Below are 72089 nucleotides of genomic sequence, written 5' to 3' on the forward strand. Positions count from 1 at the left end.
CTGTGCAGTGTCTCGTGCAGATACCACGCTCACGTGTAGTTCTCTTTTCGGTCAGGGAGCTGGGCTTTTTCTATCATGTGGCTCTCCCATCACATAGTCTTTGCTCCCAGATGGGCAGAGAGAAATTAAGAGCAGGGGAAGATCAGGCAGGACTTTCTTTCTTTCCTTAAGAGGCAGAGAAACAGAGAGAACAGAAACACAGCTGATCATCTCTAACTATAAAGGGAAGGAATAAGGGAGACAGAGAAGCAGGGAGGGTGGGAGGGAAGGAGAGAGAGAAAGAGAGAGAGAGAGAGAGTTTCCATCCACTGGTTCACTCCCCAAATGCCTACAATGGCTGGTGGTGGGCGGGGCCAAAGCCAAGAGCCAGGAACTCAATGCAGATCTCCCAGGTGGGTGGCAGGAACCCAGTGAGTTGAGCCACAACTACTTCTCTTAGGAAGGCACTAGAAAAAGCTAAACTTTTAGAGCCAGGCATTGAACCCAGGGACTCTTGATAGAGAAGGCAGATGTCATAACTGGCATTTTAACCACTAGACCAAACACTCACCCTGACCAAATGCTTTAAGGCCCCAGTGGAAGGCATGCACATCTCTTTCACTTGTGTTTCACTGGCTACCCTTCAGCGACCTTGATCAGTGTATGCACAAAGTAGGCTTGGATATGCACCTTGACTGTGAGTGCATGAAGTAGACAGGAGCCAGAGACTGGCTGATGCTACCAGCTGTAGGCATATCTTTCTTTTTGGTGTTCTTACAGGCCCACAGTTAAGCCAGTAGATATTAACCTGATGTGATGGTCCAACAGCTACGAACAAGCCACTTCCTGTTGTACAGCAACAGAAAAGCTGTTCACCAGAGCCTTCAGAGGCAGCGTGCTCTTGTTTTTGCACATCTAGGGGCTGGCGTGTTGGCATCCTCGCTAGGCATGCTTCCTCAGTGCGAACATGTAAGGATCTCCATCTTTACATAAACGATGCCGGGGAGATCATAGTTCCCTTTTTCACTTCACTAGAAACTAAAATAGTACTTTCACAAGAGATGCCGTGACAGGCAGACTGCACACATTTGAAAACTACAACTACGAGTGAGAAAATGAAACAAACAAACAAAGCCAAGAGAATGAGTCTTGAGCATCCTCACCCGCATAGGAGCAGCTCTCCCAGGCATACAGACTCAGAGTGGAAGAGATAAAGCAAACAAATGAAGCCAATGTGCTTTCTCCTGTACTTCTGCAGGGCTCTGCCTGTGCCTCCAGCCTTCCCTCTGCCTGGGCTGCCCTCTCTTACCACTTCCTGCTGCGTTCCTGCCTCCATGGTCTTCTAGGAGGGGTCTTCCAAGAGTTCATGGAAAATGTGTCTTATGAAAAAAATTCTGCGTGAGTTTCAAAAATGTTTTGTGCCCATCCAAACCCAGCACCTGCAGACTACAAAAGAAATGGGCTGTGTGGGAAGGAAGGGGGGTGGGGCACCAGCGAAGCTTTTTAATGTTTGCCAATAGAGGCCTCCCTCAAAAAGCTTTTGATGAAAAGTCTGAATTTCTGTTATGTGTGAAAACTGAGGGGGACTCACTTGCCTCTTTATGTGAGATTCCCCCACCCCTCCACCATGATCAAGCCATCCCCTGACACTTGGAGGGTCCACAGCTCTAACATGTAGGAGTTGAGAATAGAGAGGTGCAGTGTTTTGTGGTTTCTGCTCTGTGCTTTGGGACTCCCTGAAATATATACCCACAAGTTTATAGATAAGTAGAGGTGTTATTTGTCATCATCATCTTTCTACGTCTTGACACCTGAGAGTTAGAAGTCCAACCAAAACCTGGTAAAGTCTCTTGTGTGCCAGGAACTGGGATGTTCATTCACACGTTACTTAATTGTCACTTAACCCTTATACCACAGCCAAATGATAGGTGTATTAATTTCCTAGGGCTGCCATAATAGGTTAGTACAAATTACGGCTTCAAACATCAGGGATTTATTCTTTCATAAGTCGGGACATCAGAAGTCTGAACTCAAGGCACTGGGGCAGGCGTGGATGCTCCTGAGGGCTGAGAAGGCTCTGTTCCACACCTCTCTGGCAGTTCCTGGTGCTGCCAGCAGTCTTTGGTGGTCTTTGCCTTGCAGATGCATCACCCATCCCTCCCTCCATCCTCCTCTGTAGCTTCTGTGTCCATATCTCTGTCCAAATGGCCTCTTCTCATAGGGACACCAGTCACAGGATCAAGGCTCCTCCTAATGCTCTCTCAACTCATCCTAACTTAATTACAAAGACCCTAGTTCCAAACAGATCATGGTTATAGGTACCTGTGTCAGGACTTTAACATATCCTTTTGGGGGATGCTAATTCAACACAGAATAGTAGCTATTATTCTAGTCTTCATATTATAGATTGTAAACTGGGACTCAGAGAATAACTTACTCAAAGATACAGATAATAGATGGTATGATTCCATTTTCATCCACCTAGACCTAATATCACCACTTACTGTGCCTCAACTCGTCATAGGCCTTCCTCTGGGTGCTTCATTTCATTTCTCATCCTCTCTCAATTGCATAATTATCTATTCTACAAACAGAGCACAGGGAAAGTAGCTCACCCAGAGTCACACAGTTCAGAAGTGGCAGATCTGAGATTCATCCCAAAGTCCTGACCACTAATAATCCCCAGGTCAGGTTAGCACAGTGTCTTTGGGAAGGCTCACCCCTCCTCACCCTGCATTCCCTGAGCATGACACATTCCTGGAGTTGTCCATCTTGTGCAGACTGTAGCTGTGACAATTCATCACTGAGGACACAGCACTGCAACCTGATGCCTCCCCATGGGTGATGCTCTAATGGCAAAGACCGAGAGCTCCCCTGCCTTACGGCAGCCAAGCAAGAGTTGCACAAAAAATCAGTGCACAAGTAAATCCCATGGAAGGGAAACATATGCTACAACTCATTACTTCGTTTGAGCATCACATTTCTGTTTTACTAGATCCCTTACCAGGAAGGAGCCTCTACTTCCAAGGTGGGCAGAAACCAAGTCTTAGAAAAAGCTGCAGAGTGGTCACTCAAATGACCTCATTCTTCCTCAAAATAATAATAAAAGAAAATCAGTGCATTACTTCCTGGAACTGATGTGCACCCTTTGGTAGCATCAAAGATATGTAACTCACACTCACCAGTGCCTTCCAAACACAGCAGCCCTGAGCACAGGACCCTTCAAGCAATGCTCCATCCCCTGGATGAGCACCTGCAGGTTGGAGCTGTCTTTGCCCCAGTCCTTTCCCAAACAGCTGTGGAGACAGGAAGCTCAAATGCCTACTCCACCCCTAGCACATGCTCCCCAGGGGAACTAGGTCAGTTTCTTTCTTCTCTAATCCTCAGTTTCCTTGTCTGCAAAAGGGAAACACTAGACATTACCTCAGAAGGCGTTAACAAAGTATATAAACATCCCACTCTGGCCCTTCATTCTTAACAGGGAATATGAGCTAAGGGTACAAATGGAGCCACTTTTGAAATATGGTCTTATTTATCCTATGTGCCTACCTTTCTATTGAAGAGACCTGATGGGACAGACAGGTGTTTGACTTGGTCTGGGTTTGAATCCCAGCTCCGCTTCTAATTCCATCTTCCTGCTAATGTGTCCCTTGGGAAGTAGTGGTGATGTCTCAAGTGGTTGAGTCCCTGCCACTCATGAGAGACCTGGATTGAGTTCCTTGTTCCCAGACATTTGGGGAGTGACGCAACACATGAGGACTGTCTGCCTCTCCCATTAAATGAATGAGACCCAGCTTAGATAATGAATGGGATGAGAGGTCAAGTGACAGAATTAAAAGACACCAGACCAATAGGAGACACTGACTCATTCATGAGATCAATATTCCCCATCTGAATAAGCACACATGCACAAACACACACACACAGAGATGGTGGGTGGGAGGGTTTTGGGACAACCTGTATGTAACAATTTATTGCATACCTGTGTTGCTTGTGAAGCTCATTTAGAGTAGGCATGGTGCATGTGTGAGCCTTGGGGAAAATGGCATCCAAGCCCTAAACTGAGAACTGCTCTGCCTCCAGACATGCCCAGAAGACACCCGGTACCCGGGTCCCTCTCTCTCAAGGCAGGGGAAGCATTAGGAGGTAGAAGCAAGAGAAAATAGGCTCACATATCTCGAGAAGCATATGAATACAAATATAAGAAACATTAAGAAAAAGAAATTCAGAAAGTTTTTGTGATTCACCTATCCTTATCAATGGCTGTGATTTTAGTGTTCTTATTAGAACCACATTGTTAAGAGTGTTTCCCACCAGCTTAGGAGAGTCTGAGAATACATTAAGTTCAGTTTTATGTCTGTGAGGCAAGAAAGATACTAAAGGATGAAGTTCTTGTCACCTCTGGGTCCCTTAGCATAGAAGAGCATGGAATAGACACAAACTCCTACCACTTGGTTAGCGCCATCTCAAAGAGTGCCATCTACAGGCAACTGCCTCAAACTGCACCTCCACTGCATCTACTGCATGGCTAAGCAACGCAAACTCGTGTTGAAATAAACTTTAGTATTGAAGTCATGTGTTCTCTCAATACAAACCCTGGGATGGATAAAATGTCTCAAATCGACATAATTACAAAATTGCATTTGAATAGAAATCTGTTTCTTGAGAAAAAAAAGCCTGAGCACACAGATTTTTTATTGCATTTTTGTTCATTGACTCTATAAATCAGTTTTAACAATCAAGCTTTAAAGGAAGAGGAAGTTCAGTAATTCATCTTGTCAGTTATAACTAATTTAAAAATCTCCAAGGTCATCTAAATATAACTATTAAAATCCAACTTAAGATGTATACAAAAACTCTTTACAAAACCCAGTAGCAGCAAAAGTATCAAACATTTGTAAACAAAACCACTAGTTACAACCCTATGCCAAATAACAAAGAATCTGTCTTTTAAAACATTATACATATATACACATATACAAGAAAGTGAATATTGACCATGATTTTTCATAATATACAACGTGTGACATCTAAAACAATGTTACCAAAAACAGACACAAATCAGTGGTATCATAAGGTCTGTCGAAGTCTTTTTTCACAGTACCCAGGGCTGTTACGTTGCTGCAGAGGGTAAGTTTTCCAAAAGTCTTCTCCTAGCTGTGATCCTGGCACACCGGGGGCACTGGGAGGCCTGGAAGCACTGCTTGTGGAAACACGCCCTGCACACTGCAAGCAAGGAAGACAGACATCAGCCAAGGCAGGCTCCCGCTGGCCTGCACAGGTACCGCTGCTCAGCTCCAACCTGTGGAGGGAGCGGGTCTCAGTGCAGACCCCGGAGTCTTCCACAGGGAAGTTGGGGGCAGGTGTTTGAGGAAGTGGTTTGGTTGCCATTTGGGACACCGTTCCATATTGGGGGCCCTGGGTTTGAGTCCCAGTTCTGCTTTTGATTGATCTTTCTGCTACTGAGCACCCTGGGAGGCAGCAGGTGATGGCTGAAGTCATTGTGTCCCTGCTACCTACATAAGAGACCAACATGGAGTTTCGGGCTCCTGGCCCAGCCCAGCTGTTGTAGACATTTGAGGAGTGACCTAGGGGATGGAAGATTCTCTCTCTCTCTCTCTCTCTCTCTCTAAGAAATCAGCCAGGTTGAAACTCCCGGGGATCATAACTGACCTCGCAGGCAAGAACATGAGGCTAAGAGAGCCTGAAGCAGCAGATGCCATGGTGCCCCCAGCCCTGCAGCACATGGTCCCCCAGCTGCTGAGAGAGTTGTGGCTGACAGCTCTTAGGAAGGGGCACTGCTTTCTCTGCAAATGGCCCTAAGTGAAGGGAGATTCCCCAGCCAGGTCAGGCTTCCTCCTGGCACCAGCTTGCACCCAGTGACAGGTCACCACGGAGTTTAAAGGCCTCTCCAGCCCTCTGTCCCCACTTTGGTGCAGTGTTGACTGGGCTCCCCAGGGAGGTGAGCTGAGAGTTTCCCTGCAACCTGATCATTAGGTGGTGAGCCTAGACCCCGGCCCAGTGAACATTCTTCATGGAAATCCCTGGCCCGGAGTCTCCCTGCTAGGGAACCCGCTCTGAAGTGCTCCCTAAAGGGTTCGAGGAGACCATGCTGGAATGGCCCAAGAGGAGAGCACACATCAGGGGTGAAGGCAGAATCCATTACTAGGATCTCTCCCATGAAATAGTTAAGAGAGCAAGGGGTCCCCTTGGCCACGGATACCATAGGACAGGGGTTGTTTTCTGTAAAGAACCAGACAGGAAATGACTCGGCCTTGCGGGCCACATGGCCTCTGTAAAACCATGCAACTCTGCCATGGTGATGTAGAGTCAGCCAGAGGCTGCACACACAGTGCTGGGTGTGGCCGTGACCTAGTGACAAAGCAGGACAAGGATGGGTCCCTCTGCTCTCTTGAATACTGTCCCAGGACACATCGGCTCTTAACCCTGCCCCATGCTGTGTGCTGAAAGATACCTGAACATCTTCTGCACGTCGTGGTCTGAAATGGGAAGATGACGGTCGTGCTCCGGCAAAACTCACAGATGAAGCCCTTGCCCTGGCACAGCTGTAAAAGAGGGCACACAAACGTGACACAGGTGCAGTCCGCGAGGTGACTGCTTCTCTTTGGGGAGAAGCCGAGCTGCCCCCTCTGCAGAACTTCATCATCTCGGGATTGGAATGGCTGCGCTTCCAGCCTTCTTCTAGAAGGAAAAGGATGTTGGAGTACAGCAGTGTGTGGATCTGAGCGACAAAACCATGCAGTTCATCCACTTCACACACAGGCAGATCATGATTTTAAATACGTGGCTCTTTATTTTCATACTCTGTGTGTGTGTGTTTAATTGAAGAGGGAGAGGGTACAGAGAAAGAGAGGGGAAAGAGGGCTCCCCAGTCTGGTGGTTCCCTCCCGAAGTGCTTACCATGGTTGGGGCTAAGCCAGTCTGAATCGAGGAGCTGTGAATTGAACCCAGGTCTCCCATGCGAGTGGCCGGAACCCAATTACTTGAGCCACCTAGGAAGCTGGAGTTGAGGGCTGGAGCCGTGAGCTGAACCCCGGCACTCTGATGTGGAAAGCAAGCGTCTTAACTAAGGCTGTGTAATTGCTAAGCAGAACACCCACTCCTAAACATTCATTCTCAAATGATCTGATTTGATCTCATTTGATCTGATTGCTGCACTGACATGCTTCAGTCCACAGACAAGAGCTTTTTGTTCCACTGAACCCTATGTCCGCGGGGCTATATTGGGCACTTCAGGGCAGAGTGGGCCCCAAGTGGGGCTAGACCCCCAGACTGAGGAGGCAGTAGGCTCCAGCTTGCATCCCAGCTCTGTCCCCTACTGGAAACATGAACTTGGCTCATGACTGCACAGCTTGAACCTCAGTTTTCTTATCTGTAGTGTCACCAGCGCTTTAGCATCTATGAGGGCTACAGGTCAAGGCCAGCACAGGCCTTGGCACATGAGGGGATAGCTTGGGACACAGGTGCTCCAGGCAAGCCCTCACCTCGCAGCTGGCCACATGCGTGAGGGCAGCTCTCAGAAGGTCCTTGAGTGAGGGTGCTAGCAGCCCCTTCTTGATCCTGACCAGGTCCTCCAGGGAGAACAGGTGGAGCTCATCAGTCAGGTGTCTGGGAACCTGCTCAAACTCCTTTAATGCACTGCCAGGGAGGAAACAAAAGAGGAATTCACAAACCACCCACACACAGGCCGGGGCAGAATGAGGCCAGCTGTTTTCCCTGGCACTCACACAACATTTTTTTTTAACTCAATTAAAAAAAATTTAGCCTGAGAACAACACTGAGCCTGGCTCATCAATCTATTTTGTGCAAGTCTGTGAAGAAATGAGGAAGTTAAAATTCCATACAAGCTGATTTCAAAAACTGGGTGAGCAGGAAAATGCATCTCCTGTAGGCTGTGCATGCACACATCGAGCAAAACCAAAACTTAGTATTTGCTTCTCAGGTCTTAAAAAATGTGGACCATGGCTGGTGCCATGGCTTAACAGGCTAATCCTCAGCCTTGCGGCGCCGGCACACCAGGTTCTAGTCCCGGTTGGGACGCCGGATTCTATCCCGGTTGCCCCTCTTCCAGGCCAGCTCTCTGCTATGGCCCGGGAAGGCAGTAGAGGATGGCCCAAGTCCTTGGGCCCTGCACCCGCATGGGAGACCAGGAGAAGCACCTGGCTCCTGGCTTCGGATCAGCGAGATGTGCCGGCCGTAGCGGCCATTGGAGGGTGAACCAACGGCAAAAAGGAAGACCTTTCTCCTTTCTCTCTGTCTCTCTCTCTCACTATCCACTCTGCCTGACAAAAAAAAAAAAAAAAGTGGACCATGTAGTGGTTGACAGCCAAGAACTGCAACTCAGAATTCCTATATTCTTCCCAGCTAAATCCCCAGCCAATCAGCACCAGTGACTGCTGTCTAAGCGGGTAGAATTCCTGCTCAGGGGCAGGTGTGACTCCCACATCCACTGAGTCCAGCACTGAGCTTCAGACTCTTGAATCCAACTGCCAGGGGTCAGTGTCACTTGGCTGTCCCAAGGGCATCTGAAACTTCCTGTTCTCCACACCTCCTGAGTTCCTGTAATTGGTTACCCGCAGTTCCGCTTACCACATTCCCAAGCCACACTGCCCTTGGCACACTAGCAGTGCCACTGCCTGGTGGCACGTTGCCTCCACTGCCGCTTCTTCCCTCTAACTTGCCCTCCAGGCTTAGACTTGTTCTCCAGAAGCCTTGCTTGCTCTCCAGCCGACCCGGCCTGTAACTGAGCTCAGGGCCATTGTAGCTGCATCTTCCATGCGTCTGACCCTCAGCTGGGCCGTGGTCTGTTTGAGTCCCCCTCTCCCTGGACTTACATAGGTCTCCTGATTATCTGAAGCACTGAATGGGTATTCAGGGAATTTCTATAGAAGTGTGGGTATTGTTACACGTTATGAGAAAACAGGGGCCCTGAAAGGTATTAACCTGTCACACCAATGCCATGAGTGGAGGTTCAAGGCCAAGTGACTATGGAATGCAAACTCCTTCCCAAAAAGTTTAATAATGAAATATTATAAGAAAGTATTCCAAACCTCCAATCATAAAGTATTGGCAAAGAAAGAGAAATGTTGCTTATTCTGATTTTATCAGTACCTAGCATGTTCTTATATTGAAATGTTACAAAGTAGCCCATAAGCATATGACAATTATTGTGAATACAATTTTATAAAGATCACAAACTGAGAAAGCTTTTAAAACAAAACCCTTTTTGGAAAAAAACTTATATGACCCCATGTACTAAACAAATAATTTTAACCTTTTTGAGTAACATATTCATATTCTTTTTCTACTTAAAAATCTGTCAATGAACCCATGCCTAAAACTTCATTGGCTGTATGGTATTCTACACTATGATATTAAGTACTGTCTTATTATTGAACACCTAATAGACTTTTTAGCATCTTTTCTACCAATCAACTAACTCTCTGTCCACTGCTATGGGCATACTCTTAGAATAAACTTCTAGAAATAGAATTTCTGAAGGCCATGGTCTTACCTACTTGGATACACCTCTCCATAAGGGGATTTTAAAAGACTACTGGTATACCCATGTTCATAGTAGCATCCTAGTGTGGAATGAACCCAACTATCCATCAACAAATGAATGGATGAACAAAATATGCTATATACATACAATGGAATATGAAAAGGTAGGAAATTTTGACATGTGTTGGATGAACCTTAAAGACATTGTATGTGTAAAACAAGGCACTTGCAAAAAGACAAATACTGCATGATTCCACCTATAAGAGGCACTTAGAGTAATCAAATTCATAGAGATGAACAGGAGCTTGGTGGGTGCCAGGGGTAAGGGGAGGAGGGAATGGGGGGAGTGGATGTTAAATGGCCCTAGAGTTTTAGTTTGGCAAGATGAAATGAGTTCTGGGGCTGAGTGTTAGCTGCACAACATGAACCTACCTGATACCCTGAGGTGTACACTTAAAATGGTCAGGATGGTAAATTTCCTGTTATGTGCATTCCTCACAACTTATTACTCATAATGATCATAAGAAGCCACTGGCTAGCATCGTTCACCTTTGTACTGGCCCACTTATCTTAACGAGTTAAATTCTGCCCTTGTGATCTAAAGGTTAGTAATTTTAAAGAGATGCTTTGCATCCCCAGGGTCACTAATGGGGCAGCTGGGCTAGGAGGCACTCAGGGGACCGGCAGGCATGTGGGGGATGGGCAGACTGCCCCAGCCGAGAATTGTACCTGTGCGCGAATCTGCAAGTCTTCAACAGCTTCTTGATATGAAAAAGCTGCTCCCGGATTTCCTAGGGTGAAGAAGCAAACAGGAGAAAAAGTTAAATGTGATCAACAACATCAGGGATGTGTCTGTCGAATTTAAATGATTCTGCCACTCTTGAAGTGTCACGCCTGAATGGAACAAACCTCTGAGGCTAACAGCCTATGCAGCAGGGGTTCATACCAGAGGCCCCTGGGCCACAGAAGGCCCTGAGTGGATCCAGATGTGGGGGAGCCTGGAGTTTATGCAACTTTGGGGGCTTTCGCTAAGAAATACCCAGAGCTATGCATAGAGCAGGCCAGGTACCCCACAGCTTCAGCTTCGCTGGTTTCCTGGTCCCTCTACCTCTTGGAGGGTTTGTCTGTAGATGCCCCTAAACTAGAGGCTGTGCGTTTCTGCCACCTGACACGCCCAGACCCTTGGCCTTGCCTCTTCCAGAGGGAGACGCTCACCTTCACCCTCTCCAGTTCCTTGGCCTTGGCATAGAGACTTTGACTGATGCTCAGCAAATTGAAAATCGGCTGGGGCCATATGCTGTCGAGCAGCCGTTTGGAGAAGTTGCTGACGTAGTACTTCTTGAAGTCCCACATCATCAGGATCCGGGCGGGGATACAGGACTCGGCATGGGAGTGGCAACAGTCGCAGAAATACTTCCCCAGGTACTCACAGTACCGGAGCCGCTTCACGAACTCTGCCAAGTACACAGGTGCTGCTTAGTACTTAATACCAAGCACACAGTATGGCGCTTATCTGATGCTGAAAACCAACCCTGGTCTGCACCCCCACCCTCGAATCTTACATAAGGTTCAATGACTCTTCATGATAAAGCCATGGTCGACCTCATGACAGCTGGGAAAGCTCTGGCAGGGACTTAAATCATGGCCATTTATGAGCTTTGCCTTGGTGGGACAAATATTGGAAAATATATAATTCTACCAAGTACTCCTGGATTTGGAAGACAGGCATCACCAACTGCAGTGTCGCAAAAATAGCACTTGACTTAGAGCCAGAAAATCTAGCTGGGAGGCTGGCGCCGTGGCTTAACAGGCTAATCCTCAGCCTTGCGGCGCCGGCACACCAGGTTCTAGTCCCGGTCGGGGCGCCGGATTCTGTCCCGGTTGCCCCTCTTCCAGGACAGCTCTCTGCTATGGCCCGGGAAGGCAGTGGAGGATGGCCCAAGTGCTTGGGCCTTGCACCCCATGGGAGACCAGGAGAAGCACCTGGCTCCTGGCTTCGGATCAGCAAGATGTGCCGGCCGCAGTGGCCATTGGAGTATGAACCAACAGCAAAAAGGAAGACCTTTCTCTCTGTCTCTCTCTCTCACTATCCACTCTGCCTGTCAAAAAAAAAAAAAAAAGAAAAGAAAAAAAAAAAAAAGAGCATATATCATGAGGTCCAGACCAGAGTTGAACTGATGCTGGAACCATGCCCTAGAATCTGTGAGCTTAATAAACTCCTTTCTTTAAAAAAAAAAAAAAAATCTGGCTGGGAGTTCAGACTCCACATCCCGTGAGCAGGAAGACTAGGGGCAGGTGGTAATCTCTTCAGGCTAACTACCCCGAGACCATACAACTCACATCAGAACTGGAGTAGGGGGATATCACACAGAAGAACTTTGTGAGTTACAAGACAATCCACATACAACATTGGGAAGTAGCGTTCACAAGAGTTGCTTGATAAATTAGTAAGAGAAACAAAAATGTACAAAGGGTGGGAACAGGCAATGCATGCAAGGAAGAAATACAGATAACCAAGGGTGAGGTGAAAAACTCAATCTCAGTAACAAAGAATCACATATTAAAACAGTGAGCTCCTCTGTACTGCCCTGACTGTCTCACATTTAGAAGATCCAGAGCTGTAGAGGGATAGAAAGAGGTGCTCCCTTTCTGAGGAGGACGCCTTCTGTGATGGCTTCAGTTCTTACATGGGCAGCAGTAATCCTACTTCTGCGACTGTCAGAAACGCTAACGGGCACATGCAGAGAGACACAGAAAGGTGTTCATTACAGGCAACTAAAAATGGGGGCAGTTACCAAACGTCCATCAAAAGACAACCATTTAAAATAAGTACAGTGTGCTGCACATGCAATGCTGGGCAGCCCAGAAGGTACACAGGAGAGCATAGACATGTGTCATCCAGTTGTAGGTATGTATAAAGGGACCTCAGCTTTGCTTTAAAAAAAAAAATACATACAGCCCAGATCTCCACCAGAAAGCCAACAGTAAATATCACAAGAAGGTGGGAAAAAAAGGGATTTTTGCTATTTACATTTTTTAATTTGCTGAAATGGACATGCACAATATTTGGAACTCTCCCCAGTAAAGTAGACGGACAAACAAAAAGCACAGAGCCTAATGCAGCAAACACCTGTCCACTCACCACCCTGCTCAAGAAAGGAAACCAATCAGCTGAAGGCTTTTCTGTGCCTGCCCCTCAATGCTAGGGTCTAACATGCACCAACTTTGATATTTCTCCTTCATCACTTGACTTTTGTGTCTCTTTATGATTCAAATTTCATACAGCATAATACAAACATTAATTGACATATATTGTGAGGATTAATGAAATAAAGTATGGTAGAGATGCTACCACAATACCTAGCATACAATAGATTCTAATTACAGTTTCCAGATAATGGCTTTAAAAATAAACAAGGCTCGAGTGACTGGGTAGCAAATCTTTATTGCACATTTGTTCTGTGTGACACACTGCCTAATATTTTATGTATTATTTTGCACTTGAGCACCTGCAAGGTGGGGGCTACTACTCTCCCTGTCTCACTGATGAAAACACATGAAAGTGAAGTCAAATGCCATGCCAGGACACACAATAGTAAGTAGGCAAGCAGGACCCCAGCCTAACCCTGGACTATTGATGTGCTGGCATTTAGCCAACATATTACACACCTCCTCTGCTGCAGCCAGCAGGAGGGAGAGAGCAGCTGAAGCCTTTGCATTTGTCCAAATTATCCCTGCATCCCAGGTCACAGAGTTGATTTGTTAAATCAAACAAATCGATACAGTTGACTCTCACTCTTTGTGGTCGTTCTATTCTGCAAAAGCTTCGTGAACCCTGAATTAGCCAACACCGAACCATTGTTCCTGGAGGAAGCACAGGGTTAGTTGGGGTCCTGCGATTCTCTAGGAGCAGCGCTTTTGTCACGTGGCCGACGTATGACCTGGCTCTATGTGTGCTTCTGTTTAAAGACAGCTTCTTTAACCCAGCTTGTTGATTCTTAACTTCGACTCTGTACCACGCCACTGTAACTCACTCCTGAATGATGCTTACGTCATGCACACATTCTCTCTGTAAGGCATGCCACTTCTTCTGTGCTCAGGAACACAAGGGGGCACTTCAGCACTATGCTAGGGGGCCATCTTAAACCATGCAGTCACCCGCAAAATGCACAAAAATGCCCAAAAAACACACACAAAATCAATCACATACACCAGCCCCTGCAAACATTCCTCATCAAACTTGGCAAGACAGAAGAGAAAGGAAGACAGATGGGGCCATGAACTTCCAAATTGTTTTTTCTCAGCATCTAAAACTCCATCATGTCAATATCAACTTCTTCATCAAACTTAATTGAATACACACTAAGTGGGAAACAATCCGTACAAAATAAATCATATCCTTCGCCTTTGGTTTTCTAAATCCTTGCATGAAAATAGAACAAAACAAAGGATCCTAAACTAGCGGTCCTCCGGCCGGGGGTTATTTTGTCCCTCGTGGGACATCTGGAGATGCCTGGAGACATCTGTAGTTGTCACTGCTGGGAGGCTGCTCCTGGCATCTAGTGTGCTGCAAAACATCCTGCGACACAGGACATGCCCCACCGCAAAGTCAGCAGCACCCAAGTTGCAAAATCCAGCTCTAAACCCTAAGTGCTCTCAATCTTATGAGAAGTCAATGACATGGGAAAACACAGGAGGGAAGTGTTCTGGAACAGGGCTGTGCCATATAGCTTTTGAAAGGATCGAGGGGCTGGCACTGTGGTGCAGTGGGTAAAGACGCCACCTGCAGTGCCGGCATCCCATGTGGACAGCGGTTTGAGACCCGGCTGCTCCATTTCCAATCCAGCTCCCTGCTATGGCCTGGGAAAGCAGTAGAAGATGGCCCAAGTCATTGGGCCCCTGAACCCGCGCAGGAGACCCAGAAGAAGCTCCTGCCCCCTGGTTTCAGATCAGCACAGCTCTGGCCATTGCGGCCATATGGAGAGTGAACCATTGGATGGAAGACCTCTCTTTCTTTCTGCCTCTCCTCTCTCTGTGTAACTCTGACTTTCAAATAAATAAATCAATCTTTTAAAAAAAAAAGGATAGAAATGTTCTATATCTATGCTGTCCAAAATACTTGAAATATAGCTAGCATAAGTAAAGAACTAAATATTTTATTTTAATTAATATACAATTAATTTGAAACAGTCATATAGGCTACTGGCTACTGTACTGGGTAGCAGAGTTCTAGACTAAAGCTAACTACTATACAGAGGCTGGCAATGTGGTGTAGCAGGTAAAGCCACTGCCTGCAGCACCGGCATCCCATATGGGCGCCAGTTTGTTTCCCGGCTGCTTCACTTCCAATCCAGTTCCCTGCTAATGCGACTGGGAAAGCAGTGGAAGGTGGCCCAAGTCCTTGGGCCCCTGCACCCACATTGGAGATTCGGAAGCTCCTGCCTTCTGGCTTTGGCCTGGCCCAGTCCTGACTATTGCAGCCATTTGGGGAGTGAACCAGCAAGTGGAAGATTGATCTCTCTCTCTCTCTCTCTCTCTCTCTCCCTCCCTCCCTCTGCCTCTCCTTCAATGTAACTCCTTCAAATAAATAAATAAATCTTTAAAATAAAAGCTAATTATACAGAAAGAATAACCAAATGCAATATATAAAACTTGATTGGAACCTGGATGAAAAATTAACCATAAGTGATATCTTTAATCCAAAAAGTGAAAGTAGACTGGCAGTAGACAATATTAGGGAACTGCTAATTTTTGTGATGTGATAACTGTTTATCATCCTTAGTTTTAGGACATGAAGAAATATCAGTGAAAAACCTGGTGAAATATGAATAAACTCTGTGGTAGTTCAGTTACTAGGATTTTATCAGTGCTAATTTATCAGCTGTAACCATTATTCTATGCTTATATAAGATGTTGGCATGAGGGGAAGCTGGGTGAAGGGGATACAGGAACTCGCTGTGTTATTTTTGTAACTAAGTATAAAGTTATCTCTAAAATATATTTTGAAAGTTATGATAAGAGTTAGAAGTTTACAGCAAAAACTCCAAATTGTTTCCATGGTGACTAATGACACCTACCCTCTGTGTTCTGCCTGCCACTGCAACAGATTTTGTCCTTGCATTTCCACTTCCAAGTCACACAAGGCTTCTGTTCAATTGCCACAGGCCCTTGGCACATGAAGAATATGCTCCCCCCCTTGGAGACAGCCGTTTCCTTACAAAACCTCTCACTCACAGCCCAGATTAAGTTCTCCGGCTGTAAATCCCATAGCACTTTCGCCTTTCTCTTTTGTTGCATGCATCACCCTTGTCATGTACTTAGGAGGCTGACGTTTGTCTCTCCTACAAGATGATAAGCAAGCTCCATGAGAGGAGGACCATGGCTGTAAGATTCACAGCTGGACCGACAGTGCAGACACTCATCTCTGTGTCTTGACAAACTCAGGGCAGCCCTTACACTGGATGGAATCACAGCCATGTGTCTCTAGTTTCTGACTCACGCATTCGAGATTTACTGAGGCATCAAGATGCAGCCATTGACCAACAGACAGGGTCCTTGTTAGACCAGAAAGAGGACTCAATTAAAAATAAAACTAGTTACAGCTGTGGTGCTGTCAGGCCGGATCAGGCAACGTAGCAGAGGAAGCACAGATGTATTTCTGCTCTCGATTTTTATTTCTAGAAGCTGAGCACATCAAAGTCTCTTTCTTTCAGAGAATGGCTACCGCAGGCCAAGGAAACACTTCCCACCTAAGCTCCTCTCTGCAGCCTTCTGCAGGTCAGACACAGACAGCTCACAGCACAGCCAGTGACTCCCAGCCTCAAGTGGAAACCTTGTGTTTCCGACTGGGGGAGTCTTAATTTTCAAGGTCTCGTTGGCTCAAGCAGGGTCCCATGAGGCCACCTGCTGTCTCTCTCGGAGACATGTGGCCAGCTCCTCGCTTAGCCATCCATCCACTCCACAAATACCTTTTGAGAACCAATTTCATGTCAAGGACTCGTACAATAGAAGCTGAGGATAAAATGTCAACAAAACATCCTGTCTGCCTCACAGAAGTGATAATCTGGTGATGGAGGCAGACAATGGTAGCATGCGTTCATAGAATATAGAAGAATGTTCCAAGAAGAAGGTGCAAGGAATAAAACACATGAAGCATGGGTAATATAAAGTGTGGATATCATGCTGGCCAGCCAAGTAGCACGGTGGGCATTTTCAGGAAAAGACCACATGACTTTGGAGTGAAGATGGGAAGGAGGCAAAGGACCCAGCCCTGGCTATGTCTGCAGGGAGCACATTGGGAGAGGGAAAATCACAAATGCAAGGAGCAAGCCGGCACCTCCTAGAACCTGCAGGGAGGCTGTGCGGCTGGGGCTGAATGCCCAACAGGGATGGAACTGGCAGGCTGTTTTTCTTGCTTCCTGATTGGTCATACAGCCTTGTGGACCATGATGGTCTCTTCATGAAAGAGAGGGCAACTTCCAGAAGGTGCTAAGAACATCTCATCAAAGGCATCTCACAAAAACCACACACTGCCCACCTCCGTTATTCTGCACACATCATGGCACGGTAAGCAGGCAATCCATTGTTCATACTTACTCGGCTCCACTGGCGTGCCACAGCCGGCACAGAAGAAATTCTGGGCTGCTACCACCAGGTCCCTCCTGAGCACAGAAAATGGTAACAATGCTTACATCTCAGAGAAGCCAATGGAACATTTATCCCATACTGGAAAAGAAATCACCATAGTGATGCTTTTCTTGGCTCAGAGCCTCTAGTTGAATCATTTTTCATTTGGGAAAAAAAAATGATGTTGACTCCATACAGTTTTCCAGTTGAAATCTCTGGGTCTTTGTAGAACTTTCTAGAATTATTTAAAAGCTTGATATCCCCAAGTGAAAGCAGTATCACAAACAGCTCCTCCATCTTACTGCCCATGCACGGAGTCCCATCTCCAGAAAAAACTGGGGACTTATAACAGAAGACAACTCAGGGAGACTAATAGATGATGTGCTTGGGAGGTCCACAAACTGATCCAAAGAAACTGAGGTGAGTAAGAGGCATTGTGAAACCAGGCAGCCAACAGTTCCAGTGGGAGATGCTCCATTGAAATGTTTTCTATTGAGTTGCAGTGCCGTGAATTTACATGTGATTTGTAAATATGGAAAAAGTTGTAAAATTCGAATACGGTTCAGGGTCAGCAAAAGTGGCCTAGGTAAAAATATGCTAAATCTCAGCTCATGTACCTTAGAGAGGCCCTAGAGATACGCCATGCTAATGGAAGTGACACCCCCCACACCCCCACCCCAGTAAAGAGAGGGAACTCTTGTTCTCAAGCAACCCCAGAGACCTTCTGCAAATGAAAAAGACCAAAAGATATCAGGGTGGTCCTCCATGGGAAACAGCGAGCCAGCCCTCACCAGTCCCCTCCCTGCAGCTTGCAGGCCAAATTAAATACAAACCAAGAGGAAAGGAAGGGTTGTCTTGGGTTAAAACATTTTGTTGGAGCCAGCGCTGTGGTGTAGAGGGCCAAGCTGCTGCCCACTGCACAGCAGGCATCCCATATGGACGCTGGTCATGTCCTGGCTACTCCTCTTCCGATCCAGCTCTAGGCTCTGGCCTGAGAAGGCAGTAAAAGATGACCCAAGGTCATCTTGGGCACTTGTACCTGCATGGGAGACCTGGAAGAAGCTCCTGGCTCTTGGCTTCGGATCATCCACGAAGCTCCTAGCATTGCACCTATCTGTGGAGTGAACCAACGGATGGAAGACCTTTCTCTGTCTCTCATTGTCTATAACTCTACCTTTCAAATAAACAAACAAACAAAAAAATCCTTTTTGTCTATAATCCTCATCATATACACTCAGAACAAATATAACTGAAATGCTACTTTAAATACATATAAGGATAATTCAAAATGTTTGTGGAAGGCCGGCGCCGCGGCTCACTAGGCTAATCCTCCGCCTAGCGGCGCCGGCACACCGGGTTCTACTCCCGGTCGGGGCACCGGATTCTGTCCCAGTTGCCCCTCTTCCAGGCCAGCTCTCTGCTGTGGCCAGGGAGTGCAGTGGAGGATGGCCCAAGTGCTTGGGTCCTGCACCCCATGGGAGACCAGGAGAAGCCCCTGGCTCCTGCCATCGGATCAGCGTGGTGCGCCGGCCATTGGAGGGTGAACCAACGGCAAAAGGAAGACCTTTCTCTCTGTCTCTCTCACTGTCCACTCTGCCTGTCAAAAAAAAAAAAATGTTTGTGGAAAATACGTTTTGTGATAAGATGATGCAAGGAATTTCAAAATTTTCTTGTATGAAAATAAATCTACCTTAAAAAAACCAAGTATTTATTTATTTGAAAGACAGAGTGACAGAGAGAAAGGGGAAGATCTTCCAGCCACTGATTCACTCCCCAAATGCCCACATCATCTGTGTCTGGGCCAGGTCAAAGCCGGGAGCCAAGAGCTCCATCCAGGTCTCCCATGTCGCTGGCAGGCTCTCAAGGTCTTGTGTACCCATGGCCTCCAGGGATGTGCCTTGGCTGAAAGCTGGATCAGAGCAGCTGGAACTTGAAGCAGACCCCTCAGTGCAGGTCGCAGGTGCTTAATCACTGCACCAACACGCACCCTGAAGTTCCTTTGAATTCAATCTGCCGTGGTCTTTTTGAAGACACTCACAGACCAACAGCTAGATCCTTCTTGTGTGTGTGCCACCTTAGTAATTTGTCTTTCAGAGCTTTCAGGATTTTCAGTTGCACGTAACATCCATACTTAGGGATGCAGAAATACATTCCCAACTTGGTAAAACTACACAGTCCCTAAAAGCCCACGAATAAACAAGGTGGCAAGAAAGCTGGGCCAGAAAATGTGCCCCGTGTTCCTTTTCCTAAAATGAATTTTCATGTGTCGCTCAGCGGATTATTTCCTTCTCCTACCTCCTTAAAGATCAGGTAGGACCCATCACAACCTGTTTGAGAAGAATTGGAGGCCCACACAGGGCCCACACTTACTTGAGTGGTGGATGAACATTAAAGATGATTTGAAATCTAGGTGGGGCCCAGTCTTCAATCCCTCGGATCCTAGACTTAAGTTTAATTTCCTCGACTATATCCACACTGGCTTCAAAGTCTTGCCGAACACGATCTTCATTTACCACCTGCACAACACATCAGAGGATACAGGAACAAGTTAAATGAGCATGTTCCAAGAAGTTAGATGAAAAGAACATTCAAATGTGTTTCCCACATGAACACGTACTGTGAAAATTACAACTGCTTTCAATTGAACCAGAAGCCACAGCAAGAGCCCACCTCATCCCTAAAGCCATCTGCCCAAGAGCAGCTTCCAGCATCACCCAGCGGGATTGCTCGTCTTAGTATTTTTGGTTCATTTGTTTCCAGACTCCACACTTTCTGTGAGTAGCTCCTTTTGAGCTGGATTTCAGGTTGGCTAGCCTTTATCTGAAAGGCTTGGGAGCAGAAGTGTTTTGGAATTTTTTTCAGCTTTTGGAATATCTGCATAGGTTTTACTGGCTGATCTTCCCTAACCTGGAAATCTGCACTCTGCAATGTTCCAAAAGTCACAACGTTGGGAACCCATCGGAACTTTCATGAACAGCAGAAGCTTCAGCCTTGGTCAACAAATTGACATGTGCCAGGGCCAACCCTGTTGTGCCTCTTCCCCAGAAGCAGCTCTGTTAGGAACATTGTCTTGCTTATATATACACAAGTGGCTCCCTTCTGATCCATACCACTTTCCTATTTTCAATTAAAACCCAAATTCACCAAATTAGCATTCCACAGCCTCTACAAATTGGAAACTACCATTCAAGCCTTATTTCCATGAAGATCAACACCTACCCACCCCTAGACACACAAACACACACACACACAATCTAGCGCCAGAGTCATTCTGCCCCCTACATCTACCTGCTACAGTGCTGCCCACCCCAAGAGTTGGCTCAAGTCTAGAGATTGCCAATCAGCCTTTCCATGTTCCCCTGGTAAAATCAAACACTCCCTTCCTTTGCTCTTCCAGACTGCTTTTTTCCTTTCTCATTGTCACAGAAAGACTGCGTGCTCTCAGAGAGCAGAATGGCCTACAAGGGAACCCACGTGTATTTTAAGTCAGGCAGTCCACATGGACCCGTCCTGCTGAGGGCTTGGGTCCATCACTTTAAAATAAAAATACCGGGACCAGCGCTATGGCATAGTGGGTAAAGCCATCACCTGCAGTGCCGGCATCCCATATGGGCACTGTTTCGAGTCCTAGCTGCTCCACTTCCAATCCAGCTCTCTGCTATGGCCTGGGAAAGCAGTGGGAGATGGCCCAACTCCTTGGGCCCCTGTACCCACGTGGAAACCTAGGAGAAGCTCCTGGCTCCTGGCTTTGGATCGGCGCAGCTCCAGCCATTGTGGCCATCTGAGGAGTGAACCATCGGATGGAAGACTTCTCTCTCTCTCTCTCTGCCTCTCCTTCTCTCTCTCTGTAACTGACTTTCAAATAAATAAATCCTAAAAAATAAAATACCAGTGGCATCCACTTAACAGCATACATCTGAGGATGACAGTGAGGATTGCTTAGCACAGCCCTGGAAACATAACCAGCACTCTCTGCCTGCCAGTTTTGTCATTTGGGTTGAGTCTCCTCCAACTCACAGCGACCATAGAGCAAACATGAGTTTGAGCTAAATGGGCCAGGCAAAATGGGGCTTTAGCAATTTTCTTTTCTTTTCTTTTCTTTCTTTCTTTTTTTTTTTTTTTTTTTTTTTTGACAGGCAGAATGGACAGTGAGAGAGAGAGACGGAAAGGTCTTCCTTTGCTGTTAGTTCACCCTCCAATGGCTGCCGTGGCCGGCACGCTGTGGCCGGCGCACCGCGCTGATCTGATGGCAGAAGCCAGGTGCTTATCCTGGTCTCCCATGGGGTGCAGGGCCCAAGGACTTGGGCCATCCTCCACTGCACTCCCTGGCCACAGCAGAGAGCTGGTCTGGAAGAGGGGCAACCGGGACAGAATCTGGTGCCTCGATCGGGACTAGAACCTGGTGTGCCGGCGCCGCTAGGCGGAGGATTAGCCTATTGAGCCGCGGCGTCGGTTTGCTTTAGCAATTTTAGACTCAAGCTCTTTTGAGACTTACTATGGAGCCGGCTGCATCCAGGGAACCTGCAAGCTGATAATTAGCCACCGACAGCATCCAGCACTTCCGGAACACCTGGTACAACTCTTTGGCTAACCGTTCGGCAGAATTGAAGTCTGGCTCATAAGTGAAGCTGAAATGTAACAGATGCAAAAACTGGGCATGGAGACTCATGAGGAGTATGTTTGGGGTCTTCCTGGGGTGTTCTACTGTTCTTCCCACCCCCCAAATCAGAGGCGGCTGCTGCTGTGTCCGACCAGGCCTCCCTCGCTCACCAGATGTCCTACTCCAAGTCCTCCATGCTCAGTTAATAGACCCTTTTATTTATTGCGGGTACTAACAGTTGGAGGTATGGTGAAAAGAGCACTAGAGTTGGAGCCAGGAGACCCGAGTTCAAGGCCTACTTCTGGCTCTAACAGCATTGTGACCTGAGACACATCTTCTACATGCCTTGGTTTCTATGTCCATAAATTGGAGTTCAAAAGGAGAGAGAGGAGTGCAGGTGGGAGGGAGAGTAGGATGGGAAGAATCACTCTGTTCCTAAGTTTGTATATATGAAGTACTGGAAGTTTGTATAATTTAAATAAAATTTTAAATAGACAAAAAAAGTACATTCATACATCTAAACAGTTGTTCAGCCCTATCTATGAGTGTGTATGCAAAAGCCATTTATATGATATATATGCCATGGTAGAAACTTTGGGGGTGATCATTCCATTTCCAGGTGATAATCTCTATCAATGGAACTGGCTGAACTTGGCCAAGAATGTCAGAGGTGCAGTGTTCACAGGGCCACAGAGGAGACCGCCCAGGTGTCCATGAGCAGGTGTACTTGGAAGACAGATACCTCCTAGAGGAGCTGTAGGAACATCTACAGGTTTCTATGATGTCATTAAGCTCTCCAAGTTCTGTGGGAAGATAAAAGAAAGAGAAATGATGCCTTCCAGGCTGTTTCATTGAAACACAGTCAAGTCTGGAAAAAGAACACAAAAACAGCTCCCTGCTCCTCAGAAAGAACAAATGATTCAGTATCTTCATGATTCAGTTTCTTTTGTGTTTGTATTATGAGACTACAGATAATGAACAAAGATGGGATTTCACCTGAAATTTCACCAAAATTTAATTCAGAGGCCAAACGGGTATCAGACCATAATTGAATATCTGGTTTTTCATTCAGTTCTACAAGTGAGATGAGAGATTCTCCAGCAAGACATTTGAAATGAGAACAACATGCTATTATTTTTAATCAGGGACCTCTTCTGTTCTTGGGAGAAGAGTCCTCCAATGCCACAATCACAAGCTATGGTGTGTGATGCATGGAAGTATGTGCACGAGGCAGAGAGCAAGTCAGTCACATCCAGCGAGTTTCCAAATCTTACCTAAAATAACAAAGTCATCAAAGTCACATTTGCAGGCCTCTTTCACCACATCAGAGAAAGCAGGTGTTTCAGGCACTGGGCTGACCTGCAACACAGCACAGCCTGGAAAAAGAGGGGAAAGGAGTTTTCTCCAACAAGAAGGAAAGAGACACGGCACAACCTACAGTGAAATCAGGGAATGGAAAGGACTGAGGAGTCACCCCACAAGAATCCTAGAGTCCAGCTTCAGGAATTAAAAACTGCAAGTAGATATTGTGTTGTTTTTACATCCTCTATGATTAAGTAAAACAGGTTGATAAATATATAATTTATAATAATCATCTATCTACCTACTTTTAGGTATATTTAAAATGTTCCCTAATACCAAATTTTTTTAATGGAATGGGATAACAAACAACATTAGCTCACAGTAAAGCGAAGAGTATGAGGAAACAAAGATATTGCACAGGGTTGAATAACATTCCCCATAAATCCCTGCCAGCCCAGAGCCTGGGAGTGTGGCCTTCTAGGGAAATAAATTCTTTGCAGGTAAAAATATAGAAAAACAATCTTTAGTTCTGAGTTTCATTACTTTGGTTGTGAGGGAGTGATGGAGACGATAGTGCAGACATGCTAAGCTGGAGGGGACTGTGCCCACTGGTGTGCTGCAGGTATGATTCCACCAGTGATGGAGAAAATGGAGTTCTTTCAGCCACTTTAGGTTATAGGTCCTGGGGTCCAACCCATGGTTGAGCTCGACAGGTCCTGGCCATATATAGATCAAACACTAAGAAGAGGGGTGCAGGCCTGCCAACAGCCTGGGGTGACATCAACTGGCAGGGAAGAACTAAAGATGTCTAGTGACTAAAACTGTCCAGGAAGCAAATATATAGGAAAACAGTGGGACTGGAGGCGGGACTCACATTTAGAAAATGGTAAGCATGTGGCACACCCTGATTTCAGCGGTCAGCTTAAGAAATATCCTGCCCTTGGGGAAGAGCTCCCTGGTCCAGAATGAGAGGAGCTGCTCCTACTAGGTGACCACTGGACCCTTGTCTCTGCTCTGCCTGTCACCCCTCGTTGCCTCCTTGGCCTCTGCTCCTGCACAGAAGCTCCAGGAGGGAGGGACACTTCCTGGGCTCTGCTCCTGCCCAGCACCCAGCACAACACAGGCTCATTGTCAAATGAATGAAAGAGAACCACACGGAAGAGACTCTGTGTGAAGAGCTGGGAAAATGCTGTGGGACAGAAAACAAGGGAAGAAAGAAGACTTCCACTGCTGGAAAAAAAAAAAAAGAGAGAGAGAGATAAAAGCAAGATAAAGTGTAAAAAAATCCAAAACAAAACAGAGGATTTCACAACTGGATGGAACATAACCATCTTGAGGAAAAACAGCTGCAATGTTGACAATTATATAGTTTGCTCAAAAAGGTTTGGGGAGTGGGTATTTAACATAGCAGTTAAGATATCAGTATTCCACATTGCAGGGCCTGGGTTCAATTTCTGGCGCTAACTCCTGACTCCAGTTTCCTGCAATTGTGTACCCGGGGGAACAACAGGCAACAGCCACGTAACTGGATTTCTGTCACCCACACTGGGGAGCAAGCACTTAAAAATTGAGTTGTAGGCTCCTGTCCTCAGCTCTAGCCTTGCCGCAGCTATTGCAGGCATCTGGGGAATGAACCAGTGGATGGAAAATCTGTTTGTTTCTTTCTGTCTGCCTGTCTGTCCCTCTCTGCCTTTCAAATAAATAAATAAATAATAATTAAACTAAGAAGTTTTAGACAAAGTACACACACACGCACACACACACAGTTTTGACACAGAAGGAGATGGATGTGGAAGATATAAAATAAAGCTTTCTCATATTTGTCCAACTTGCCTTCATAGCCACTGTCTGAAGAAGTGGAGGAGCTGGGTTCTTCCTTTGTGTCAGGAGCTATTGCTTCAGGGTCAGCCTTTCTGTGCTCAAGCAAAGCGCTGGCTTCCTCAACTCTCCAGCTCTCTGCCTGTTGTTGACTCATGATGTTATACTTTATCTTCTCCATTGCTGATATAATCATATCTGCCGCATAAAAGTGGGCATTTTCCTGCAAGAAAAAAAAAATCAATGGATATACTCACAAGCATAATCAATATTTTTTTTCATGGAGAGTATATTAGATTTGAAACATCAATAAGCTCCAAAAACAGTCTGAGTTCAATAGTGTTCATGCATATAAATATAGATGTTCATTTAACTTTCCACAAGGGTACAAGGTTCTTCCCAAAAATAACCCATGGAAGAGGAAACCAAAAGATAAGTTTATTTTGGAATTAAAATTTTATGTGAAACCCATGCATAGTTTTTTTTCATAATGCAGATTTCCCATGAGTCCTTTGGTGACCCCTCGTGGGCCACTACATGGCTTACAGCCCACATCATCCAGAGATGTAGATTTAGCCCACTCTCACCAGCAGCCTGGGTAGAATCTCTGGCGACACAAAACCCCAGCTGGATGGTGGCTCAATGGCCGACTCATTCATCGGTCAGAGAACATTGTCCAGCTGAGCGCAGATCCTGTCTTGGAACCCTTCTCAATGCAGTGTGCCTGGCAGCCTCTACAAATCAAATGCTGAAACAAAACCTATTTTTCATGCCACATCAAGGTGAGGTTTTCCGAATTAACCCAGAACAGCATTATCTAGGGAATTAAAGACTCTGTAGTTAAGAAAAAAAAAAAAAGAGACGATGATAGCATTTACCTTTTCTACATCAACAGGCAGCATGAATGCCTCTGGTGAGAAGGAGTTCAAAGAAATGGTTCTTCTACGGACTTGAGCAGCACCTGCTAATGTAGCAAGTTATTAAAAATGGAGAAATGGAAGTCCAAAGTCTATCTAAGAAAACAAAACAATTCTAGGGAGCAGCTTTCAACTACTGTTCAAAAAAAGACAACCTGACACAACTCTGGACAAAACGAGGATGACAGAAAAAAGAAAGTCCCTTGTGATGTGAGGTCCTGCAGACACTGCCTTGATGATTATTTCTCAGAGAGGCTGTGGAGTCACTGGGAGAACCACTGGAATGGAATAAGAAGAGAAGAGGATCATGGGTAGGAAGAGGATCATGGGAAACAGCTACAGGATATGGGGAACAGTGAGAAGGACCAGTGCAAAAGCAGAGCCATAAGTATCATGGGATCAGTTCTCCAAATCATTGTGAGTGACCCCAAACTTCCTGTCCACAGAAACAAACCCATCTGAAAATGTCTGTACTGCTTCTTTGAAACAATCTTCCTCCAGTGTAAAACAAGAAATTGCAGAAGCTATAGTCTGCTGACTTCCTATTTTCTTGCACTCATAAGCCACTCCACTAGTGGCAACGACCACCATCAAAACAAGCATTGTTGGCCGGCGCCATGGCTTAACAGGCTAATCCTCCACCTTGCGGCGCCGGCACACGGGGTTCTAGTCCCGGTTGGGGTGCCGGATTCTATCTCGGTTGCCCCTCTTCCAGGCCAGCTCTCTGCTATGGCCCAGGAAGGCAGTGGAGGATGGCCCAAGTCCTTGGGCCCTGCACCCGCATGGGAGACCAGGAGAAGCACCTGGCTCCTGGCTTCGGATCAGCGAGATGCGCCGGCCGCAGCGGCCATTGGAGGGTGAACCAACGGCTAAAAAAGGGAAGACCTTTCTGTCTCTCTCTCTCACTATCCACTCTGCCTGTCAAAAAAAAAAAAAAAAAAAAAAAAAACAAGCATTGTTTCTGTTGTGCAGTTTCTCTTTGTGCAGAATTTAAAGCAAAAGTTTCCACGGCCACCACAAGAGCTGAATTGTCCGGGTCTGCTCATTAGAACACAATGCGGCAAACGCCGTGGTGCCCATGCAGCTCTCAGAAGGCTCAGCAGAGAGGCAAGCAGGCTCACTCGAATCCTGTGCTTTGTGTTCACGAAAGCAGCTGGTGCACAGCACACTTTGGTCCTCATAGCTTCAGAAACCAGCTGGGGCTGGCCAACTAAGTAGTAAATATTGTAGAGCCTGAAGTTCGTATAGCATCCATTGCAATTACTCCATCTGCCACGGTAGCGCAGCACCAACTAGAGACAAAACAAAACTGTGTTCATAAAAAGAGGCAGCAGGAAGGAGTTGGCTCACAGATCCTAGTCTGTGGATCCTGAGCTTATCAGAAAATGACAGTCAAGTCGCAATGGATTCCAGGTCCAGCTCTCCATTGACAGGCTATTCTGCATCTAAACCTTCTTCTCTCTCAGATCAGGGGAACTGCCTAGTAGGGCATCAAGGAGGGCCAGGAACGTGAAAGTGCCTTAGGAACGGGTAGATCCTCTGCAAATAGAAGAAGCTGCAGAACTGCTTCCCAGAGCCTCAGGAAACACATAGGTCGTCTTTCTCCTCCTACCACATTTTCTAGGAAAGGAAAACCTGCTGCTGCCATTTGAAATGCAGCGAAATCACAGAGGAATCCACACGTGATCAGCCAACGCCTGCTCTCCCCATCCCTGCCCCACAGCAAAGAAAGGAAGAGCCAGGTCACTCAGGACTTCCCTTCCTTACTCCCACGGAATCAATCCCCTCACCAAATGTAAGATATTCTTAGGACACTGCTGGCTGGGAGAGGCCCTGAGGAGGATTTCTGGGAGTGCCTGTATTTGCACAAAAGGGGCTGTAATCCACGCTCTCGTTTTGGGAGAAAGGCAAAGGCACGGGTTATTTTAAGTTGCACAGCTACCTTCTGCAGAGGGATCAACAAGTAACTTGTGGCCAGGCAGACTAGGCTCAAAGATCCTTTTCAGTCAGTGAGTTTGTAACTTGTCACTGTTTGTGGGGGTGGGGGAATGGGAGATGGGGGGTGCACAATCCAATAACAGATCAACCTCACAGCAACCACTAACTTGCCCGTCATTCTTTATCCTGAGAACTACCCAGGAAGGTCAATGAAGATAGATAAAAAGGCCTGTAAGGAGTGTGGTTTTACTCAAATCTGGTTCTTATCTCAAAATTAACGCATTGAAGGACCAGTATGTAGCAGGTTAAAGCAATATGGGCACTGGTTCCAGTCCCTGTTGCCCCTCTTCCAATCCAGCTCTCTGTTGTGGCCTGGAAAAGCAGTGGAGGATGGCCCAAGTGCTTGGGCCCCTGCACCAGCATGGGAGACCTGGAAGAAGCTCTTGTTTCCTGGCTTCAGCCTGACCCAGCCCTGGCTGTTGAGGCCATTTGGAGGAGTGAACCAGCAGATGGAAGAAGTCTCTCTCTCTCTCTTTCTCTGTGTGTCTGTGTGTGTGTGCGCGCGCGTGCGTGTGTGTGAGAGAGAGTGTCTTTTCTCTCTCTGTAACTCTGACCTTCAAATAAATAAATAAATCTTTTTTAAAAATTAGCACATCAAAAAACTGGCCCAGGCCTGCTATTCTTGAGCTATTAGTAACATATTAAATGTTGTTACCATCTTTGATTTTTTCAAACAGTTCCCATGCTTGAAATAAACCCCAAATCTGCGGCATAAGGAAAGATGGATTCCTGTTAACAAGAAAAATAGGGGCCGGAGCTGTGGCGTAGTAAGTGAGGCCACCACCTGTGGTGCCAGCATCCCATGAGGGCACTGGTTCGAGTCCCAGCTGCTCCACTTCCGATCCAGCTCTCTGCTATGGCCTGGGAAATCAGTAGAAGATGGCCCAAGTCTTTGGGCCCCTGCAACTGCGTGGGAGACCCAGAAGAAGCTCCCGGCTCTTGACTTCAGATCGGCGCAGCTCTGGCCGTTGCGGCCATCTGGGGAGTGAACCAGCAGCTGGAAGACCTCTCTCTCTCTGCCTCTACCTCTGTAACTCTGCCTTTCAAATAAATAAATAAATAAATAAATATTTTGTTAGATAAATAAATATATAAATATGTAGAAATATAAATGGGCAGCTTCTAAAATTGTCTTCAAAGAAAAACCTGGACTGAACTAGAGTTCAGACATAAACAATTGAAAGCATGGATATAATAAATACTTAAGCACACCACAAACAGCAGCTAATTAATGGACTCTTGAGTGGCACTTTGCATGCATTATCTTATTTTAGGAATTTTCGTATTTCCAGAATACAGACATTATCCTAAAGCAATGACAGTCCTTGTTTTCGTAAAAGAGATTGTATATAGTCATTGGGGGAAAATCGCAGGTGTTGTTTTTAAATCTTGTTTTCTCATCACCCTCTGCATAGGCATACACAGCAGATGAGGCGAGCTCATTGCCCGTGCAGGTACAGGTGCGAATTGGAACCCCTTCCAGCCATGGGGACACACCTTCCATCACCCTTCCTGGAGAGGACTCCGCATGGTCCCCCTTGCAGAGCGCTGAACAGACTGTTAAGTCCCTGAAGGCACACACCAGACCAAAGCGGGCACAAGGCGTCGATCAGCAGCCATACTAATAACATTTCCCTACAGTCTAAGGAGAGAGCAAATTCTTGGCTTCCCCTGCTGTGCCCAGCCCGGTGTCTGGGCTGATGATACTATTAAGGCAGCTAGTACAGACTTCTGGTGAAAGAAGAGATCTGTGAGTTTTTTTTTTTTTCTTAGAGAAGACAATAAGGCAGGCTTTAGATGGAGGGGAAGCCGGGTGTGTGGACAGACAGAAATGAGGAAAGTCTTCAAACCAACACTACCTTCAGCAGCAGAAACTGTCAGGTGCAAAGGCTCCAATAACGCATGGTCAACCTCAGGATACGGGGACGTGGTCGGGAAAGATGCATGACGAGAACACCCTGGGAGAGCCACCTGTTCTTCAGTCCAAGAGAAGCCGCCGCTCTTCATGCCTGAGCCACGGGCAGAGGCACTGCCCCTGGAGTCTGCAGCGTCCTCAGAAAACGTTGTCTCTTCAGGGGCGCCCCTGAGGGGCAGGGGTGATGGGTCTGAGGGAGGGGCAGCATCTGCCGCCGCGTGGCTGGCACTGTTCCCCACCGCTGGCACCTGGGAAGGCGGGTCCTGCAGCTGTTGCTGCACACACTGGGGGTTAATCCAGGCAGCCCTGTGCCTCGTGAACCTGACATCTAACTGGCAGTGGGGCTGCCCGGCGTCCAGGAGGCTGGGGGAAGCATCCGCGTTGCTGGAGGCTCCGCCGATCCCTTCCCAGGCGTCCACAGGGGGATCCTGCTGGCCTGAGGACTGGGACACCATCTTTCCAGGCTCGGGGCTGCCGTGAGAGCGCTCAGGACTGACCGGAGGAGTTCTCTGGAGGCTGTAGCACTACTTGATGAGGAACTTGAACTTGCCACATGGCCAGCCAAAGGTCTGAAGAAATTCCCTGCAAGGAGCAAAAGTCATTCAAGATAAATAATGGGTCCAAGGTTACAGCAAGACAGGCATAAGAAGTTCTAGGGTTTTATTGCACAGTAGGGTGACTATCAGCAAAGGTAATGTACTTTATATTTCTCTATAAAATAAAAATAAGCTATAAGATAGGATTTCAGGTGTTTTCATCACATCACAAAGGAATGCCAAATGTTTGAGATATATGTATATATATATATTTACCCTGATTGGCCAACACACAATATATGTATGTATTGAAACACCACACAGTACTCTATACATATGTACAAGTTTTATACGTCTGATAATAAATATTTTAAAAAGTTACAACATTTTTTTAAAAAGATAAGGGTGGGGCATTTGACACAGTTGTTCAATTACACTTGGGACTTGTGCATGCCATATTGGAGTAGCTGGTTTGAGTCCAGGCTCCTCCACTTCCTGTCAAGCTTCTTGATAGCATGCACCCTGGGAGGCAGCAGATGATGGGTCAAGTACTTGGGTCCCTGCCACCCACTTAGAGACCTGGACTGAGTTCCTGACTCCTGACTTTGGCCTGACCCAGCCCTGGCTTTTGCAGGCATTTGAGGAATAAACCAGGAGATGAGAGATCTCTCTCTCTGTCTTTCTTATAAAACTGAAAGTCAATAAATAAGTAATATTTTAAAATGATAGATAAGGGATTAATCATATTTTAGAATGCAAATTATTGGGGGGAGACAGAAAACAGGAAAAAAAAAGGAAAAGTTTGTACTTTGCTCTGTACAGCACAGTTAATTCCAGTTGATTTGAGTCAAAAAATAAATCAGCTATAAAAATCAGTAGGAAATCTGAAGAGCTCAACAATGGGATAGGAAATATTTTTCAAAGCATAAAAGCAACCAAAGAAGCCACAGAGGATCACAGAAAATCAACTAATGAATCACATAAAATATAAACATCCAAACATCAAAATCATTCCAACAAAATTAAATGTGAAATACAAAGTAAGATTATTATCTGGAAGCAAAGATGCATGTTCATATGTTTTAAATTTTTATTTAGTTTGTATTAGTATTTTTGTAAAGTAGGCAAGTGGCTTGACCAGCAGTACCACATTTCATGTAACTTACATTAGCTTATATAATATTTATTTTGTAATAGCAATATATATTATTAATTTATAATATTTGAAGAATACACTATGAATCTAGACTCATCTTTAAAGTGGTTCACTTGCTTTGTTAAACAAATATTTGTTTATTTGAGGGCAGAGACAGAGAAAAGAGCTCTCATCCACTGGCTCACTTCTCAAATGCCCACAATGACTCTGATAAGACCAGGGCTTAGACCAGAAGCCAGGAATTCAGTCAGTACAGGGCTCCCATGTGTGTCGCAGAGACCCAAGTATTTGAGCCACCACCTGCTGCCTCCCAGGATCTACACTGACAGGGAGCTGGAATGAGGAGCAGACTTGAGCTTAGGTACTCCGGTACAGGATACAGTCACCTTAACCAGTGCCTTAGCTGATACTCTGAATATCCACCCCCCATTCACTCACTTTTAGGCTGGGTTTTTGCTTTAGTCAATAAGGTGATAATTAAAATGTCAAGTGCTATGCAAATGAGAAGCCCTTTTGTCATTAAAACTACAGGTTCAGCAAATGTTTCTTTTTACTATGCTCCCACCTGTCTTTTCTGGAACAAAGGAACAACCTTCAAAGGCAAGGGAGTCCTGCACTGGGAAATCTAGAAATAGAAGCAGGTTTAGCCATTTATGAAGGGTTTCAAAACATTTGCACAGTGCTGACTATGAGACTCTGCGGAGCCAATTCCAGAGCTTTAAATACCATCATTATGTGTGTAGACAACTCCCAAATGCATATCTTGACTCCTGACCTCCCCCTGAACTCCAGGATACCATTATCCTACTGTTTATTTGACATCTGTTCAAAGGGCATTCAGATCTGAACACAGGAAAGAACCCGATTTCCTCCCAAACCTGCTCCTCTGTTTCTCCCATCTCCAGAAACACATCTCCTAGTTTTCCATGGCTCTCCACCTTTATCCCATCTGCAAATGGCTACAGCCAGCACCCTAGTCTAAGTCACCGTCTTCTCGCACCTGAACACCCAGCCATCACTCCCCAGTGGGCAGCCCTGCCTCCACAATCAACAGGAATTTCAGAGAGATCTTTTATAAGCCTACATGAGATCACACCAGTCCCCTACTAGTAGCAATCCCCTCAACGGCTTCGTCTCAAATCTGGAATAGAATCCGAACACCTTACCTTGTCCCTAGGGCCTGACATGCTCCTGCCCCCTGCAGGCCTCTCTGCCTGTCTTCATTCAGCCTCGGTGAGCTGCAGCCACACAGCTGGCTCTTGAACCCTGGAAGCTCTTTCTCACCCCGGGAGTGCTTCTCTAGATCCCCTCTGTCGGAACTGCTCTTCCCCAAAATGAGCACGCCTCCGACTCTTTCCTGTCACACGCGCTCTGCTTGATGAATTACTTCCTCAAAGAACTTTCCTAATGACTTCTCTTGAGGTGGTTCCCCACTCACGCTCCATCACAGCACCCTGTGTAGTTTTTATCTCACTTCCTGAAACGTCAGCGCTCCCCACCTGCGCACGACCATGAGCTTCCTGGGGGCAGTGGCCTGCATCCCCCTTATCTGGAGTAGCACGTGGACGTTCAGTCACCATTTCTGAGTAATCAACAAAGCAGGCATAAAGTCAAGAGCTACTTAAAGATTTCTATGGGGGCAGGCGTTGTAATGCAGCCAGTAAAACCACAGCCTACGACACGGGCATCCCACATGGGTACTGGTTCATGTCCAATCCTGCTTCCCTGCTAATGGCCTGGGGAAAGGAACAGAAGATGGCCCAAGTGTTTGGGCCCCTGCCCTCCACATGGGAGACCCACATGAGGCTCCCGGCTCCTGGCTTTGACCTGGCCCAGCCCTGGCTGTTGTGGCCATTTGGGGAGTGAACCAGATTTCTGCGATAGATACAGCTGTTCTATTCCTAGGTCAGTATTATTCATACAGACATAGAGGTGAGTTCATGTTTCCTAAAGATATGAAATTTCTCACCCAATGTTAATAATAAGATACAAGTTCAAATAAACCCATAAAAGGTACATAGAAAAATTGTTCTTAAAAGTCCTTAGGTGTTCTTGACTTGGAGGTCCTCTCTTCCAGGTCACACCTTTGGGAGTGATACAGATGAAGATTATACAAACAGCCATGCACCACACAGCAACATTTTGGTCAATGACACACCCTACATACAACAGAGTCCCCGTAAGATTATACTGCCTCGTGACGTCACCATCTTAGTGTGAGTGCACTCTGTGATGGTTGCATAATGATGAAATCACCAACGACTCAGTTCTCTCAGGACAAATTCCCATCACTGAGCAAAACATGACTCTCTCTGTGTATACGTCCCACACATCTCTTGTATTTTATATATATATACATATATATATATATATATATATATATGTATATATATATATAACTTTATGGAGGGATGAGTGTTTGGCCTAACAATTAAGATTCTTACTTCCCATACTGCAGTACCTAGGTTTGAATCCAGATTCCAGCCTCCTGCTAACGCAAACCCTGGGAGACAGGTGTAATGGTTTAAGTATTTGAGGGGTTCTACCATCCATGTGGGAGACTGGCATTGAGTTCCAAATTCCTAGATTTGACCTGGCCCAGGCTCAGACACTGTGGACATTTGGGGAGTGAACCAACAGATGGGAGATCTCACCATCTGTCTCCCTCTCTCTGACCCTCAAATTTTAAAAAAAAAAAAATTGTGGAAATTAAAAGACAAAGTAATAGTAATAGTTTCTTTTCATAATACATATTTTACATGAAATTTTTGAAGACCCCTCGTGTGAGTTTAAGTGTGTGCACACTCATGTGTATGTATAAATACAAGCCCCAAATCACAACTCACAGAATATCACAGGACATACCTGTGTCAACTGCCAGAACTTTCCACCGCAAAGTGCTTCATCTGCCTTCTGCAGCCCTCAAACACCCCCTTGTGCTCCAAGTTCTCCCTGTTGCATATCTTTTCCTCTCCAATAACTAGGGATTTTATAACCACAAAACAAAACAGTGACTATGACTTTGATAAAGCGATTCAAACATGGAAGCCTGGAGTGACGATTGAGGAGCACCCCTCACATTGAGCCCCACCAATCCAAATTCACTCTTGAAATGATGTTGCTAACCATTTTATCGCTTCCAGACCTGGTTAATCCATATGTTAGGTCAGAAGATATGTTTTGTTTTCTGTTTTACACACATACATGGGATCATGGTGGACATACTCCATAACTTCTTTTGCTCTCAACATTATGTCTTGAGGGTATTTCTTACCTATTTCTTTTTTCAAAATTTTTATTATTTATTTAATTGAAAGGCGGAGATAGTGACATAGATCTCCCATCTTCTGGTTTACTCCCCAGATACCTACAACAACCAGGGCTGGGCCAGGGAGAAGCCAGGATCCCAGATCTCCATCTAGGTCTTCCATATAGGTGGCAGGGACCCGAGTACTTGAGTCACTGCTTGCTACCTCCTAGGCAGGAAGCTGGAACTGGGAGAAGAATCGAACTCAAATGCAGGGACTCTGACACAGAATGTGGGCATCCCAAGCAGCATATTAACTGCTACACCAAACACCACTCCCCTTACAATCTCCACAGTATAAATACAGCACACCTTCCTGAACTAGATGCTACTGATGAAAAATTATTGCAACTTTTTGTTTTCATAAAATATGCACCAATGAACATCTTTGTTCATGTCATTTTTTTTTTTTGCTGACTTTCTTTCACTAGTTCCTTTCTCTTACTAGTTCTAACCTTAGTCTGAGTTCATAGTCTGAGTTCATGATAAACTATTTTTTTTTTTTTTACAGGCAGAGTGGACAGTGAGAGAGAGAGACAGAGAGAAAGGTCTTCCTTTTGCCGTTGGTTCACCCTCCAATGGCCGCCGCGGTAGGCGCGCTGCGACCTGCGCACCGCGCTGATCCGATGGCAGGAGCCAAGTGCTTCTCCTGGTCTCCCATGGGGTGCAGGGCCCAAGGACTTGGGCCATCCTCCACTGCACTCCCTGGCCACAGCAGAGAGCTGGCCTGGAAGAGGGGCAACCGGGACAGGATCGGTGCCCCGACCGGGACTAGAACCCGGTGTGCCGGCGCCGCAAGGCGGAGGATTAGCCTAGTGAGCCGCGGCGCCAGCCATGATAAACTATTTTCAACAGAATAAAGTTACAGAAGTGAGTCACAGTTTATTATAATTTTCTACATATCACATCTTGTGTGTGTGTGTGGTGGGGAAATATACAGATAGATATAAAAATCACATGTATGGAGCCAGCGCTGTGGTGTAGTGGGTAAAGCCACCACCTATAGTGCCAGCATCCCACACGGGCACCGGTTCAAGTCTTGGCTGCCCCATTTCTGATCCAGCTCTCTTGTTATGGCCTGGGAAAGCAGCAGAAGATGTCCCAAGTCCTTGGGCCCCTGTACCTGCATGGAAGACATGGAAGAAGCTCCTGGATCCTGGCTTCGGATTGGCACAGCTCCAGCCATTGCAGCCAACTGGGAAGTGAACCAGCAGATGGAAGACCTCTCTCTCTCTCTCTCTCTGCCTCTCCATCTCTCTCTGTGTAACTCTTACTTTCAAATAAATAAGTAAATCTTTAAAATAAAAAAATCTCATGTAAAATATATACTATCAAATGATAAATAATTGTGATCCCAGAGCTTTTTATAAACAGATTAAAGTCAACAGCTGAAAGAGAAACACACTACTTGTGAACTTCCCATGGATGGGAATCGATCTAAGTACATTGAGAGAAAACAAACTTCCTTATAAAAAGCAGTTTTTAGAAGCAGGTGGTTGCCCTACTTCCTTCTAGAAAGGTAAGGCCGCTTCATAAAATAACCAGTAGGCTCTGGCTTTGCCGAGTTACCAAACCATAACATTTCAGAGCTGCGATAGATCCCCAGAAATTCCAAACTGTATCTCAGGTCACAGCTGGGGACAGTGGCAGAGAGACGATAGGAAGTCAGGCTGAACACTCATTAGGGACCATGAGTTTCTTTGAGAAGTGGAGAGACACAGAAGAGAGGCCCTCGTCACAGAAGGGCCACATTTTCTTTTCTAATATTTAAGGTAAGCAGTTCCCATCATACAGTTGCTGAGTATGTAGCTTACTGCCATACTGCTGTTAGTTATTCAGCTAAAAATATTTATTGATGTTCTACCATACACCTGGCATTGTTTTCGTTTGGAAGAACTGGGGTAACATAACAGTGGTAACCAAATTAAGCCTATTTTCTGGGGGAGGAGAGATAGTGAACAGACACACACATTCATACATTTCAGGGATGGACAGCAGGTACTGTGGATTGAAGCAATGCTTAGCATGTTCTCAACATACTTCCTACCATCATAAATGAGGTCCTTTATATCAGAGATGCTGGAGCACAAGAGAAAACCAATTTCCAAAAGGATTTTAAAAGAAGGGAAATCAAGGCTCAAAGCTTACCATCATTCCTACTGAGATTTTCCTACTGGGATCAAAGGTGAGTACAGGCCAGGTTACTAGTTGATATGTGTGCGACAGCTAAGTCCTAGACAAAGGAGAGACCCTGGGCCTCCCCCAGCCAAGTCATTCTGACTCTGTCAGTCAGTGGCCCCACAGAAATGGCAGAATCACTTCAGAGCCACGCCATCCACTGAGTGGAGGGACAGATTTCTCAGCTGGGTAGGAGCCACCATGAGCTCTACAGTGACCTCACAGAGTCCTTCAGACTACAAGCAGCCAGAGCAACCTCAGTGCCTACTGTACCTAACAGTCTTAAAAGTAGTACTCTGTAGGGGCCAGCGCTGTGGTGTGTGGGTAAAACTGCTGCCGCAGCGCCGGCATCCCATATGGGCACTGGTTCAAGTCCCAGGTGCTCCTCTGCTATGGCCTGGAAAGCAGTAGAAGATGGCATTTGTCCTTGTGCCCCTGCACTCATGTGGGAGACTTAGAAGAAGCTCCTGTCTCCTGGCTTCGGATCGGCTCAGCTCTGGCTATTGCTGCCATCTGGGGAGTGAACCAGGGGATGGAAGACTTCTCTCTCTGCTTTGCCTCTCTGTCACACTGCCTTTCAGATAAATAAGTAAATCTTTTAAGGACTCTGTAAACAAGCACAAGCATATTGGATTTTGGGCTTAGGATCATCCCTGTCCTGGCACTGCTACCCATTCTGCACATAACCGGGGGCATCAGAGTTAAGATTCATCTTAAACATTACCTTTCCAGGGAGGCCTCTGTGGTCACCCTATAAAAAGGGCAATTGCCCTTCCCCAACAGTTCTTACCTACCCTCCCGGCTCCATCTCTCTCCTTCCTACCAATCTCCATTTTATTTAACCTCAACGGCAACTAGGATGTGACATCTATGGGAGCAATTTTTGAAAGAATCTATTTTGGATACTAGGTTATTCCAAGCACCTAGAACACTCAATAACAGGTGCTCAATGAATGTATTCTTCAGGCAGCTAAATGAAAGAATGAGGACCCAAGAGGGATATGTTGACTATTTCTGTTGCCCAAGAAAAGAAGTCAGGAATAGATGTCATCTTTTAGAAGAAATTAGAGACCACAACCTACAATGTCTACAAAGCATTTGCTTAGAATAAAGAATATTAGAAGATAAAAATCACAAACCAGATGTTGAGCTTGGTTCCATTTGATGGAACGTTGGTAACATACCCAGTCATAAACAAATACAAGGGGACAGAAAATGAGTAAATCTTTAAACAAGTAATGTGAGTTGGTTGATGGACATGGTTGCCCACAACCTCTTCGTGTCTCTCTGGATCCACTTCCCTTCACACTTTGACTTGAAGCAAAGATTCACATCCCCAAGGATGCCCACTGTCTCTAAAACCATCACATAGCCAACATAAGCCATGAGGAAGAGCACTGACGTGACTCCCCAGCTTCCACCACGGCAGCCAGAATCAGGGTGAACTTGGATTCTCACACTTCAGCACCTGCACCACAACAGGCACTAAACACCGCGTTGCACCAAAAGCAGCAGAAGGAAACAGTGCCACTTTGCAGAGGGCACGTGAACTCCTCTCCAACCAACTTAGCCTTCGGCAGAGACCCTGAACTTTGAAGGTTTGTCTTCAGAGGAACACGGAGGAAGCACAGAAAGCAATGAAGAGAAACAAGCAGGCAGGGTAAGAAGAGGAAGACCAAACAAAGGGAAAGATGAGGGACCACTAGATACCTCACCTACTAGACCTACGGGATTGCCCAAGATGCACAGATGATTAGCTTCCTCTGATGGCTGCACAGCTCATGTTTACCACTCTCACTCTGCACAGTGGTGAGCTGTAGTATTTCAGGTGCTACCATGTCAATTTGAGAAGTAACCACTAAGGGACTTGCCCAAAGTTTCACCATTACTCATCAGCAGAAGTAGGACAAAATCAGGCCTGACAACTGATCCAAACTCTTTTCCACTGATATTCACATGTTCTATGAGGGCTAACACTAGCAGGATATTTTCAACTTTATTAGCAAAGGAACTATAAGAATTTTCCCACCAGACATCTCAAAAAACTTGAATTAAGAACTACATAGCTATATTTTATTTCATGTCTCTAAAACAGTTATCCCCAAGATTCTATGAGTCCACCTTCCTTCCCCCTTCCTTTGTGTAAGAAATATTTTTTCACATACACCACCAAGAATATTTATTTATAAGCCTTACACACATACAACTAGGGGCCACTATACACAATTATAAAGCATACATGAAAAAAACCTTTTTTTTCTTGCTTTCCAATGAATCTTCTTGTACCCTATACTTTGGGGATCACTGCTCAATTATTGTTCTATTTAAGAATCTTATACATAAAAACAATAATGAACAAACAAAAATAAAATTATACATGAAAATCACAAGAAAACCAAGTAAGACTTTGAGAAACAACTATTAACACACAGATTTACCCAAAGTAAGGGTAGTACCTGCACTTGAAAGATGGTTAGATTTCCATGTATGTGCAAAATGAAACAAAATGATCTGGAAATTTCTCAAATGGTTAAACACAGAATGACTACTTGTCTTAGTAATTCCATTCCTGGGCATATATACTATGCCAAATGAGACTCTATGCTATATGTTTACATAAAGCTTATACACAAAAATAAATTTTTTCAAAGATTTATTTATTTGAAAGTCAGAGTTACACAGGGAGAGAGAAGGAGAGGCAGAAAGAGAGAGAGCGAGAGGTCTTCCATCTGCTGGTTCACTCCTCAGATGGCTGCAAAGGCCAGAGCTGCACCAATCCGAAGCCAGGAGCCAGGAGCCTCCTCCGGGTCTCCCACACAGGTGCAGGGGCCCAAGGACTTGGGCCATCTTCTACTGCTTTCCCAGGCCATAGCAGAGAGCTGGATTGGAAGTGGAGCAGCTGGGACACAAACCAGCACCCATATGGGATGCTGGCACTGCAGGCGGCGGCTTTACCTGCCACAGCGCCAACACCACAATAAATATTTTTTTAAAATGCTGGCATATGATCCAGCAGATAAGATGCCACTTGGGATATCCTCATCCCATATCACAGTTCCCAGGTTCAAGTCCTGGCTCTGCTTCCGATTCCAGCTTCCTGCTAACGCACACCTGGAGGCAGTAGGTGATGACTCAAGTACTTGGGTCTCTGCCACCCATGGGGATGACCTGTATTGAGCACCTGGCTTCTGGCTTCAAGCTGACCCAGCCCTGGCTGTCGCGGGAATCTGGGGAGTTAACCAATGGATAGAAGACCTCTATCTCTGTCTTTCGTATTAAAAATAAGTAAATTAATTTAAAGAAAAACTTTGTATGCAAATGTTTATAACAGCACTATTTATAAGAGACAAAACATGGAAATAATTTAAATGTTGTCTTCATACAGGGGACGCTATTTAGCCATAAATAGAAATGAAGGGCTCATTCATGCTCCACACACGTTAGCACTAAAAACAATGCATGAAACAAAAGAAGCCAGACACAAGACATTCTATATTTATAAGTATTTATAAGCAATATCCTGGAAAACTAATTCTAATTCTCAGAGACAGAAAGATTAGTGGGTATTTAGAGCGGGAATAGAGGAATGAGAACAGCTAAAGGGCACCAGGTTGTTTTTGAGGTGGAAGAAACATTCTAAAAACATCTGTGGTCATGGTGGCATACACCTGTGAATAGATTAAAAATTACCTAATTAGCAATGGGTGTTGCGGCACAGTGGGCTAAGCTGCTGCTTGTGACTCCCACAAACCATAGAGGAGTGCTAGTTCAAGTCCAGATCACTCTGCTTCCAATCCCAGCTTCCTCTAATGCACCTGGGAAGGCAGCAGCAGATGGCCCAAGTGCTTGGATCCCTGCCACCTACATGGGAGACTCCAATGGCATTCCTGGCTGCTGGCTTAGTCTTGGCTGTCGCAGCCATTTGGGAAGTGAACTGCTGGATGGAGCATCTCTCTTTCTCCCTCTCTCTCTTGTCACTAAGACTTTCAAATAAATTAATATTTTTAAAAGTATTGAATTTTAAATGTGTGTACAGTTTATATGCATGAATTGTATGGCATGTGAATTCTATCTCAATCTCATTAACACTACTTTAAAATATAGGAAACAGGGAGACACACCTATCTCCTCTCAAAAAAATCTCGGAGAACTAGAGTGAGCTAGTATTTCATGGGTGACAGCGATCAAAAGAGAACAAGCTACAAGTTGGGCTGTGAGCTAAGATCCTGAAAGGTTAGGAGAAAGTGAAAAGGAGAAGTAGAGAGAGTAGTTCAAGGGAATTCTGAATAAATGTCTAAAATCGTTATGGGGAAGAGAGAGGAAGTGAATGTGAAATTGCCACAACAGAACTATCTGGAAAAAAGAAAAAAAATCAATGGCTGGAAAAGGTAACAGAAACAGAATCAGTCTAAACTGGCTACCAGCAACTGGACAACTAATGCAGCCTCAGGTGTGCACCCTTATCTGTAAACCAGGGCAGGTCGGCTGCCCAACTTCCCCACGGGAAGCAAGGTCAGAGAAGTCAGCACTGCGGCTAGGTTTTGTTAAGCGCCCAGCTCTCAGAAATACACACAGAAGCAGTTAGAAATAATTGATAGAACTTCCTGAACTTGCTTTAAAATAGCAGCAGTGGAGGGCAGGGATGCAACACAGTGTGCCAGGCTGTCACTGCCAAATTGTACACACACACACACACACACACTGAGTATTTGCTTATCCCCTAAGTCAGAATCCCTCAAGGTGTTTCAGATTATTACCAACCTAGCTCAGCCCTCAACACCAACCAACTCCCGCAGTTTCTAAACAGCAATATGCCAAGGGGGAGCTGGAAGATGGGGGCTGAGTGCAAATTGTGAAAATATCCTGATTGAGAAACAGTCAATGTGTGAGCAAAACCCACAAGCAAAAGTGGCATTGTTTAGAAAAACAACAAGAAAACAGTCATCTCTGTGTTCAGAAGTATAACAGAAGGCACTTGGAGTTAACCATGAACTATTTCTTCCATACTAAAGCAAACAGCCAGTCTGCTTCCAGGGTTGTTTTCAAACCACCAACACACAGCAGGCCCAGGATAAAGGAATCTAGCCCCCACTCCTCAAGCACAAAGGTGAAGGGAAGACATGCAAACTGGTGGAACCAAACACTTCTCCAAAACACCCACACTCACCATGCATGGAGCAGACTGCCACGACCTTGGCAATGCCAGTGACATGGCCATGTTTGCTTCCCTGAGCCCTTATCTCCATAAAACCAAGAATCTAATCAAAGAGTGAGTTGCCCCCCCCCCAAAACTGGATTTTGTGGGGAAATTTTAAAAACTTGGCAACTGAGCCATATTCTTAAAATATGAATGTACAAAAATTTAAAGTATCCTCACTTCCCAGGTTTAAAATGCCCATCTCAAAAGTTGCCTTTGCGCCGGCGCCGTGGCTTAACAGGCTAATCCTCCGCCTTGCAGCACCGGCACACTGGGTTCTAGTCCTGGTTGGGGCGCCGGATTCTATCCCGGTTGCCCCTCTTCCAGGCCAGCTCTCTGCTATGGCCCGGGAAGGCAGTGGAGGATGGCCCAAGTGCTTGGGCCCTGCACCCACATGGGAGACCAGGAGAAGCACCTGGCCCCTGGCTTCGGATCAGCTAGATGCACCGGCCGCAGCGGCCATTGGAGGGTGAACCAGCGGCAAAAAGGAAGACCTTTCTCTCTGTCTCTCTCTCTCTCACTATCCACTCTGCCTGTCAAAAAAAAAAAAAAAAGTTGCCTTTGAATAATTTCCAGGGCCAGTGCTGTCACATAGCAGCAGGTAAAGCCTCCGCCCTCAGTGCCAGCATCCCATATGGGCACCGGTTCAAATCCTGGGGAGACCCAGAAGAAACTCCAGGCTCCTGGCTTCGGATTGGCACAGCTTTGGCCATTGTGGCCATCTGGGGAGTGAACTAACAGATGGAAGACCTCTCTCTCTCTCTCTCTCTCTCTCTCTCTCTGTAATTCTGCCTTTAAAATAAATAAATAAATTTAAAATAAATAAATAAATCTTTTAAAAAAAAGAATAATTTCCAAATCAAGAAAGAATAGAGACATACTCTACAGATGTTTTTGGAAACTCAGTTGTTTTCCTATCTACCGTAGTTTGTTGGAATAAAAGAACATAGAAGAATGGAACCCACATAGTTCCACCTTCCAATCACCTAAAATCTGTTAGAGGGAGGCACCTGCTGAGCATGGGTGCTTTTCAAAGTTACCTGCTCCCAAAAAACTGAGTTCTAAGTTGCATTTATCTCTTGTAGTAAGGATCCAATAACAGAACTAAAAGCATTTGAAACATCATTTGAGAGGCAAACATAAAGAGCGCTGCCATTCACTGGCTCACTCCCCAAACGCCTGCAGGGACCAGACTAATGGGACCCAAGCCAGGAGCCAGGAACCTAACCCAGGTCTCCCAAGGGGGTGGCAGAATCCAATTACTTGAGCCATCACTACTGCCTCCCAGGGTCTGCACTAGTGGGAAGTGGAGTTAGGAGTCAAAGCCAGGAGTTAAACCCAGGTACACCAATGAGGGACGCAGGCTTCTTAATTGCTAAGCTAATGCTGGCTCTCTGAAGCTTTTTTTTTTTCCAACACTATTTCAGATGACAAAAACACTTAAATCTAAAACTTCATTTTGCATTCTAGCAACTATTTTATTTTTTCAATTCATATTTCATGTTCCAATAAAAATAAAATATGCACTCAATCTGGGTTCATTATGACTACATGTATTTTATGGATTGGAAAACTGAGACCAAGGTGGGCATTTGGCTTAGTGGTTGGGGCAACAATGGAGAGGTATGGAAGTTTCTGGATTCAATACCTAGCTCCAGCTTCCAACCAATGCAGGCCCTGGAAGGCAGAAAGTGATGGCTCAAGTCACTGAGTTCCTACCAGGATCGAGTCCCTGGCTCCCAGCTTCAGCCTGGCCCAGCCCCAAGTGTTGCAGGCATTTGGGGAGTGAACCAGAGAGTGTTCTTTCTCCCTCTCTCTCTTTTTTAATATACACAAATTCAAAAACCGTAATAACTGAGGCCGAGATAATGGAAGTAGACTGATGAGCCCACAATGACTGAGAGGCGTGCTCAGGGTTCTACAGCGTGGAGCCTTGCTGTGAGCCCTGGGCTCACCTCCATGGCACTTGTGTGTATGTGTGTGTGAGTGGGGGGGGGGGGGGGGTAAAATGCATCGCAGAACACACACACACACACACACACTTCCTCATCAAATATAATGTTCATGCCTATCTGACAGAAATTATTCACCAGCTGTGTGACCTTGAGCAAGGCTCGTAGCCTCTCTGTGTGGGGACTGTTATGAGAACTAAATGAATTGTATCTCAGCCTGGTATACAATGTTGTACAAAAGTTAGCTTCATCATCACCATCATTACTAGTACATAAAAATACAGTTCAACATAAGACATGGTGAGTTAGCAGGCCTAGTTTTATTTCTCAAACTCCTTGTAATTAAAACAGAGAAACCCATTGGAAATCTTCCCAGATAGCTAGCTTACCTACAAAGAGTGCCTTCAATTTTAACATAAGCAACTATGCAAACTCTCTTTCCCAGATTAGAAACATGCATTCAGATTTAGCAACAAGGGAAAGTATTCAAATCTGCCAGGGCTATTATCAGTGCCTTCAAAGGATGGGGAAAAAATGCCTTGGTGAGCAACATACCCTTCCTGTAGCTCTTTCCATAATTCCTCTAAAGAAAATGCTCACTCTTGCACGCTTATCTCTGATTCCAACAGCATTACCCCTGTATCAGAAAAAAGCTCAGAAGGCCAACCTTATTCTCAGAGCTATATGGTTGCATAAAGACGGCCCCAGAGAGGCCACCACTCTGCGTCTCCACCAGCGGTTCCTAGGGCTTCCTCCACTTTGTGCTGACCCTGGAGAAGCTGATGAAGACGGTGGTGTCTCTCTGATGCCACAACTGACGCCTGGCTTCCTGTGGCTGGGGAGGTGCAGGGAGGAGGACCCGCACCAGGAGATGGACAAATATTCGCATCCTGGCACTCTGGCCGGGTAATTGTGAAATCGCCCATACAACCACGAAGGCTTTGTTGGTGATACCTTCATTTGCAGAAGCACCTCCCTCCATCCGGTTCATTCATCTTCCCATCGCCCCAGTGACGCAGGGAGGAGGATTGACCCCCATCCCACAGAGGAAGTGATCAGCGAGGTTTCTCGGCTTGCCAAGACCTCATCACTATTTGGCCTGAGGATTGAGCGTTAAGAAATCCACACCTGCCCGTGTTCAGTCTGTGGCGCTGTCCCACTACATCTTCAGTTCAAAGATCCTTCCAGATTCCATCGTAATAACACAACCACGGGCAGCTCCAGCATCTATTTCCATCGTAATCACACAGCTCGGACAGCTCTTAAATACATGTCCACTGTAATAACACGGTGCAGTTCAGGCTGTTCTCAAATACACCCTTCCTTTGAGCCTCCATTCTCATTTAAGCAGAAATGAGCCCTCCTCCGAGGCTTCTCCGCCTTCGGCAAGCTGCCAGCATCCAGGCCGAGAGCCGGCGCGGTCGCGGCCAGGCGGTGGGAAGTGGCTGGGTCCCCAGGGGAGCAGCCGCAGCAGGTGGACTTCTCCCGGGACGCTCCGACCACCCCACACGCCGCGCGTTCAGACTCCAACCCAGCTGGGTGAAGTCGCCAAGTGTGTCACTGCCCCCGCCCCTCTCCCCGCGGCCAGAAATATCCCCGGGCTTCCTTGGGTTCCAGGGCTCTCTTCGTTGGCCTTTGCATTCAATTCGCGCGCGCGTCTGAGGAATCGAGAAAAGCCACTGAGCCCGGAAGACAGCGCGTGGGAAGACGCAGGGCGCAGGCTCTGTATTCAGAGTCCTTTCAACAAAAAGTACGCTGGGGTCAGTGCAGACCGAGCTCAGGGTCGCCCTCACCTTGCGAAGTTTATAAAAACCCGCCACCTGGCAAGGAGCCCCGACCTGCAGTGTCCAAGGGGCCCTAGGCACCGACCTTCCCTGAGAGTCCCAGGGTCTCTGCTCAGCACGAGCCTCCCCGGAGCCCCTCTCACCTCCCCCATCTCTTCTGCAGCCTGTCCTCCCCTTCCTCCAACCCCCACGCCGGGCCCCCAGCCTCACCTGGAAAGCAGCGCCAGGGGAACGCGGGGCGCGTGGGTACCAGCTGGCCAGGCTCCGAGCCGCGTCCCGCGGCCACCGCGCTCTGCAGAGCCGCAGGGAGAGGAGGCGGCGACGCCGGGACGCCGCCACGCCCCCTGACACCCTGACCTCCCACGAGAGAGCTAACGCTGCAACCGGAGACGCTTTCCCCCCCCCCCCCCCGGAGCGCCGCGCCGCCCGGGGGCGTGCTGCCTGCAGGGGGACGCCGCGGAGATGGCAAGACCTGGGTTCACCCGCGCTTCGGCTCCGCTGCACGCAGGCAGAGGACAGCCTGGGCGCCCTTCCTCGATCCTCCCCCGGCAGCCAGACGGGAACAGCGTTTTCAAGGTTGAAACGGATACATAAACGCACAGCTGACGGAAATGTGTTACCAGCCCCGAACGCCCCCAAGCCGCGCTTAGCTAGCTTTCAGTACAATTGCCCGAAATGGAGAAGGAGGCTTTTGCGTGGGTCTGCCTTGAAATCAGTGAGCCCCGCCAGGACCTGTAACTTAACCGGAGCAAGAGCTGCGACTTTGAGCCTGAGGGTCTCGCTTTCCTGCCTCGAGGTGTCAGACCAGTCCCTAGCCGTGCTGGCGGCGCTGGGAGAAGCTACCAGCCCACAGGGTTGAGAAAGAACCAGTAAATGATGGAAGAAAGACATAAGCCTCAGCCATTCGCACTCAATGCCCACAAGATGGATAAACATTGGACTGTATTCCCTGCCCTTGAATCTCAATTGGGTCTCACATCCCATTGCCTTCATATCCCACCCCCCACAGCCACCTGAAAGACCAGTTCCAGGAATTCCCCTCTGCCTGCTGTCCCCTACCCCCACCCCCATTCCTAGCTCTCCTAAAATACAAAAAGGCCCAGCCCCTGGGGGTCGGAGCCTTCTGCCACGCGTTCCATCCATGTGTATGCCGGCAGTTGGTCACCCACCTCTATGAATTTATTTTCTCTGAATAAAGCTGGTCTGGCTGTAAATTCGTACACTGCCTCCTCTCTATTCTGCGCCTCTTTTCCTAACATTTAGGGTGCCCCGTGTGAGGAGGCACCAATCTGCAACTCTTCCTAACAGTAAGATCATTCCCATTCACAACAGCTACAAAAAACACAAATACCTTGGAATAAATTTAACCAGGGAGGCGAAAGATCTCTACAATGAAAATTACAACACATTAAAGAAAGAAATAGAAGCAGACACAAAACAAATGAAAGGATCTTTCATGTTTGTGGATTGGTAGAATTAATATCATCTAAAATGTCCATACTACCCGAAGCAATTTGCAGATTCAAGGGATCCCAATCAAGAATGTCCCAGAGACATTCTTCTGTTCTCACAGAAACCTTAGCGCTCTTAGTGGGGCTGAGTCCACAAGGTCCCCCTGGCCCTAGGGGACCCTAACTTGTCAGGAAAGGATCCCTGAGCTACCTGCACCCGGAACAACACACAGGTAGGCAGTCTGGAAATTGAGGGTGGAAAATGTCTCCCCCCCAACAAATTTATCTTTAGCAACATCAAAAGTGTCCCCCTCTCTCCTTAGGAATCTCCAAATCAACCATGCGAATAGCCAGGGAGTGGTGATTTCACTCTCCGGAGCTCACAGTGTATTGTGAAGACAAGTTACCTACCCCATGTTCTATCATGAGCAAACCAGACAGGATAAAGGCTTGTAAATCCAGTCTTTTGCTAGATTTGTCCCCACCTTATTGATTGACAGTTTCTTTCCCAAAATTGTACTTAAAAACCCTACTACCACCAGCCCCGTTAGGTTTCTTCCTCTCTTGGAAGTCCCCCCTCCATGCCACTCTGGCTGGAAGTCTGGACTTTAATAAATCTTGCTATTATTTACTTTTTAATGACTTATTTATTTATTTGAAAGGCAAAGTTACAGACAGGCGGGGGGGGGGGGCGGTCCTTCCATCTGCTGGTTCACTCCCCAATTGGGTGCAACGGTGGGAGCTGCGTTGATCCGAAGCCAGGAGCCAGGAGCTTCCTCCGGGTCTCCCACTCAGGTACAGGGGCCCAAGGACTGAGCTGTCTTTTGTTTTCCCAGGCCATAGCAGAGAGCTGGATCAGAAGTGGAACAGCTGGGACTCGAACTGGCCCCCACATGGAATGCTGGCACTGCAGGCGGCGACTTTACCTGCTACGCCATAGTGCAGGCTCCTAAATCTTGTTTTCAAATTTCTGCTTGTCTACTTGGAAATTCTGCTTCCATGTGAGACAAAGAACCGAAGTAATAATATGTCAACCACGGCCATTTTCCCATAACACTTCCTGCTTGGTAAAACCAAATCCCATCATGCTACCCTTGGTTCCTTGGCGTTCCCAAGTTGTGGAACCAAATCACTGCTACTTTGGGCTTCTCTTCCTTCTACACCTTTGGAACACGCCATTCCCAGCACATCTTAGCATGGAGGGTTACGGGGTGGCATGGCGAATTGGTAGCTGCCTTCTTAAGACATAGAAATTAGGACTCTATATGACAGGTGAGGTGACTACTCTCTGCTAGCCACCCTACTTGCATGGGCAGCGTGGCTTAGACCTAAAGGAACTTTGCATACCTGGGTATCTACCCCAGGAATTCAGGTCAGCTGGAGGCCAGATAGGAAGGACTTACATTAAGAAAAGGTTATGGATGCGTGTTAACCATGCTATGCCCTGGGCACTATTCCTAATTATTTTAAGCGGTGCAATCAACATTCCTGTAAATAACAATTCATTGTTCCCTTTTCACAAAGGAAGAATCTGGGCTTAGAGAGGTTAAATTGCTTGCCCAAGGTCACACAGCTAGTAAGTAGCACAGCCAGGCTTTCCAGGCAGGTGTCCCAACAAACACTGTGAAACGCCCACCGTGCCACCTGCACAAGACAGAATAATAACGAAAGAAGGAACCAAGAGCCTTGTTTCCTAAGTATTTGAAAGGAAAGTGGAGCCTGGGGAAAGGTCAGGGGAAGGAACTTAAAACGAGAGCACATGTCACACAAAATAAATGAGTCTCCTAGACGAAAAGCAAAACAATAGGACCGGCCGGCAGACTGGCCACAACCCAAGGCAAGAAAAGCACACTCCTAGGGAAAGTAAGACGTTTTGGACCAAGGTGGTGGTGTTTGGTCAGTTCCCTCTGAACCCATTATGAAATCACCTTTACAAAATTAGCATAAGGCTGGCCTGGGCCTCCTGCCAAAGTTGAATACTCACATTCAACATCTAGTCACAGATAAAGGGGTCCACATTCTGAAAGAGAATCTCTGTGACTAAGAAGGAAAGATCAAGCACAGATGTTTTCAAGTTGGGAAAATCTGTTCTATTTCTTCTGGGACTGGAAGAGAATTTCCCAAGCACTCAATGTTGATGGGTGGGCTTTGCAAGAGAGCCTGACTAATTCTGAGAAAGGCCCTGAGAGTTACAAACAGCTCCAACCAGGAAAGCAGAGGCTGTGTTTTTGTTTTTGTTTTTGTTTTTGTTTTTCCATTGGTCAAGTTCAAGGTCACAGTGCCCTCCCAGTCCTAAGGCTTGAAAGCCATAAGCAAGTCAGGGACAGCTCACCACTAAAGCCGAGCCAGGTTTGTGCCCAATACTCGGTGATCGCACACAAAGCCCCATTGTAGCCAGAACAGCATCCTGGAAGCCTAAACGCCTGGCAGCTACCCGCCAAAACTCAGCCAGGCTTCACAAGAAGCGAATTGTGCCATGAGCAGAACCTTGACCCTGGTTTTGAACTCAGCTGACAGAGTCAGCAAAGGAGAAATCAGTTCTATACAAAAGAGGAAGGAAATGCAATGGAATGACCTGCATAATAAGCTACCCACAGAAGGCCAGTGGCATCATCACCAGACAGAACCCAGGAAGTCCACGCAGGAACCCCCACGGAAGGGAAGCCAGGGCATGTGTCAGGGAGGGAAAGAACCAACAGAGACTGCATTTGCTTTGTGTGTTTCTTTTCCTCCTGCCTGTTTACTGAAAACATCCATTATCCACAAAAGGACAGATTTGTTTGATTCCAGTTCCATGTAGAACCCGAAATAGGCAAATTCATACAGATCAAAAATAGAACAGAGAGGGTGCTACGGCATGTTAAGCTGCTGTCTGTAGTGCTGGCATCCCATATGGGCGCCGATTTGAGTCCTGGCTGCCCCACTTCTGATCCAGCTCCCTGCTAATGTGTCCAGAAAAGCAGTGGAAGATGGCCCAAGCCCTTGGGCCCCTGTACCCACTTGGGAGACCTGGAAGAAGCTCCTGGCTCCTGGCTTTGACCTGGCACAGACCTGGTCATTGTGGCCATCTGGAGAGTGAACCAGCAGATGGAAAGATCTCTCTTCTCTCTCTCTCTGTCTCTCCCTCTTTCTGTGTAACTCTGACTTTCAGATAAATAAATAAATCTTTTAAAAAAATAAAAAGAAAGCAGAATAAAGGTTTTCAGGAGCTCTGGGCTGGGTAACAGGAGTATTATTTAATGAGTACAGAGTTTCTGTTTGGGATGATTTAAGAGTTCTGGAGCTGGACAATGGTAATGGTTGCATCATATTGTAAGTACATTTAACACCACTGAATTATGCACTAAAAAAATGCTAAAATTGTGTTTTACGGTAATATATTTTTAAAAATATATATCATTATGTAATATTTCTTTAGAGAGCCCAAAGAAACAATATGCTTTGCCTAGAAATCCTTTTCATGAATTTTGGTAAATCTTGCTCTATTTTGCTTTTCCTTGGGATACCAGAAGCCCGAGTCGGAGTTGCTGCACTCCGGCACTCAGAGTGGCAGTGGACTTCTGCCATTTCACAATTGCCTTCTGCAGGTGAGTAGCTTGGGTTAATGGGGCCGTGCTCGAAGTTGCCATGTCCTGAGAGAAGCTCTTGTCTGTAAGAGATGGAGAAAGTTAAAAGGATTCCATGTGAAAGCACCTTCTGCTTCCAGACAAAACCAAGAATACCAGACACGGCCACAGCAGAGCTTCTGGCCAGCCCTGATCCCCAGGCCACCTGCCCCTGAACATGACAGGAAGAGGGCATGTGCTCTTGGTCTTAGAGAGAACGAGAAGTAAACCTGGACTGTAGGCCATTCTCCTCTCTCTTCACTACACGGTTTCCACCTTTCTTTTTTGACTCTGTTCTTAGCTGGACTAGTGGAACAGAAGCTGCTTGTGTCTTGTGCTCTATGGTTAGGATTATAAATATGGCATACATAAAAATCCGAGGTTCTGCATGAATGCAATGGCATTCTGCCATTGGAACTAAAAATATTTTCTTTAGATTTTATTTATTTATTTGAGAGGCAGAATTACAGACAGAGAAAGTGAAAGACAGTGAGAGAGAGAGATCTTCCATCCTCTGGTTCACTCCCCAAATGGCCACAACAGCCAGAGCTGAACCAAACCTGAAGCCAGGAGCCAGGAGCTTCTTCCGGGTCTCCCACGCAGGTCTCCCATGCGGGTGCCATCTTCCACTGCTTTCCCAGGTCATAGCAGAGAGCTAGATCACAAGAAGAGCAGCCAGGACTTGAACCGGTGTCCACATGGGATGCCAGCACTGCAGGCAGAGGCTTAGCCTACTATGCCACAACGCCAGCCCCCAGAACTAAAAATATTCAGTTTTCTATTTTCTGTCTGCTTTGCTGAATTATAAAGCTAGAGGACCTACTCATTCCTGAATTCCTTTCCCACATTTCACCCTCTCCAATCCAGGACCCTATATTTTATGTGTTTAAATGTTTCATAAATATTTTTAACTGTCCCCATGGCTCATGCAGTGTGATTTCAATACCATCCTAGAAAGTAGGAAGGCATTAAGCTAAGCTTAACCCATTCTTGGGCACAGTTAACGTGCTCAAGTTCAGCGTCTTAGTGTAGCACTTTAAATATTCTCTTCTGTGATCTCAACCTAACTTCCCATCTGTTCACTTAATCCTGCCTCAATTACCCTAAGACCACAATGGCTGCCAGTTGCTCTGGGGACATTCTTCACAGCTGCTTGCTGATGCTGACCCTGAACTGCAGTGTCCCGGGCCTGGCATTTTTCCTGTGACAGCCCAGTTTGGACAACTCTGCATGTCATCTCCATGTGGACTGCTTGATGAGGGAAGGCTGAAACACTCAGATACAGTCCTACGTGGCACCTGTGAGTCCTATCCCGCAATTCTGCTACAAAAAGGCCACAATACCTAATTTTCTCAAGTTTCCTTTAATCAAATTAAGTTCACTTGATATCCCTACGTGAGTAAGTGCCCAGAAATTAACTCTGTCTTATGTTGGAGAAACTTACTCCCTCCCCGGAGCTTCAAGAGTCCATGCACTTACGTCACATTAGGGGAAAGATTTCTGGTCCTTGTCCCATCATGATCATGGCACGAATTCTCCTTTCAAGGTCTGTATTAGTTTGGGCAGTTCCACCAGTCTCTGCCATGTGTGGTATCATGGTATTAGCTAATTGTTTTTTTCTCTCTAATCATCCAAACGCCTCAAACATAAAATAGGCTCTTGAAAAGCATTTACTGAAGAATTGATTTTGGAAAAATATAGAATCTTGCACCAGCTATGACTATTGTATGTTTGATCATCTAAAATCTTTAGAAATTGATCATGTCTTTCTTTCTTTCTCTCTCCCTCTCTCCCTCTCTCTCCCCCCTCCCTTTCTCTAACTAGTTATGAATGAGGCCCCTAATATCAGTGTGATCATTCATTTTAAGTGTCCATTTGCCTGGATCAGGGGATGCCCAGGTATCTGGGTAAACATGACCTCTGGGTGTGTGTGTAAGTCTGTTTCTGGGTAAGATTAGTTGCAGCTGAAGCAAATGGCAAAGTAGGTTGTCCTCCCCTCTACTTGTGTGGGCACCTTACAGTCCCTGGAGAGCTAAATAGGACCAAAGATAGAGGAAGGAAGAATTCATTCCCATTTTCCTGCCTTCATGCTTGGTCGGGATCTCATCTCATCTTCTTCTACCCTTAGGCTGGCATTGAGATTACTGGTTTCCTCGGTGTTCGGGCCTGGAGACTTGGACTAGGCTGTCCTACCTGCTTTCCTGGGTCTCCAACTAGCAGACAGAATATCCTAGGACTTCTCAGTCTCCATAATTATGTGATCCAGTTCCTCATGAGAAGTCAATCGATGGATAGATAGACAGACAGACAGATACACTCTGTGGGTTCTGTTTCGCTGGAAAAACCCTAACAAACCAAGACACTGGAAATTAAGTCATTTGGATTTAGCAGCACAGTTCCGTTGATATTGTCTATATCTATTTTCTACGTACAGGGAAACAGAGATTCAATTTAGAAATCAATGACTAAGTATACAGTAGTGACTTCCTATCTCTTCAGAGATGAGTGGAAGCTGTTTAGACCAGCAGTGAAAGAGCTGGAGACATTCTGGCCAACAACGTTGACACCCACATCATGTCCAACACTGAACGCTAAGACCTACGTAAAGAAGGAAAGGCAAATACAGCATAGCAATGATCCGTTACAGCATTCGGCGGGCTAAGAAGCGCTCCTAGGAGACTTGTTGTCACTCTCGGGCATTAGAGCTGCTGTCACAGAGTCAAACCACGTGTAAATAAAAAGGCCTCTTGAAAATGCCTTCAGCTGAAACTCGCTGGCTCAAGAAGCCTCCTGGGAAGAGGATGCTTCTTATATTGAGCTGGATGCTCTGTAGTCAGAGCGGATGCACTGACGGGCCACCTTCACCAGACCTGTGTGGGGAAGGAGACTTTGGTGTTCATTTTTCCGCATTAGCGGTGTATTGTTGGGACTTTTAAGCAGCTCTGTTTGTTAAAATGAGGAAAAGCATGTCAGTGAGCAGAATACATGCAACACACGAATTCTGAGAAGAAAGCCTGGCTAGTTCAGGTTGCTGTCCTCAGTTGAACTTGGCTGGTCTACAAAGGGGAAGACTGAGGTGGGCAGAATGGAGATGGGAGTCTGAAGCTACTTCAAGAAGTTGGAGCCTTCATGGCACAGTGGGTTCAGCCACCGCCTGTGACACCAACATCCCAAATCAGGGCTCTGGTTCAAGTTCCCGCCTCTCCATTTTCAATCCAGCTCCCTGCTAATTGACTGGGAAAGCAGCAGAAGATGGCCCAAGTGCTTGGGCCCCTGCCACTCACATAGGGGACCTGGATGGAGTTCCTAACTACTGGTGTCAGCCTGGCCCAGACCTGAATGTTGTGGCCATTTGGGGAATGAAACAGATGAAAGATTGCTCTCCCTCTCTCACTCTCTGTCACTCTGCCTTTGAGAGAGAGAGAGAGAGGGAGAGAGAGAGAGAGAGAGAGAGAGAGAGAGAGAGAAGGAAGGAAGAAAGGAAGGAAGGAAGGAAGGAAGGAAGGAAGGAAGAGAGAGAGAAAGAAAGAGGAAGGAAAGAAGGAAGGAAGGAAGGAAGGAAGGAAGGAAGAGAGAGAAAGGAAGGAAGGAAGGAAGGAAGGAAGGAAGGAAGGAAGGGTTATTGTTTTTTTATTTTTTTATTTTATTTTATTTTTTTTTAACCAAAGAAATTGGAGGCTGTGCCAATGGCAGTGGGAGCTAGACAGGTTTCAGCCAGTGGGACTTGAAGGGTTGGGAACCTACTGATATTTGTGTTTTCCTTCTCTGGTTGTCTAGTATCCCTCCAGGCAGTCCCTCTCAAACTTTACTGTGCAGAGGAATCATCGGGAATCTTGGAAAAGTGCAGATCCTGATCTCAGGTGGGGCCTGGTTGCTGCTAGTGATGCCCGGGCTGCTGAGCCAGGGCGCAGGCTTCGGGCAGCAAAGTTCCAGACAGACCACTGGCCAACGTCCACCATTGACTCTGCAAAGCCTGCAGGAAGGCCAGGGAGCCGCTGGAAGGCACGCACGAAGCTCTTCTCCCTTTTCAAACAGCTTCATGTCTTCCTGAAGCAGGTGACCCGATTGCCTGGGGAAGGGAACATTGAGGCGATGCTGTCGGCCCTTCATTGCGAACACGCTGTTTGTTCTGGACCATTACTCAGACCCCCTTCACTCCCAGCTCAGAACTTGCTGTCTTGTCCTGCTCTCCATGTGCTCAGTTACCAAATGGCCTTTGAAATGCCTTTTCTTGCTCTCGGCAGTCAGATGGGCTTCCCCATTTCCTGAGGTTGGCACCAAACCAAGGACATCAGGTTCTCCAAATGTGGCCCTGGGCCTTGATTTGGGTATTTTAGGTCTGTGAAGAGAGGTTGCAGATAAACATGGTCTTTTCAAGTGATGTTGCAGACACAGAAACACAGGGCTGCTCTAGCCTTTGTTTCAGTCAATAGAGCATATACCCATATGTGCGAGAAGTATAATATGAATGAAATGACGATTGTGAGGTTCTTAGCACAGTGTCTACTGGAAGAATCCAGTTGCTATTTTCATAAAAACACATACTTTACGGCCGGCGCCGTGGCTCACTAGGCTAATCCTCCGCCTTGCGGCGCCGGCACACCGGGTTCTAGTCCCGGTCTGGGCACCAACCCTGTCCCGGTTGCCCCTCTTCCAGGCCAGCTCTCTGCTGTGGCCAGGGAGTGCAGTGGAGGATGGCCCAAGTCCTTGGACCCTGCACCCCATGGGAGACCAGGAGAAGCACGTGGCTCTTGCCATCGGGTCGGCGCAGTGCGCCGGCCACAGAGCGCCTACCGCGGCAGCCATTGGAGGGTGAACCAACAGCAAAGGGAAGACCTTTCTCTCTGTCTCTCTCTCTCTCACTGTCCACTCTGCCTGTCCAAAAAAAAAAAAAAAAAAAAAAAAAACAAAACCACATACTTTATAAATATGTTGTAAGAGTTAAGTAATGTAACAAGTATTAAGCCCTTGGAATTGTGCTTGGCACATGGTAGAGGTTGAAAACACTGTAGTTTCCATGACAATGATGATGATGATGGGTATGATGATATCAGGCAGAGGAGAGGGGTGAGGGGAGGAGAAAAAGAAGGAGAAGCAGGAAGGGGGAAGCCAAGGAGGTGGCGTGGCAGTTGGAGAGTTTGTGGGAAGAGGGATGTAAAACCTGACTTGAACATGAATAAAAACAGTGCTGGGAAATGAGGAATAACTGGCATTTAACAACCCACTGGGCACAGGGCAGGATAAGGTTAGTCTCAAGAGTTGCCCAGGCTAATTTTTGGTGGTAAGCACATGAATGGGGGGGGGGGGGGGGTGAGAGGCAATATGGTGGGAACTCACAAAGCTTTGGGACTCACCTTTCATTCCTAATAATGGCATGATAGCCAATCTCCATTTAAAACTGAGTGTATCCTTATGGAGGACACCTCTAAAAGTTCATGGAAAATGAAATTAATAGATAAGTTTTTACTGGTGTAAAATTTTGAAATCTATGCATAGTACTTTCATAATAGACTTTTTCCATGAGATTTTTTAAGTACCTTCATATATATTTTACCTTGAGCAAATATTTTCAGTTAAAAAAATAACTTTAATGAGGCCGGCGCCATGGCTTAACAGGCTAATCCTCCACCTTGTGGCGCCGGCACACCAGGTTCTAGTCCCGGTTGGGGCGCCAGATTCTATCCCAGTTGCCCCTCTTCCAGGCCAGCTCTCTGCTGTGGCCCAGGAAGGCAGTGGAGGATGGCCCAAGTGCTTGGGCCCTGCACTCGCATGGGAGACCAGGAGAAGCACCTGGCTCCTGGCTTCGGATCATCGAGATGCGCCGGCTGCAGCGGCCATTGGAGGGTGAACCAACGGCAAAAAGGAAGACCTTTCTCTCTGTCTCTCTCTCTCACTGTCCACTCTGCCTGTCAAAAAAATAAATAAATAAATAAAATTAAAAAATTAAAAAATAAATAACATTAATGAGAACACTGGTGAGATCAAAATAAACTCTGTAGTTTAATAGTTAAACAAATTGAAAAGGAGTCTTTCCTTAGGATAATCTTGTCTGGAATTAAGATGGAAGCAAGAAATCAAACTATTGTTGTGGAAGCATTCATCTTTAAGTCCTTCTCCATCTCTTGCAGCTTCTGACCAGTTTCTGTTCTCCTACCCATCATGTGAACCGCCACCTCAAGATCTCAGGTCCTGAGAGCAGGGGCTCAGGGAGGGCCTTCTGAAATCTCAGCTTCCCATTGGTGGTCTTTGCTGAGCTCACCCTGATGGGCAGGTGGACAGCCAGTGGTAGGTTTCCGTCGGCATAGGCCCCATCCCCCAGCCTGCACTCTTCAATCTTTGCAGGAGTCAGGCACTTGCCCCAAGTTCTTTCTTATCAGAAAGGAGATTGAAGATAATATCTCTTCATGCACCCAATCACATGCTCTCCAAGCACTCACACTTCTCTGCCTTATATTCAGTTATTTGTGTTATGGTCTTTACTGTTTCCTAGTGACTGAGGCAGAAACATGAGATTTGAATTGACAGAGGCATGAGATTTGAATTCTGAAAATCTGATATCAAATCTTAGCTCCATTTTAGGCGATGAGTTCAACATAGACGAGCTCATATTCCCTCTGTCAATAGCATTCCCTTCTGTGTTTGTCAGCATTTCATTACCACAGTGGAATGTCTGAGATGAGCTGCTTATGAAGGAAAGTTTATTTCAGCTCACAGTTTTGGAGGTTCAAAGTCTGTGGTCAGGTTCGCCCCACTGGCAACCGTATAGTGCTTACAGAGTAAGGATAATATGATGAGCCAGGAAGCAGAGAGTAGCTAGTCTCAACTCAGGCTACTGCAACCAACTTCTCTCAGAAGAATTACCCTTCCAAAGGCATGTCCCAAATGACCTAACCAACTCCCAATAGGCTCACCTCCTATCACTATAATTAGATTATTTCCACTCTTAGCACCATTAACCCATGACTTTGGGGGTTGATGTCTGCATGAATTTGGAAGTCAAGTCTTGTCCAAACCATAGCACTTTCCTGTGATAAGACTTGGGTGCAGGATCAAGAAGGTAAAGTGGTTTACTTAAACCCATTTTAATAGCCAACAATAATTATTTGCAATAAAAACTCTTTCCTTGCATTTCTTGAGGATTATGAAAGGTGATCATATTCATAAATCTACCCGACTGATTTGCTTACCTTTGCACAATGTTCCAATTTATTTACACTCAGAATCCACTCCCAAAGAGGCCCTTCTCTCTCCAAATGCCACCTAAACTCTCAACACACAGCTCAAGCAACCTTTGCCTTCTCTCTTTTGTAATCTAAATTGATCTTTTGGACCCTTTTCCAATATCCATGACTCCTTATATTTTAGGAATGACAAAGTAAGAGAAACTAAAGAGCTAAAACAGGATTTGCCCCACTGGGTGGCCCTAGTAGGGAAAGGTTGGGATACTTATACGTTGGTCATTTTTGGTCATCAAAAATTCTTTTACACAATATGACTCTTCACTTTCCAGTAATTTTCTTACAATTTTATGCAAGGCTTTGTAATTAGGTACTTAGGTCATCTCTTCCTTCTATCTTCAGAAAGGCAGTGCAACTCACAATGTTAAAGGTTTTCATAGATAAATAGTCCAGGGGGACAAAAAGAGAAGGCCTAAAATAGACCCAGAGATAAGCGGCCACTTGATTTGCAACAAACATGCCACTGCATTTCAGTGAGGTAAGCGTGGTCCTGTAACTTCACACAGATTCTGTGGATCTATTCCAGTTGCAAAATACCAGACCCCTTGCTGACTAATGATTTATGAGAAAGAACAAAAAATGAGAAGTTGGTTGTGCTTTTAGAATTCCCCCAAAAAAGACAACAAGGTCAAAATAAAATGAGTCTTCACTTCACAGAGCTCCTATATTGTCAGCATTATTTTGGATCACTTGGCCCTGTGAGCTACAGGAGAGATGATCTTGTCCTTCTCGAAACTTATCCAGAAAGAAATTGTCCTTTAGACTTAACGATGAACTCAGTGACATGACAGGTTGGTGCTTCCAAGGAAGTCTTTAAATAAGATGTAGGCCATCATCTGTGCAATATACATAGGATCATTCCCTCAGAAAATACATGATAAGGCAGATGATTTCTTATTTATTTATGTTTTAATAATTTTTTAAAGATTTTATTTATTTGAGAAGCAGAGAGAGAGAGAGAGAAGGAAAGAACGAGAAAGGTCTTCCATCCCTTGGTTCACCCCCCCAAATAGCTGCAACAGCTGGAGCTGGGCCCACCTGAAGCCAGGAGCTTCTTCCGGGTCTCCCATACGGGTGCAAGGACCCAAGCATTTGGGCCATCTTCCACTATTCTCCCAGGCCATAACAGAGAGCTGGATGGGAAGAGGAGCAGCCAGGATTAGACCGGCACCCATATGGGATGCCAGCGCTTCAGGCCAGGGCATTAACCCACTGTGCCACAACGCCGGCCCCCATTCATTACTTCTTAAATGTTCAATAAGTTTAGCTAAAGTGTTAGTCACTATTTCTTTGATATCTCCATAAATTATTATGTCATCAATGTAGCTTAAAACTTGCACATTTGGATTTTTATTTTTAATTTGTTTTAGATATTCACTTATTACTGTATTGCTATTAGTAGGCTATTTTTATATTTCTGAGGTAGCCTAGTGAATTGATTTGAGTAGTATTCCAAGTAAACGTAGTTTGTTCTCTTGAGTTTTTAGATAATGAAATGCTAAAGAACATAGCTGTTAGATCTACTGTGGTAAAAATGTTTAGAATTGTCCATAGTAATCTTATTGATAATTTCTTCTACCTCTGGTAAGTTTCCTAGCATGGCAGGTACATTTTTATTTAAGTTTCTAAAATCTATTATGAATCTGTACTTGCCATTGGGTTTTTTTCATAGGCTATACTGGACTATTGAAATTAAAGGATTGGGTTTGTTCAATTATTCCCTCCTTTAAAAGCTCCTCTACTTTTGTTATTATTTCTTTATGTCCTCCTTTTAGGGGATATTGTTTAGTAAAACTTGGTTTTGGCATTGGTAATTCAATTGGTTGAATATTAATAGCTGTTAGTAATGATTGTTTTCCTGATTTTTTAAGGGGAATGTGGTCTTTAAATATTATTGGAATCCAATTCATTCCCAAAATATTATGTGTAATGGCTGGCCCTGTGGTGTAGCAGATAAAGCTGCCGCCTGCAGTGCCAGCATCCCACATGGGCACCGGTTCTGAGTCCCGGCAGCTCCATTTCTGATCCAGCTCTCTGCTATGGCCTGGGAAAGCAGTAGAAGATGGTCCAAGTCCTCAGGTCCCTACACTCATTTGGGAGACTTGGGAAAAGTTCCTGGCTCTTGGCTTCAGATCAGTGCAGCTCTGGCCATTGCTGTCAATTGGGGAGTGAACCAACAGATGGCAGACCTTTCTCTCTGGCTGTCCTTCTCTCTCTGTGTAACTCTGCCTTTCAACTAAATAAATAAATCTAAAAAAAAAAATATTATGTGGAGCTGTTGCTAGAATTGTTTTACCTAAAATATCTTTCCTATCATAATTTTTTTTAATTTTTTTTTAAGATTTATTTATTTATTTGAAAGGCAGAGTTACAGAGGTAGAGGCAAATAGAGAGAGAGAGAGAGAGAGAGAGAGAGAGTCTTCCACCCACTGATTCACTCCCCAAATGGCCACAACAGCTGGAGCTGGGCCAATCCAAAGCCAGGAGCCAGGAACTTCTTCCAGGTCTCCCACACAAGTGCAGGGGCCCAAGGACTTGGGCCACCTTCCATTGCTTTCCCAGGCCATAGCAGAGAGCTGAATCAGAAGTGGAGTAGCCGGGACTCAAACTGGCACCCATATGGGATGCTGGCACTGCAGGCGGCAGCTTTACTTGCTACGCCACAGCTCTGGCCCCTATAATTTTTTATTTTAATCAAGATCTCATACCCCTCTAAAGTCTGTCCACTAATGCCTTCAATAGTTATCTGATTTTTACTTTTAGCATCTATGTCTCTAATTACGGTTACTTGGCTTCCTGTATCTATTAAGAATTTTAAGTTATAATCTATATTTTTAAAGTTAATTAACTAAGTTTATAAATGGCCTATTATCTATATAGTTAAATTTTAATTGTATCTTTTGGGTGTTGGTTTCCATTTTGGGAACTTGAAATTTCCCCATTGAGGGGTCTTGTCCGGCTCTCGCCTGTTTTGGTGGTATGGGGAATGATTTGCTGGCCTTTGAAAATTTTGGGGGAATTTGGGGCCTCATGGATTTTTGTTGTAATGTGGGTAATCCCGGGGCCCCCTGTTGGAGTTTTTTGATATGTTTCTCCTTCGGTAATTATTTTGTTTTAGGTTTGGGTTTCCATTGTATGTTTTTAAACCTCTCCCTATTAGGTTTTGCAAAGAAAGAGGCAGATGTCTGGGTTTGGGTTGTAATAAATGAGAAATTTCGACCCTCCTCTAGGTCTCTAGCCTAGCTAGAAGTAATCAACAATTTCTTGCATTACTCTGGCCCCCATCAGGGCGGAGATCATGGTGAGATGCAAATGTTGTGGTCCACCCCTAATAATTAGGTTTTTAATCCCTTGACCTACAGGCACCATCATTGGAGCGGTTGCCTCTTGGGAATATATCATCATTAACAGTCCAGGTTTTCTACATAACCTTATGGACTGGTTGATGTTATTCCATTTAATCTGGGCATTGAAAGATGCTAAATCTAACGTTGGGAAAGCTTCTGCTATCTAGTAAAAAACTGACTGTTCTTCACCATATAATTGCCCGTATTCTACAAAGTGTGTCGTGTACTACTGGATTTTGTACTATCCCAGCTAGAATATTTATTTCTTGTCCACTGACTATTACATCACTTGCTCCTTCAGCCCAGAGCTTATATAAGAACTCGACATCTTGAGTCTCTTTTTGGACAGAGTCTTGTCTATATTTTTGAAGTTCAGCTCGTGTAAACTCTCTGGTGTCTATGCTGACTTTGGGGTCCCTTGTTCTTTGAGTCCTAATTTCTTTATTAGTGAACTGGACTTAAGTTCTTTATTTTCTAAAAATGGGTTATTATTTAAGAATGGATTTATTTGGGTCTTTTCTCATACCCGTCTGGCTAATTCCTGAGTCAATGTCTACAATGATTTTGTTTAATATCCGGAGACTTCACGAGGGGGCGCCCTTGCCAGGATTGGCTCCACTACTTCCGCAGAGTGTAAGTTAATTGTAACATCAGTCCCCTTTTTCCTCTCAGGAAATTTTTCTCGAGTAATTAATTCCATCTTGTGTCAAGGATTATTAACCGTTAATTCATTTTCCTTTTTTTCTTCCAATTTTTAAATTTTTTTCCAGATCTTATCCATTTTGTCTTCTATTTATAAGCAATATGGTAATTTGTAATTCTACTTATGTAAATATCTATACTCAAAGTACAAAATACCCATATGATTTGCTTTTACTGATATAAATAATATATATTTAACATATTTATGTATTTATGTTGATATTTGAGGCTTTTTGCCAAGGTTAATATGAGTGGCCAGATCAATTAGCACCTTAACCTACTTTTTCCCCAAATACCATCTAGCCTTCCCACACTTATCTAATTTCCATTCTGCATAGTTATATTACCATCTGGGCAGCCAGCTGCACATTTAAAACTTAGCTCCCATGAGATCTCAGCATCTGCCCCTACCAGAGCTGGTCTTAGTACAGCCTCAGCCACTTAGCTTTAGCCACGGGTGTCTTTTGGAGGTGACTCCTTTAAAAAAATAGCTAATTAATTAGCTTTTTAAGGAATGCGAATTTTATAAGCACAATGTAGTTATTCTTCCCACCATACCCGCCCTCCCACCCCTCCTCCTCCCTATCCCCTTCTCACTCCCATTCTCGGAGGTGACTCCTGCCATATACTCACACCAAGCCTAAAATCGCCCGGAAGAGATTTTGTGTGCAGATATTCTTAATATCCTGCCGCCTACACCAGCTGTCACGAGCGTAGTGATGGTATGGAGACTGTGTCAGCCCCAATAAGGCTTTTTTATTATGCAATAGAGAAATCACACGTTTCAGTTGGTATAACACAACACGTTGGATAAACCAACCACCCAGAGTTCCCAAAGTACCTCCAGTGCCCCTCATGGACGTGACTTGGCCACAGAGGGCGGAGTTGCACAGCGAGTGCAGGGGTGATGCCTCTGAGCTGGAAAGCACAAGTCTTCAACGGTGTCTGGCTGCTGGTCTCCGCCCAGGGAGAGCAGCCCCTCGACTCCCAGTGATTCTAGGGCTGGCTGGGAGAACTCTCTCTGGAAGATCTGAATGAGGTGGTTTAACCCTGACTTCTGCTTGGCCGCACTCAGAAGAATCTGTTCAGAATCCCCACTGGCCTCCTCGGTCTGCATATTTTTTATATGTTTTTGAAAAGTCAGTGTAGGGTTGATAAGTTCCTGAGGATGGTGTGCGCAGGCCACAGGTGATACTTATTAAGTCCACGCAGATCTCCTGTAGCTTGGTTCTTGCTTATTTTTTGTTAATATTACAGCGAAGTTGTTTAATTTTCTGCTCCTTACAAGGACAGACTGAAATGGGGCTGGCATACCAAGCCAGGCCCTTCTGCAGTCAGAAGCCTGCTCTCAGTTTGGCTTTCCAAGATGAGGTTCACAGCTGAGGCTCAGAAGCTGACAACTCCCCTGTGCCATGTGGCAGCTACACACCTTAGGCAAGACTCTTCTCCGTGAACCTTAGCTCCCTCCTTTGTAAGATGGACATAATACCACAAGACCCAGTGCGTAGGGCTGTGGTGAGGGTTAACTGAAGTGCTAGATGTCTGGATCTCAGCCCAGAGCCTGGCACAGAGATGTTAACTATTCACATGATGACCAAAGCTCTCTTCTGCAGCAGAGCCACAGTCTACTGTTGCCCCACACTCACGTTGCTTTAAAATTCACCCTCAGATGCGTCATGTTCAGTTAGACTCTTCCTAACTCCCAGCATCTAAGCTACACAGGGTCCCGAACTCTCATGCACGTCACATTATTATGACAACAAAGGAGAAATCAGCTGAGTTGGAAGTTTGAAGATGAGGAAACTTCTTTAAGCCGTACTCTCACTAATTATCATAAATTAAAAAGTAACTTGCTAGTATTTCTGCCTGGTATTTTTATGCATACATACATATCTCAGAGATACGCTGGGTACTAATAGTGTTTGTGTTGCTCCATGTCTTGTCAAGGCACCAAAAAATAGATAGTATAAATGTCTATTTTTTTACATTGAGCGATATACTTAAGGTCTCTAAACCTCAGTTTGCTTATTTGTAAAGTGTACATGATTAGAGTACTTACTTCAGGGCTGGTGCTGTGGCTTGGTGGGTTGGGGTGCCTGTCTGCAGCACTGGCATCACGGGCATCCCATGTGGGCGCCAGTTGGAGTCCCAGCTGCTCCACTTCCCATCCAGCTCTTTGCTGTGGCCTGGGAAAGCAGTGGAAGATGGCCCAAGTCCTTGGGCCCCTGCACCTGTGTGGGAGACCCTGAGAAAGTTCCTAGCTCCTGGCTTCGGATCGGCCCAGCTCAAGCCGTTGTGGCCATCTGGGGAGTGAACCAGCGGATGGAAGATCTATCTCTCTCTCTCTCTGCCTCTGCCTCTGCCTCTCTGTAACTCTACCTTTCAAAGAAATAAATATTTAAAAACAAAAAATAAATAAATAAATAAAACAAATTTAAAAAAGAGTACTTACTTCAATAGGACAATTAGGGAGCAGGCATTTGGCCTACCGGTTAAGATGCCTTCATTTCATATTGGAGTGCCCGAGTTCCGTTTGTGGCAGCACTCCCGATTCCAGATTCCTGGGAGACAGTGGTGATGGTGCTGGCGCTTGGGTCCTGTCACCCATGTGGGAGACCCAGGTAGCGTTGCAGGCTCCTGGAATCAGGAGCTCCTGACCCAGCCCCAGCTGTTACAGGAATTTGAGACATGAACAGCAGAAAGGAGATCCCTCTCTCTCTCTCTCTCTCTCAGTCTTTGTGTGTGTATGTGTGTGTGTGTGTCTTTCTACTTTTCAAATAAAAGAAAAATGAGTATCCTTTTCAATATATCATTTCCCTTGACTGAAAATTATGCTTGGGGTAAAAGGTAGTTGCTAAATTTCCATTTTTTCATTGATTTCCCCACCCCCTCCATCTAAGGGGAAATTATAAAGTACATAATCTGTTTGAACCACAAAAGTTCGCATAAAGTATTGCTCTGTGCTCCCCCAGTCATTTCCCTGAGAAACCTGTTTTTCACTATCTGAAGCCTCACCAAGCCAGGCTGGTGTTTGCCGCAACCCACCAGCTCTCAGCACAGTACCCATTCCATGAATCAGACAACACCATCCTTCCTTTTGCTCACTGACTTCCAGCTTACATTTATGAGAGTCTTGTAATGGATAATGTGTCCCAATAAATGTCTTTCTTTTCTTTTTTGGACAAAGAGGCATTTGTGAATGCAGCTAAATATAGTAATTGCTCAATGCATTTCCCTCCTTCCGCATATTTTTAGCCAAGGGACTGTGTATTGTATAGAGGACATCTAACAAAGCTGTATGTGCATTGACGTGTTTATTTGACGTTGGATAAGATATCTAAGATCTCTAAGCCTCAGTTTGCTCATCTATATAATGTACAAAGCCTATCTACTTCCGTGGGATGATTATAAAAACTAAAATGATAATACAACCATAGGATGTGCTATTTCTGCTTTCCACAGTTTCTCTTTTAAACACACTCAAGTAATGAGAAAGTCTTGCTATTTGCTCAGAGAGTTGCCATGTGTCTACCTAGGGAGACACCAATTGCTGCACTGCCTTTCACTGATGAGTGTGGTGTGCTTGCTCCCGCCAATGGACAAGGGCTTCGAGCTGCTTCTCTAGTGGTTATCAGTGGCCTTTGATTTTAGAGACAGCTCTGGAAGTGTTGGGAAGCATGTGGCCAGGGAACCCAAGTAAATAGTTTGTTAAGTGATCACATTTATCTTCCTTGCCTTATCAATACGTACTTTTATCATTTTTGCTTCTGTTCCAGAAAATGGATAAGACACTGTGGGAATTACAGCTTTAAAACCTTCAAAATGTGGTATAAAAATATATATGGAGACTTAAGAAAAGTCTGCAGTGGGATGCAGTGCCCGGCATCCCATTTGTGTGCTGGTTCTAGTCCCGGCTGCTCCATTTCCAATCCAGCTCCCTGCTATGGCCTGGGAAAGCAGTAGAAGATGGCCTAAGTCCTTGGGCCCCTGCACCTGTGTGGGAGACCTGGAAGAAGCTCCTGGCTTCGGATTGGTGCAGCTCTAGCCATTGCAGCCATCTGGGGAGAGAACCAGCAGATGGAAGATCTCTCTCTCTCTCTCTCTCTCTGCCTCTCCTCTCTCTGTGTAACTCTGATGGCCCAAGCACTTGGTCCCCTGCACCCGTGTGGAAAACCTAGAAGTTCCTGGCTCCTGGCTTCAGATCAGTGCAGCTCCGACCATTGCAGCCATTTGGATAGTGAACCAGCAGATGGAAGACCTCTCTCTCTCTATCTCTCCATTTCACTGTCTGTAACTCTACCTCTCAAATAAATAAATAAAATCTTAAAAAACAAAAAAGGTTACTAGAGAGTGAAGAGAGTAGAGGGAAAGAGGATAGAGGGAGGCTGGATAACAGATATGAAAACACAGTCAGATGCAAGTGAGACGGTCCAGTGTCCCACAGCACCGTGGCATGACTATAGTTCACATTAATGCATTATGTACTTTATAAAGAACTGGAGGAGAGGAACTGGAAGGCTTTATGCCCTAAGAAAAGATAAGGAAATGGGATGGCTGTCTTATTTGATTAATTTATGCTGAATCCATGTGTTGAATATTGTACCCAACTGTACTCCATAAAAATATACAAGTATTAGATGTGAAATATACATCAATCACAGGATGGCTGGAATGTAAAAGCATTCTATATTTCTAAACCATATTTAATTTGTTTTAATTTATTTATTTGACAGATAGAGTTAGACAATGAGAGAGAGAGACATAGAGAAAGGTATTATTCCGTTGGTTCACTCTCCAAATGGCCGCCACGGCCGGAGCTTTGCCGATCTGAAGCCAGGAACTGGGTGCTTCCTACCAGTCTCCCATGTGGGTGCAGGGGCCCAAGCATCTGGGCCATCCTCCACTACCCTACCGGGCCACAGCAGAGAGCTGGACTGGAAGAGGAGCAACTGGGACTAGAACCCGGTTCCCATATAGGATGCTGGCGCCACAGGCGAAGGATTAACCAAGTGAGCCACAGCACTGGTCCCACCGTATTTAATCTTAAAACTCACAGTCAGTCACTATTGATATTTTGGTATATATTTGCTTTCAGTCTTTTTAAATCAAATGATGTTATTTCTTTAATTTTTTATTTATATAAAGAGAACAGACTTTATGCATATATACAGTTTTAAGCTCATAATGATACTTCCTACCTCTCTCCCTTTTAGTCTTTTTTACATATGTATATACACATTCTACACACACTCATATATTACAAAATGAGAAATCATTTTATACATAGGTATCCAGCTCTTAAAAATAATGTACCATCAACATTTTTACATTTCATTAAATATCTTTCAACAAACCTAATTTCAAAGGCCTATGAAATGATTCTTCGTATGACTGATCCATGCTTTATTTAACAAAAACTCACTGCTTCAGACAATAAGATTGTTATTCCACTGCATGTGTTACTTTCCAGGGGTACAATTCACTCTGAGTTAGTTAGGCTCCGTTTGTAAGGAGAGCAAGAAGTAGCAGAAGTGTCAGATTTTGGGGAAATAATAGCCAGGAACTCTGAGTCTCCATCCCTATCACAACCTCTAAAGTGTGGCTGAAGGGAATCATATGGTGACAAATGCGCTTGCAAGTGTGATAAACTTAGCACGTTTTTACCCTGATGCCTACATCCAGTTTTTCATGCCCATGTTCCCTAAGGATCCTAAGGTCTGGTAGGTGAATGAGCTATTTATTCATTCAGTGAGCTAAGCTCCATGTATTACTGCCCGCTTTGGCCACTCTGAGAAAGAAAGAAATGAATTATAATTTGAGATGAGACCTGTATCTAACAGGTGAAAGGGATATTCAAATTTTCAATGAAAGCTCATTGCATAGATCCTAAACATACCTAGCTCTTTCTTTTTTACCTTCAAAAGTGAGGTGTCAATGTATTTTCTCCCATCAAAACTGTTCTTCTGGCATGGTATAGGTTTACTCTGAGCCCACCACCCTCACTAGCCTGTCCAATCACCCCCTACTTTCACCCCCATCCCCAGCTGCCGGCCCAGCTTGGTCCTCTGGAGGTGGTTTTTGACGGACTTAGAGTTCAATACCAGTGTCAGGATCTAAGCTATTAATAGGGCAGTTTTGTTATGGTTTGAATGTTCCTGTCTCTCCAGAATTCATCTTGAAACTTAATCCCCAATGAAATGATATTAAGAGGGAAGGCCTTCGGCACCACAGCTCACTAGGCTAACCCTCCACCTGCGGCACCGGCCCCCTGGGTTCTAGTCCCGGTCGGGGCGCTGGATTCTGTCCTCGTTGTTCCTCTTCCAGGCCAGCTCTCTGCTGTGGCCCGGGAGTGCAGTGGAGGATGGCCCAAGTGCTTGGGCCCTGCACCAGGAGGAAGCACCTGGCTCCTGGCTTCAGATTGGCACGGTGCACAGGCTGCAGCAGCCATTTGGGGGGTGATCCAACAGAATGAAAACCTTTCTCTCTGTCTCTCTCTCCTCTCTTTCACTGTCTAACTCTGCCTGTCCAAAAAAAAAGAGGCAAGGCCTTTAGGAAATAATTAGGTCATGGGAGCTCTGCCTTCATCATGGGACTGCTGCTTTTATAAAAGAGCCCAAGGCACAGTGGGAAGACTCACCATGTTCCTGAAGTTGTAGATGTGAATTGTATGATGTTTGAAACCGTAAAGCAGTATAGCTCTGCATATATTCCTACAGACTTACTTCTAATGATATAGCTTGAAAACTTGCCATGGGACTCCAAATCCCCTTAAGCTGGGTAGTAAAAAAAAAAAAAATAGTATTTTAAAAGTGTTACAGTGATCATATGGACAGGATTAAGTGTTAAAATGATCATATGGATAGGATTAAGTGTCTGGTAATAATAATGGAATTAAAAAGAAAAGAGAATGCTCCAACATGGGAAGCAGTCCACACAGCAGATCCATAGAATGACAATCCCCTTAAGTATCATCTGACCTCAGAATCAGCCCTTCAGGCATTCTGGTCTGGCTGAAAAGCCCATGAGAGCAATTCAGGCATGGAAAGCCAAGACACTGTGACAAAGTGTCCTACATGAAGGACCTCGGTGGGTGAGACCCCAGTGGAAAGAAGCTGCCACCAAAGAAGGAGGTACTTTTCTCTGAAGGGAGGAGAGAACTTCCACTTTGCTTATAGGCTTGTTGAAATACTGATGGAGTCTGTGGATTCAAAAGGCTTCCACAACTTTGGCAGCTCGTGTCAAGAGCCTCGGGTGATCACTGACGTCATACATAAGAGTGTTAATTGATAAATTAACAACAGGAGTCACTGTGCACTAATTTCTCATCTGTCCTCAAAGAGTTGTATTATGAGAGTTAATAGTATAACTTGTTCTCAAAGAATTACTTCATTTTAGTGTACTAAGTGGAGGATATTCTTATGCCTTATAATTTATAGTTATGTCTAAGTGCTCAAAAAATGATGTATCATTCTTTGGTTTTTCTTTAAAGACAATTAAATTTCTCAAAAGAGAGAGAGAGAGAAAGGGAGAAAAAAGGCAGAAAAAACAGTGAAATTAACTTTGAGATGCAATGACTTTGAACAGCCTGTCTGGACTGTTGAAGAACAGTTTTTTCTTTTCTTTTCTTTTTCTTCTTCTTTCTCATACAAAGTATTGAAGTCTTTACCTAGAATAGAGTTAATCTTCAGTGTATAAAGTTAATTGTAAATGGATCATAGTAAAAACACTGGGAATAGGAGAGGGAAAAGGAAGAGCGGTGGGAATGTGGGTGAGAGGGTGGATATGATAGGAAGAATATGTTCCTAAAGTTGTAATTATGAAATGCATGCCAGAAAAAAAAAAAAGAATCCAAGGGATCCTGTTTGGCCCTTCTGCCTCTTCCACCATGTGAGGATGCAGCAATAGGCACCATCTTTGAAGCAGAGAGCGAGTCTTCACTAGATACCTTGACATTGGACTTCTGAGCCTCAGAACTGTGAGTAATAATTCTTTTTGTTTTTTTTTTTTTTTTTTTTTTTTTTTGGACAGCAGAGTGGACAGTAGAGGGAGACAGAGAGAAAGGTCTTCCTTTTGCCGTTGGTTCACCCTCCAATGGCCGCCGCGGCTGGCGCGCTGCGGCCGGCGCACCGCGCTGTTCCGATGGCAGGAGCCAGGTGCTTCTCCTGGTCTCCCATGGGGTGCAGGGCCCAAGAACTTGGGCCATCCTCCACTGCACTCCCTGGCCACAGCAGAGAGCTGGCCTGGAAGAGGGGCAACCGGGACAGGATCTGGTGCCCCGACCGGGACTAGAACCCGGTGTGCCGGCGCCGCAGGGCGGAGGATTAGCCTACTGAGCCGCGGCGCCGGCCGAGTAATAATTCTTTTTGTTTAAAAATTGCCCAGGCTGGGGCTGGCTCTGTAGTGTAGTGAGTAAAGTCACCACCTGTGGTACCTTCATCCTGTGTGGGCACTGGTTCTAGTCCCAGCTGCACCGCTTCCTAAGTAGCTCCCTGCTAATGTGCCTGGGAAAGCAGTGGAGGATGGCCCAAGTGCTTGGGTCTCTGCACCCATATGGGAGACCCAGAGAAATCTCCTGGCTCTTGGCTTTGGCATGGCACAGCCCCAGTCATTGCAACCATTTGGGGAGTAAACCAGTGGATGGAAGATCTTTCTCTCTCTTCAAATAAATAAACAAATTTTTTAGAAAAAATTTGCTGTGTCTAAGATATTTTTATATGAGCAGGAATGGACTAAGGCAGGCTGAGAATAAAAATAACTGACTATAAAGGTGGAAGTTGTGGTTTGGCAGGTTAAGCTGCCATCATGGGACATCCCTATGGGAGTGACAGTTTGAGTCTCTGCTAGTCTATATCACTGATCCAGCTTCTTGCTAAAGCACTTGGGAGACAGTGGCTGACGGCCTATTTATTTGGGCTTCTGCCACCCATTCAGGAGACCCAGATATAATTCCTGGCTCCTAGCTTCATCCTGACCATCCCTGGCTGTTGCAGGTATTTGGTGAGTGAATCAGTGAATGGAAGATTCTCTCTCTCTCTCTCTGTGTCTGTCTATATTCCTCTCTGTCTTTTCACCTTTCAATAAACATATAAATAAATCTTAAAAAGAAAAGAAGTGACTATAAAACTTAATCAACTGCAAATATTTCAGCACCCTTACCCGAAGTACCTGATCCTGCTGTATCCCAGTGGGGTGAGGATGTAGAGGGACTGGATTTCAATGAGGGCTAAAGGAAATGAAGTGGGAGCATTAGGAGAGAAAGATCGAGGAGGGGCCAGAAGACTCAAGGAAGGACATCTAGTCACCTGACTTCGTGCTAGGATTTTCCTAGTTACAGTCAGAGAGAAGACAGAATAGAGCATACTTCACAGCCACTTGCACAAGTTCCTGGGTTTCACAGATAAAATCAGCTCCCAAACTGAACTCTTGTGCCTTGAGTCTTTGAAAGCTATTTTTACACTAAATTCTGCTGTGGGTGACATCACAAGAGCCCTGGGGCTCTGTCTCTGGGTGGCTTCCCCAGACAACTTCCAGCTGCTTTTTATAGCTACACAGCTTTGCCGCTTGGGGCCTTCTCTCTAGGAAGTCACAAGAGCACTCACAAGGTTGTCCAAAGCTTTATGTCTTAGATTCTCCTATTTCCGACATTTGATAGCCTTCAAATGGTTACATGGACATTACTCTCCAGTTGTCCTATTCCTCTTGCTTACTGGTAACAGAATGGGTCATGCAATGCAGAAAAATAGAGGGAACTGGAGTTGGGAAGGAGGCCTGAGGATCCTAGGATTCCAGTATTTACTCCCAAAAGTCAGTGCTTTATTAATATGCCCCATTCCAAATGTAACTGGTAAAATTCCTTTTCTGTATATAGCTCACACATACATGCACACACAATGTGCACAGCCGCAGCTGTTGGGACCCCAGGAGCTGGGAGTATGGGTAAGAAGTAGAATACTCAG

The 72089-nt window shown here is 45.6% G+C and overlaps 1 protein-coding gene across 1 annotated transcript; it reads right to left on the reverse strand.

The window, feature by feature from the left end:
- Window positions 1-5024: 5024 nt before the first annotated feature.
- Window positions 5025-46063, reverse strand: RUBCNL (rubicon like autophagy enhancer). The gene is made up of 14 exons (XM_062195335.1): window positions 46001-46063; window positions 29625-30262; window positions 25729-25814; window positions 24866-25073; window positions 23005-23106; window positions 22473-22533; window positions 21626-21758; window positions 19501-19646; window positions 17101-17165; window positions 10720-10958; window positions 10234-10295; window positions 7485-7638; window positions 6455-6545; window positions 5025-5205 (listed from the first exon to the last, which is right to left on the reverse strand). Exons 2-14 carry the CDS (start codon window positions 30133-30135, stop codon window positions 5093-5095), a joined length of 1971 nt encoding a protein of 656 aa, XP_062051319.1. The 5' UTR covers window positions 30136-30262; window positions 46001-46063; the 3' UTR covers window positions 5025-5092.
- Window positions 46064-72089: the final 26026 nt, after the last annotated feature.

The sequence above is a fragment of the Lepus europaeus genome, chromosome 6 (genome assembly GCF_033115175.1).
Source record: "Lepus europaeus isolate LE1 chromosome 6, mLepTim1.pri, whole genome shotgun sequence".
NCBI classification, from domain to species: Eukaryota; Metazoa; Chordata; class Mammalia; order Lagomorpha; family Leporidae; genus Lepus; species Lepus europaeus.

Coding starts and splice junctions, on each gene's coding strand:
- RUBCNL (XM_062195335.1), bottom strand. CDS start 30,135: ATGGTGTCCCAGTCCTCAGGCCAGCAGGATCCCCCTGTGGACGCCTGG. Junction 19,647..21,625: donor TGGATGCAGCCGGCTCCATA/GTAAGTCTCAAA, acceptor TGTGTTGTGCAG/GTGGTAAATGAAGATCGTGT. Junction 6,546..7,484: donor CGCATGTGGCCAGCTGCGAG/GTGAGGGCTTGC, acceptor CCTCTTTTACAG/CTGTGCCAGGGCAAGGGCTT.